Source organism: Podarcis raffonei, chromosome 13 (assembly GCF_027172205.1).
Source record: "Podarcis raffonei isolate rPodRaf1 chromosome 13, rPodRaf1.pri, whole genome shotgun sequence".
NCBI classification, from domain to species: Eukaryota; Metazoa; Chordata; class Lepidosauria; order Squamata; family Lacertidae; genus Podarcis; species Podarcis raffonei.
In genome coordinates, this window is record NC_070614.1 from 37,353,366 (window position 1) to 37,425,454 (window position 72,089).

General features: G+C 43.4%; 4 protein-coding genes across 4 annotated transcripts; 2 read left to right on the forward strand and 2 right to left on the reverse strand.

Moving 5' to 3' along the window:
- Positions 1-4,820: 4,820 nt before the first annotated feature.
- LOC128398892 (galactoside alpha-(1,2)-fucosyltransferase 2-like) lies at positions 4,821-5,729 on the reverse strand. Its single transcript, XM_053360157.1, has one exon. The coding sequence runs from the start codon at positions 5,703-5,705 to the stop codon at positions 4,821-4,823; it is 885 nt and encodes a 294-aa protein (XP_053216132.1). The 5' UTR covers positions 5,706-5,729.
- Positions 5,730-21,700: 15,971 nt separating this feature from the next.
- Positions 21,701-23,643, forward strand: LOC128398893 (galactoside alpha-(1,2)-fucosyltransferase 2-like). Its single transcript, XM_053360158.1, has 2 exons — positions 21,701-23,241; positions 23,638-23,643. The coding sequence occupies exons 1-2, from the start codon at positions 22,021-22,023 to the stop codon at positions 23,641-23,643; spliced, it is 1,227 nt and encodes a 408-aa protein (XP_053216133.1). The 5' UTR covers positions 21,701-22,020.
- A 3,518-nt stretch (positions 23,644-27,161) lies between these two features.
- Positions 27,162-55,507, reverse strand: LOC128398894 (deleted in malignant brain tumors 1 protein-like). The gene is made up of 8 exons (XM_053360159.1): positions 55,466-55,507; positions 42,303-42,666; positions 39,408-39,722; positions 35,158-35,460; positions 32,203-32,508; positions 31,060-31,362; positions 29,359-29,664; positions 27,162-27,274 (listed from the first exon to the last, which is right to left on the reverse strand). Exons 1-8 carry the CDS (start codon positions 55,505-55,507, stop codon positions 27,162-27,164), a joined length of 2,052 nt encoding a protein of 683 aa, XP_053216134.1.
- A 5,784-nt stretch (positions 55,508-61,291) lies between these two features.
- LOC128398895 (galactoside alpha-(1,2)-fucosyltransferase 2-like) lies at positions 61,292-62,296 on the forward strand. The gene has a single exon (XM_053360160.1). It carries the CDS (start codon positions 61,292-61,294, stop codon positions 62,294-62,296), a length of 1,005 nt encoding a protein of 334 aa, XP_053216135.1.
- The last annotated feature ends 9,793 nt before the right edge of the window (positions 62,297-72,089 follow it).

Sequence of the window (72,089 nt, forward strand, 5' to 3'; positions counted from 1 at the left end):
CTCTGTGGAAAAGGCAGAGTGGGAAATACAAGTGTAGCTTGCCCCCCCCATCTGAACTCTTTCCTCACCATGATACCCCAAGGTCCAGAACAGGGTAGCCAATATGTTGGCTTCCAGATGTTCTCAGACTGCAAGTCCCATCATCCTTGGCCATTGGCTACGCTGGTCAGAGCTGATGGGAGTTGGAATGTTGGCAACACCTGCTCTAGACATTCCTGCATCCCACCTTCAACTGCTTTCACTATATTCGACTCACTGCCACTTGGTCCCTTAAAAAGCAGCATGTCCTTAGTTGTTAAAGGCACAGAACCACTATCCCATTTATTTATTTTTAAAGGATGTATTGTCATTCCGCACCACTCACTCTCAATCCAAATGTATATCACTATGGGCAGGTGTGTCCCCCCATCTCTCTCCTGGCAAAAATATCTTTTGATAAATATATTTGTATTTTCCTGGAGCTGCTGCCCAGCTGACTTGGTTATGCAGGTTGCTCCTTCCCAGTGTTGTTTTGAATGCAACCGAGCCATAGTATATATCAATGGTTCCCAACTCTTTCAGGCCACACCTGCCCCATCACCCACCCCCTGGTTCCAGAAACTCATCCACAGTGCCCCCCTACCCTGTCCTTTAAAAAGGATGATTCAGAATAGTAGTTTGCACAACCCGCAAAGGAATAATAATAATATATTATTATTATTATTATTATTATTGTTATTGTTATTATTATTATTACCCTGCCCACCTTGCTGGGTTTCCCCAGGAAGATAACAACACAATAAATCTATAAAAAAGCAGTTAATTTCACATTTAATCACAATCCAATGGAAACTATTTAGTTTAATTAATTCAACAAAACTGGTGGATTTCGTCCGCTGAAACCAGATATTGCACGAAAAGTACTTTTATGCATTTGTATTAATGAAACAATAAGGGTGAAGGAAATTCATAGCATGATATATTTCTATATACCTACTTACAAAACATGCCCACAGAGCTGAGCCACCCATGAGGCAAGGAGAGGCGGCCATCTTGTGTGGCAGGATACACAGGGGGCAGTAGATCCGGCCTACAAGAAACGCATCACCACCTGCTGCCGTCATCACAGAGACAGGAACGGCTTCAGCACTCTCCTTGGAGGCCGGATTTGTAGCCTCCTCAGCAGCCGACCCCCATGGTGACTGTACTGCAGCCTCTCAGCAAATAGGATGTGCTGCTAGCTTCCTCCCATCCCTAGAGAGGAAACAGTTGGAGCTGTTCTCTAGGGTCTTCTGGAGTCTGCACCTCCCTGTCATGATTCAGAGTAGCCCATCCCAAACCCTCCAATTGTCCCTATTTTCCAGGGACATCCCTAATTTAGAGAAGCCGTCCCGGTTTCTGATTTGATCCCGGAATGTCCCCCTTTTCCTTAGGATGTCCCTGTTTTCATTGGATAAATGTTGGAGGGTATCTGACCCGCCCAGAGCCGTTTGAAGGCAATCCTGTATAGGGAAGCGTTTTTTATGTTTAATGTTTTATTATGTTTTTACATATTTTGGAAGCTGCCCAGAGTAGCTGGGGCAACCCAGTAAGATGTGTGGGGTATAAATAATAACATTATCATTGTGGAATGGGACAACCCTGTTTTCCTCAGAGAAATGTTGGAGGGTGTGCCACCCCCCCCCCTTGATTTTGATTTCCACTTCAACCACTGCATAAAGTTGATTCGATCCATCACTTTGTTTCTGATAATAGATATTCACTCCTCCTTTGTTCCCAATGTAGATCTTTGATCATTCTTTTTCCCCCTGGCAGGGGAGATGCCGTTTTGTGGTTTGCCTGAAGTGTGAAAATGTCTTTGGCTGGTCTGGTAATACTGATAAAGAATGTTAATAACAAAAGCCTATTTCAGATAGCCTGAACCTGATTTTGAATTTTGGAAAGTATGTGTTTGGAATCGTGGAGGGAAGGGAGCCTGGTCTAAAAACCAGATAATTGGACTTTACATGCAGGTCATCATCAAATCCCATGTGTGGCTGTCTCCAGGGACAAGCTTGCTGGAACAGGGTTTGCCGGCAGAGGGCGATCTATACTCCTGTATGACATATAGTCTCTATACACTAAGTTCTATCAGAACTATCTGTTGTACCATCCTACTTTGTGTAATAACATTTTAGATTTGTCAAAGTGTTTTATACTATTTCATATTTCCAGGCACCCTGATGTGATGGGAACGCCCTCCCATCAGATGTCAAGGAAATAAACACCTATCTGACTTTTAGAAGACATCTGAAGGCAGCCTTGTTTAGGGAAGTTTTTAACGTTTGATGTTTTATTGTATTTTTAATATTCTGTTGTGAGTCGCCCAGAGTGGCTGGGGAAACCCAGCCAGATTTGCGAGGTATAAATAATAAATTATTTTTATTATTATGTCAAGATGGATATCATTTCACTGAAAATGTAACAAAGATATGTACCCAATACCATACAATGAGCAGAGAGGAAGAGCTTTAAATTGCCTTCAGATTTTCTTGTGGCGGTGCAACAGAGACAGAGTTGGCGAAGCAGATCACTTCATATGCCAAGGTTAGCTGCAAACCTACTGGCTTCATTACACAGGAGCCAACTCCTAGGGGCCGTGGGGGTTTTGGCCCCCACAATGAAATATTTGTGGGGGCTGGGCTCCCACAAAGTTTGGATTTGATATCCCGCTTTATCACTACCCTAAGGAGTCTCAAAGTGGCTAACATTCTCCTTTCCCTTCCTCCCCCACAACAAACACTCTGTGAGCTGAGTGGGGCTGAGAGACTTCAGAGAAGTGTGACTAGCCAAGGTCACCCAGCAGCTGCATGTGGAGGAGCGGGGAAGCGAACCCGGTTCACCAGATTATGAGTCCACCGCTCTTAACCGCTACACCACACTGGCTCTCAAGTTGATAGGCATTGCCATTCAAATTGAGTGTGTGCACTTCATCATGTGATCAATTGTATAGGGCAGGACTTACCTGGGCCCCCACAATATTTTATTCAAGTTGGCACCCCTGCTTCACTCAATTTAGGTTTCCATACAACACAACTTAAAAACAATTCAAATCTCTCTTTAGTCTTGTCAAGGTCCTGATCCGTATGATATCCAAAAATATGCCAAGGCATATTCTGAGCCCTGGGATGCGGGTGGCGCTGTGGGTAAAAGCCTCAGCGCCTAGGGCTTGCCGATAGAAAGGTCGGCGGTTCGAATCCCCGTGGCGGGGTGCGCTCCCGCTGCTCGGTCCCAGCGCCTGCCAACCTAGCAGTTCGAAAGCACCCCCGGGTGCAAGTAGATAAATAGGGACCGCTTACTGGCGGGAAGGTAAACGGCGTTTCCGTGTGCTGCGCTGGCTCACCAGATGCAGCTTTGTCACGCTGGCCACGTGACCCGGAAGTGTCTCCGGACAGCGCTGGCCCCCGGCCTCTTGAGTGAGATGGGCGCACAACCCCAGAGTCTGTCAAGACTGGCCCGTACGAGCAGGGGTACCTTTACCTTTACCTATTCTGAGCCCTGGCTGAAGATTCTGGAGTTAAAGCTGATGAAATTATTTCTATGCTCTACCCGGAACACCAAGAAGGCAACAATAATGGTGGCCTCAAGTGGGGGATCTGCTTCCGACGTGCCTTCAAGGCATAGTGCGCATGCACAGTTAGAGCACACCCCAGATTCCTCCTTTTGAATTTGGCTGCGCTGTAGCTTTACCTCTCCTGCACCTGACAGTCAAGGGGAAGACAGGTAGGCTTGGCCAGAACTGCTTCATGGGCAAAATGAGGAGGCTCAGAAATACTTGTTTTGTTAAGCTTTTAACAGATTGTCTAAAACTTCCCTGACTCTCCCTTTTTAGGCTTAATGTTCATGGCTCTTGGAGGAAATGATTAGCTCCTTAGTACTGATCGCTTTCTTGCTACACTACTGAAGCTTTTTTTCATATCGGCAGGAAAGTAGGTAAAACCCACAGGAACCATGACTGGTTTTGCTGCCACCTCCACTCCTCACAGCATGACTATGCATGCCAAAAAAGAAAAGAAAAGAAAAAGCCAGTCTGCAACATGTCCAGATTCCCCCTCCCCTGATTGGCTAGGGCTTTCCAAACCTCATGCTCTTGATCCATGATGACCTACTGTCATCATAGAGCGGTCGCATCGGATATCCCATTTTGACCCATGTCCAGTTTCCTCTGCCTATTGGTCCATGGTGGCCTACAAATATCATAGGATGCTCACATGATTCCCCAGTGTCATGGCAATCCACCAGATCAAGACTCCCAAGGCATGATATTGTGTGATGTCTTCAATCAAACTCGGAGGCGGGGGGGGGTTTAAGAATTTGGGGAAGCAATCAGATTACATAGGGGGCACTAAGAAGCAAGGCAGCAGTAGGGAGTTCTGGAAGTGGGTCTCTCTGAGCGCATTATTGACAATTGACCAGGCTAGAAACCAAAGCAAAACATCTTCCTTGCTTTGTATTGAACGTTTTCCTGCTCTTACTCCTCACAAAGCCTATAAATAGAGAGCTAATAAGGGGCGAGATAAAGTTCTGCAATGGAACCAGGGAGGGAATAAATGGTGCCTGTGTACATATTGCTGATAAGTGCTTGGTGGTGGAAGGGCTTAGAATATGGTTTTGACCCAGCCTCTTCACCTTACTGCAAAGTGAGGTCTAAAAGAGGTGGAATCAATGTGTTTGACCAAGCTAGGCTTTGAGTGCCCAGTCAGGAGTGCTGGTGACCACTCTCACATACATGCTTCATGGAATCAGTGCCAAACAAGTCCTTCCAACAGTATCTAATTTGACCTGAATCAGCAGCTATCTGCTCAAGCTTCTGGCTTCTGGACTTGGGAAGAATTCTTGGACAGCAAAGGGGAAAGGTCCGCTGGAATCCCAATCCATTCAGGCAAAAAGGCTGCTGAGGGCTTGAAGACCTTAAGGAAGGGAGAGTCTGGGAGGGTGTAGTTGGCCAAGTAGACAGTCTCCCCACCAGCCAGGTAGCCAGCCCAGATGCCAAAAGTGCCAACTGTCATTATTGTGTGGTTGCAATGAGCAAGGAGAGCAAAATCCCTCCCTGGAGAGGACTCGCGCCCATCCCCAGAAAAATACACATCCCCCCTGGAGGCATTGATGTTTTCCTTGCACCACTCCATCCCATTGCTGGTCACCACAAAGATGGGATTGGGGTACTTCTCTCTGAAATAGTTCATGGATTTCTCCAAATATCCTCTGTCAGCCACCACACCTTTCCAGATCTTGGGCATCAAATGGACATAATCCCCTCTGCGGACATGCACACCAACGTATGTCACCTCCTGGCGCTGCCCCCGTAACTCCTGAAGATATTGATTGGCTTCTTCCTTGATGTGGTCATGGAAGGAGAACTGCTGAAGTATCTCTTGGCGGATATGGTGATAAAAGGTGTAAGAACACGGGTAGCCTGTCAGCCGGACGTACTTGCCTTTGATGTGTTTATAATCCTCTGACATCCAATCATGCAGACCAAAGTCCTTCCAGTGGATCTTTTTGTCCACTTTAGCATTGATCACAGGCAAAGTGATCCGGAATATTGGTGAGAGGTACTGGTGCATGGCGGGACAGATGTAGGCTTGATGTCCATTCATCTTGGCTAAGGCATAGAGGGTGGCATATTCCCCCATCTGGTTTCCCAAACGGCCAACGGAGTTCACTGTCCACATACCACTATCCATTGTCTTAGAGGATGACCTGGAAGAAGTGGTGTTATAGTATGACCGAGAAGAAGTGGTGGTGGCTGTTAGGGAAACAGGAGCTCCCATCCTTGGGAAACTGGGTGCATTCTTGAAGCTGATCCTCCACTGCTGATATGGTATTTTTTCAGACAAGTACAAGAATGTAGAGAGGGACAGGAAGCCAAAGAAGTATAGGAAGAATAAGAGGACAGGTTGGCTGAAGGAACATCTTTGGGGGAGATCCATAGCTGCACAATAGGAACACCTAAAGGAAGAGTAAAGTAAGATGAAAAGACAGGTAAGATCAACATGCAGAACACAACCACTGTTGTACATCAGCAGTGACTTAGATGGCAATGTGACCCTTTATGCTATACATGTCCATAACTTCAATGTATATTACTCCCAGGTAAATGTGTATCAAGTTCCAGATTGAATTAATAAGCCTGAAAGCTACTACACAAATGCCTAGAAAGATACTTAAAGTAAACCCACCCTTTGCACTTCGCAAATCCTTCTCCCATTTCATCACATATGTAGTCTAACCGTGTTTTTGGAAATTTGTGCATTTTTACATCAACTCAGTCTCTAAACTCATTGTTGCTAATTTCTTGGAATTAGCATTGAAATTAAATTTCTGCCTAAGATTTCTAATTTATTTGCATAACTAAAGACATTCTTAACTGTAAATGCCAAAAAGGGAGGCCTCCTGTCTTCTCACTTCCTTGTTCTTAAGATAGTATTCTGCCACTTTTGACCACATTCAGGTATATGGCAACACAGTTCAATTCCCAGGAGTCACAATTTGCTAGATGTCCATCTAAGTTAAAGTCCTCTTCTTTGGTCTCTGAAGCAATGGGAGATTCATAAGGAGCCAGAAACTCTTTATGATTATCCCGGGATGTAACACTGTCATTGTTCTCTGAGCGATCATTTCCCCTGTTTCTTTTTCTTTCTCCATCATGATCATTTCTACTTCTGTGATGTTGGCAGCTCCTGGAAATAAATGAAGAGATCCTCTCTTTTTCTGTAGGAACTGCTGCCTAATCCACAAATGTTTATTTGCTTCATAGTACCTTGATATCTGTTGCCTTTGCCCCAAGGTGGTTGTCACCTATGGAAGCTAAGTCCCAGAAAAAGCTCAATATGGAGGCCAAATGGCCAAAATATTGGGAAATTTTGGAACAAGAAGGTGACAGATTGAAACTGCAGAGTTTTGAGAAATTAAAAGACAAAGTGCGAGATTGGCTTCATTATTATCAAATAAGAGAGGCCTACAATTTGGATAAAAAAATTGGCTTCCAGGTGGAGAAATCAAAATTGGAAACAGAACTGTTAGAACCAAAAACTAAGATTTTGTCAAAGATGTATAACTTGCTGTTGAAATGGAATACACAGGATGAAACGGTTAAATCAGCAACGATTAAATGGGCGCAGGATATAGGTCATAACATTATGTTTGCTGACTGGGAGCAGTTGTGGACCACCGGAATGAAGTTTACGGCATGTATTGCCTTAAAACAGAATATTATGAAAATGATTTATAGGTGGTACATGACCCCAGTTAAGCTTGCAAAAATTTATCACCTGCCTGACAATAAGTGCTGGAAATGTAAAGAAGCTGAGGGAACATTCTTTCACCTTTGGTGGACATGCCCAAGGGTCAAGGCTTACTGGGAAATGATATATAATGAACTGAAGAAGGTATTTAAACTTACCTTTCCTAAGAAACCAGAGGCCTTTCTTTTGGTCATAGTTGGCCAACGGGTGCCAAAGAAAGATAGAACATTTTTTATGTATGCAACAACAGCAGCAAGAATACTTCTTGCCAAGTATTGGAAGACACAAGATCTATCCACCGTGGAGGAATGGCAGACGCAAGTGATTGACTACATGGAGATGGCTGAAATGACTGGCAGAATTCGTGACCAGGGAGAAGAACTGATCGAACAGGACTGGAAAAAGTTTAAGGACTATTTACAAAAATACTGCAAAATGTTTGAGTGTTAATATGATGTGGGAAGTGAAGGTAACAGGGTTTGTGTGATTTGGTTAAATGTGAATGAAAAGAAGAATGTTAAAAAGGACAAGGGGTTATGAACAGAACATTATTATGTCATAGTATATAAGATGAGGTATGGGCTAAAACAATGAAAAATTGGGACATAATATTTAGAAGAATATAAAATTAAGTATGGTTTAAATAAGGTTTTGAACTTGCTGAATTTGATTGGAACAAAGAGGAACACAAAAAAGGGGGATGTGAGGAGGTTAAGACAGAGGGGTATGGAATTTTATAAATCTAAGAAAATGGATTTTTCTTTTTTCTTTTTTCCTATTTTTCTTTTTTTTGCTATATATTTTTGTTTTTTTGTTGTTGTTTGTGTTTTCTATGTGAGCTTCATTTATGGTAATGATACATTTGAAATGATGAATCTTTTGATTTGTAAAACCTTAATAAACATTTATTAAAAAAATAAAAAAGATATCTGTTGCCTTTGTCCATGGAGTTTTCTTGGCAGGGATACTGGAGTGGCTTGCCGGTTCCTGCTCCAGGTGGATCACGTTTGGTCAAAACTCTCCACTATGACCTGTCCATCTTGGGTGGCCCTGCACGGCATAGCTCATAGCTTCTCTGAGTTATTCAAGCCCCTTCACCACGGCAAGGCAGTGATCCATGAAGGGGATCTATGAAGACTTACAACACTTTATAGAAATGACACCAAAGAAGGATGTTCTTCTCATTATAGGGGATTGGAATGCTAAAGTAGGGAGTCAAGAGATAAAAGGAACAACTGGCAAGTTTGGCCTTGGAGTTCAAAATGAAGCAGGGCAAAGGCTAATAGAGTTCTGCCAAGAGAACAAACTGGTCATCACAAACACTCTTTTCCAACAACACAAGAGACGACTCTACACATGGACATCACCAGATGGGCAGCATCAAAATCAGATTGATTATATTTTCTGGAGAAGCTCTATACAGTCAGCAAAAACAAGACCTGGAACTGACTGTGGCTCAGATCATCAGCTTCTTATAGCAAAATTCAAGCTTAAACTGAAGAAAGTAGGAAAAACCACTGGGCTGGTAAGATACAATCTAAGTCAAATCCCTTATGAGTACACAGTGGAAGTGAGGAACAGGTTTAAGGATTTAGATTTGGTGGACAGAGTGCCTGAAGAACTATGGATGGAGGCTCGTAACATTATACAGGAAGCAGCAACTAAAACCATCCTAATGAAAAGGAAATGCAAGAAAGCAAAGTGGCTGTCCAATGAGGCCTTACAAATAGCGGGGGAGAGAAGGCAGGCAAAATGGAAAGGACCTAACAGAAGCAGAAGACATCAAGAAGAGATGGCAAAAATACACAGAGGAATTATACCAGAAAGATATGGATGTCTCGTACACCCCAGGTAGTGTGGTTGCTGACCTTGAGCCAGACATCCTGGAGAGTGAAGTCAAATGGGCCTTAGAAAGCATTGCTAATAACAAGGCCAGTGGAAGTGATGATATTCCAGGTGAACTATTTAAAATTTTAAAAGATGATGCTGTTAAGGTGCTACACTCAATATGCCAGCAAATTTGGAAAACTCAGCAGTGGCAAGAGGATTGGAGAAGATCAGTCTACATCCCAATCCCAAAGAAGGGCAGTGCCAAAGAATGCTCCAACTACCGCACAATTGCACTCATTTCACACGCTAGCAAGGTTATGCTTAAAATTCTACAAGGCAGGCTTAAGCAGTATGTGGACCGAGAACTCCCAGAAGTGCAAGCTGGATTTCGAAGGGGCAGAGGAACCAAAGACCAAATTGCAAACATGCACTGGATTATGGAGAAAGTTAGAGAGTTCCAGAAAGACATCTACTTCTCCTTCATTGACTATGCAAAAGCCTTTGACTGTGTCGACCACAGCAAACTATGGCAAGTTATTAAAGAAATGGGAGTGCCTGATCACCTCATCAGTCTCCTGAGAAATCTCTACGTGGGACAAGAAGCTACAGTTAGAACTGGATATGGAACAACTGACTGGTTCAAAATTGGGAAAGGAGTACGGCAAGGCTGTATATTGTCTCCCTGCTTATTTAACTTATATACAGAATTCATCATGTGAAAGGCTGGGCTGGATGAATCCCAAGCCGGAATTAAGCTCACTGGAAGAAATATCAGCAACCTCAGATATGCAGATGACACAACCTTGATGGCAGAAAGTGAGGAGGAATTAAAGAACCTTTTAAAGAGGGTGAAAGAGGAGAGCGCAAAATATGGTCTGAAGCTCAACATCAAAAAAACGAAGATCATGGCCACTGGTCCCATCACCTCCTGGCAAATAGAAGGGGAAGAAATGGAGGCAGTGAGAGATTTTACTTTCTTCGGCTCCATGATCACTGCAAATGGTGACAGCAGTCACGAAATTAAAAGATGCCTGCTCCTTGGGAGAAAGGCAATGGCAAACCTAGACAGCATCTTAAAAAGCAGAGACATCACCTTGCCAACAAAGGTCCGTATAGTTAAAGCCATGGTCTTCCCAGTAGTGATATATGGAAGTGAGAGCTGGACCATCAAGAAGGCTGATAGCCGAAGAATTGATGCTTTTGAATTATGGTGCTGGAGGAGACTCTTGAGAGTCCCATGGACTGCAAGAAGATCAAACGCATCCATTCTGAAGGAAATTAGCCCTGAGTGCTCACTGGAAGGACAGATTGTGAAGCTGAGGCTCCAGTACTTTGGCCACCTCATGAGAAGAGAAGACTCCCTGGAAAAGACCCTGATGCTGGGAAAGATGGAGGGCAGAAGGAGAAGGGGACGACAGAGGACGAGATGGTTGGACAGTGTTCTCAAAGCCACAAACATGAGTCTGACCAAACTGCGGGAGGGAGTGGAAGACAGAAGTGCCTGGCGTGCTCTAGTCCATGGGGTCATGAAGAGTCAGACACGAATAAACGACTAAAACAAAACACCTTGATATCTGGTTCTATTCTACCTGTCCATCCAGTTCCCAGCAAAGAATCCAACTTTCCCATGTTCTGTTCCTCGTGGTGGGGAGAGGGGAGTGACCTTTGCTTCTCCATCCCCTCCACTGTTCCATCTCTCCACCACCTAGTCTTGCTTCTTGCATGTGTCCCCCCCCCCGCCATGCACACACACACACACACACACACACACACACACACAGCAAAGAGATCCCTCAGCATTCTTTCTCACCTGGTCACAGGGAAAATTAACTTGGTGCTTGAAGTTGCAGCCAGTCTCCAGAGGTGTTCTGAGAAATGTGGGCAGGACTCCAGGAAAAAGTGCATCTGTTTTTATCTGCCTCTATGTAGCAGTGCACCCCTCCTGGTAGAATGGCCCTATTTTCATTGGAGAAATGTTGGAGGCTGTCTTCAGCGAGAAGGAGGCGGATAGACTACCCCCCCATAGGCCCTTTGACTGCCAAATCAACCTACTCCCAGGGGCTCAGCTGCCAGTGGGTAAACTGTATGCCATGTCGGACAGGGAGATGCAGGAGTTGCGGGAATTTATTGACAAGAACTTGAAAAGAGGTTTCATAAGAGAATCAAAGGCGGTGGGGGGCAGTCCGGTGTTCTTTGTGGACAAAAAGGATACAAATCAGCCCAGGCTCGTTGTGGACTACCGGGGCGTCAACCTGGTGTCAGAACCCATGACCTTTCCAATGCCCAGGATTGACGACATTTTAACACGGGTGAGGCAGGGGAAAATTTTTACCAAGCTGGACCTCAGGGGGGCATACAATTTGATCAGGATGAGGGAGGGGGACGAATGGAAAACCACCATGTTCACCCCCCTAGGAGCCTTCGAATACTTAGTTATGCCATTCAGATTACAGTCCGGCTCCGCCTGCTTTCAAGCTTTCATGCACCACGTGTTGGGGTCCCTGCTGTACAAAAACTGCGTAGCCTTCTTGGACGACGTCTTAATTTATTCTGACAATGAGAAGCAGCATGTCAAAGACGTCAGGGAAGTGCTAAAGAGACTGCAGAAGCACCAGTTGTGGGTCAAGCTGGAAAAATGCCAATTTCACACAAGGGAGGTCGAGTTTCTGGGGTACAAGTTGTCAGACAAGGGTCTAGCTATGGACCCCAGCAAGGTGCAGGCGGTACTGGAATGGAAGGCCCCCAAGACCCGGAAGGACGTGCAGAGGTTCCTAGGGTTCAGCAACTTTTACAGGAAGTTCATCAAGAACTTCGCTCATTTAACAGCACCCATCACAGACTGTCTCAGCAGCAAAAAGAAGTTCGTCTGGACGGAAGGGGCCCAGCGATCCTTTGAAAGCCTGAAGAAAGCATTCGCGTCGGAAGAGCAACTCCTGCACGTGGATCTGGAGAAGCCCATGAGGCTAGAGACCGACGCGTCAGACAGGGCCATAGGAGCCGTACTTTTGCAGCCCGGAACCCAGCAAGAGTGGAGGCCGTGCGCCTTTTTCTCGAGGAAGCTGAACAAGTCGGAGCAGAACTACACGGTGTATGTCCGCGAACTGCTAGCTATCTATGCAGCGTTTCACCGGTGGAGACACCTGTTGATAGGGGCGTGGCACAAGATCCAGGTTTGCACGGATCACAAGAACTTGGAGTACTGGAGGACTGCGCGAGTACTCAACCAGAGACAGATTCGATGGGCACAAGAGTTCTCCAAGTTTTCCTTCGAGATCCGGTATGTGCCGGGAGCGGAGAATGTTAGAGCCGATGCTCTCTCCCGGAAGCCGGAGTACATGGAAGGAGAGGGACCGCCGGAAGCCCGACACGTGTTCCCCGAGGACAGATGGGTGTGTGGGGGAGTGTTGGTTGGGAAACGAGAACTGGCCGGTCTCACCAGGGACGACGAGTTCGCCCAAACTAAAATCAGGGCACTACGGGAAGGAAGGGAAAACCAGGGAGAATTTGAGGAAAAGGAAGGGGTACTGTACTATAAGGGAGCGCTGTACGTACCGGGGGAGACATTGAGGGGAAGGGTACTCAAACAACTCCACGACAACCCAACAGCAGGGCACTTTGGTCAGCACAAGACCATGCTGCTTGTCACCAGGCAGTTCTGGTGGCCAAGGGTGAGGGAAGATGTACGGGAGTACGTACGGGGGTGCGACCGCTGCCAGAGGGCAAAGGGGGAGAGGGCGGCACCTGCAGGGCTACTGGAACCCTTACCTACACCAGGAAGACCCTGGGAGGTGATCTCCATAGATTTTATGACTGATTTGCCCAAATCAAGAGGGAAGACAGCAGTCATGGTAGTAGTCGACCTACTGACAAAAATGTGCCATTTTATACATTGCTCGCATGCGGTGACGGCAGAGGAAACGGCCAGATTGTTTGTAGATCACATATTCAGGTTGCATGGGACTCCCTCGAAGGTCATCTCAGATCGCGGGAAACAATTTACTTCAAGGTTCTGGAGGAAGCTCATGAGCTTGCTGCAGGTCGAGGTGGGGTTCTCGACGGCGAGACACCCGGAAACCAACAGACAAGCGGAACGAGCGAACAGTATACTCCAACAATACCTACGCTGCTATGTCAGCGAGAGACAGAACGATTGGGTAGAGAAACTAGCACTGGCTGAATTTGCATACAACAACGCTGAACACGTGTCCACGGGAATGAGCCCATTCATGGCCAATTATGGGTGTCACCCCCGGGCCTTCCCGGGGAGAGGGGAGGAAGGGTGGAGCGTACCTGCAGCAGAGCAGTTTGTGGAAGAAATGGAGGCCTTGCACCAGCAACTCCAGATGAATTTGGAGAGGGCCAAAGAAATTTACAAGAGGCAGGCAGACAAGCACCGTCGGGAAGGGGAGACCATACGGGTGGGGGACCGGGTGTGGTTATCAACCCGAGGGTTACCCTTTAAGGGAGGGTGCAAGAAGTTGCAGCCGAGGCGACTGGGACCTATTGAGGTAACACAGCAGGTGAACCCCGTGGCATATAGGCTCAAGCTGCCTGACAGCATGAAGTTACACCCGGTGTTCCATAGGTCCCTACTCTCTCCGTACAGGGAGGGGCGGGAATTCCTGGGACGAGAGGGAGAAGTCACCACACACCCGCAAGTAGAGGAGAAAGAACACCACAACCAAGCCACGGAAACACTCGATTCCAGGTGGCGGGGGCGCAGAGTAGAGTACTTGGTCGCTTGGGAGGGGGAACCCCGGTCTGAAGACACGTGGGTTCCCGCGGAGGCAATCAATGACGGGTATCTAGTGGAAGAGTTCCACAGTCGGTTCCCACGCAAACCAAAACCACCAGCGAGATTCTGGGAGGAGCAATTTGGCACCACCGACGACGAGGAGGAGTTCGAGGGTTTTCCTGACTCCGAAGAGGAGGGAGGAGAAGCGTTGGAGAGGGAGGATTCAGACTGGGAGGCCCACCCCGCGAGGAGAGATCAGAGAGGGTGGGAAGCGGGTTTTGAATCCTCTGAGGTTAGCGACAGCTCCATCCGAGGATTTCCCGCATCGTCGGCCGAGGACAGGGACGAAGTTGGATCCAGAGGTCGGGCCGGAGGTGGAGGGGGTTCTGGGGAGGAGATGGATGTCAGGGAACTGCCATCGGAACGAGAGGAGGAGGAGGGGCTCCACGACGATGCTGGAGAGGGGCCAAGTAGGGAGAGAGGCAGGTCTCCTGTTGGGGAAGAAATTCAGCGCGACACCAGGGATGGAGGGGGGCCAATGGGGGAAGCGGAGAGCAGGCTCAGAGACTCTTCACTGGACACCAGCGGAGAGAGCACAGGTCCTCCGATACCCACGCCCACCCTGCGCAGAAGGCTTCCGCGCAGGGAGGCTAGGAGGAGACTGGGCGTCAAACAACTTTTATGTTGGAAAAGGTTGAAGAAACGCCCACTGTCGGATTCTGCCAGCGACTGAGCAGCCACGAAGTGAGGGGCTGTCCAGCCAGGAAAGGTTTAACCAGGCCACCTACCCAGGAGTGGCGGCAACTTACGCACGAGCAACCCCATAACCATTAGAGAGGGTATGGAGTTTTCTGACCACCAAGCTGTCTGAAGGCAATCCTGGTCTCAGGGAAGAATTAAGCTGGCGCTCTAAGTTGCAGCCAGTCTCAGAGGTGTTCTGAGAAATGTGGGCAGGACTTCTGAAAAAGTACACCTCATCTTATCTGCCTCCCTGTAGCATTGCACCTCTCCTGTGGGACTTGCCCTGCCTGAGTAAGAATACGGAAGAGCCTTTTCCGATCTATTAAATATATAGAGTTACCATACTTAATTCCACATTTCAAGTTTCATTACCAATGACCTGCCAATTATTTTAACTGTTTACAATTATTTTTTTAAATAAATTCAGTATTTACTCCAGTCTTAAGAAATGATTAAAGTTAAACTGTATAACATCTTGTAAAACCGATAAAAATGTTAATAATAATAATAATAATAATAATAATAATAATAATAGAATAAAGAAGAGCCATAGATACCAAAAGGCTGGCATGCTAACCATATTTTTACAAGGAATTATTGCTTTTCTGCAGACCTGTCATAAAACCCATGCAGAAACCTTTGCAGATAATAATTTAGCAATCCTAAATGGCCATTTCCCACACCAGATACATGCATCCGACTTCAGAACTGGCCAGGGCTTCCTGGCCACTTGTTTTCCGCCTGTACTCGGAGCAACAATAATAATAAAAGTCCAACTGTTAATGCAGGTTTTTTCTAATCACTTAGAATCGTCCCTTAAGGTGTCCGTGGCCTTAATACAGTGCTTTGAGTCTTCTGTAACTCCATGCAAGCTTGCAATGTGGCGACGGCTGAAGAATTCTGAATTCTGGGAAACACCCATTTTGTTTTGAAGAATAGCTCAAGTCTTAAGCTCGTGGTTTTGGAGAGCAATATTAATATTAATAATATCATAATTTATTATTTGTACCCCGCCCATCTGGCTGGGTTTCCCCAGCCACTCTGGGCAGCTTCCCGCAAAGATTAAGAATACATTAAAATGTCACACATTAAAAACTTCCCTTCAGGTGTCTTCTAATTGTTAGGTAGTTGTTTATCTCTTTGACATCTGATGGGAGGGCCTTCCACAGGGCAGGTGCCACTACTGAGAAGGCTCTCTGCCTGGTTCCCTGTAGCTTTGCTTCTTGCAATGAGGGAACTGCCAGAAGGATTTACAAAGCTTTACAATGCATGGAATATATCTTGTGAAATCTCCAGAAGCCAGAGACAGGGACCTGATGAAAGGGAGCATCCATCTCCTCTAGAGAGGGCAGATCATGACCCACCTGTTTGGCAAGACGTAAGTGGGGGCCCTGATAAGGCTGCTAAGCAGCGGCTACGGGATACAGGAGAAAATGCATGGTGTTACTCAGAAAGAACAACTACTGCACCAGTCCACTTGCTCTTCTACTTCTAACTAATTAACTAAATTCAAATGGCTCGATTACATTTCTGCCTAGACTTGCTGAAATAAGCGAAAAATTACAATGTAAGTAGAAAACAAGATAATCCTCTGAAATAATTTATTATTTATACTTCACCCATCTGGCTGGGTTTCCCCAGCCACTCTGGGCGGCTCACAACAGAATATTAAAAATACGATAAAACATCAAACGTTAAAAACTTCCCTTAAATAGGGCTGTGTTAGTCAGATAGGTGTTTATTTCCTTGACATCTGATGGGAGGGTGTTCCCATCCCACCAGGGTGCCTGTGAATATGAAATAGTATAAAACACTTTGACAAATCTAAAACGATATTACACAAAATAGGATGGTGCAACAGATAGTTCTGATAGAACTCAGTGTGTAGAGACTATATGTTATACAGGAGCATAGATCGCCCTCTGCCTGCAAAGCCTGTTCCAGAAGCTTGTCTCAGGAGACAGCCACACATGGGATTTGATGAATAAATTGTATATGTTGCTTTTTCTTGCCGAAAGCAACACAGTCGGCAAAGAGATCCCTCAGCATTGTTTCTCACCTGGTCACAGGGAAAAATTAACTTGGTGCTCGAAGTTGCAGCCAGTCTCCAGAGGTGTTCTGAGAAATGTGGGCAGGACTCCAGAAAAAAGTGCATCTGGTTTTATCTGCCTCCCTGTAGCATTGCACCCCTCCTGTGGGACTTGCCCTGCCTGAGTAAGAATAAGGAAGAGCCTTTACCCATCTATTAAATATCTAGAGTTACCATACTTAATTCCACATTTCAAGTGTCATTACCAATGACCTGCCAATTATTTTAACTGTTTACAATTATTTTTTTAAATAAATTCAGTATTTACTCCAGTCTTTTCAGAAATGGTTAAAGTTAAAATGTATAAAATCTTGTAAAACCGATAAAAATGTTTAATAATAATAATAATAATAATAATAATAATAATAATAGAATAAAGTAGAGCCATAGATACCTAAAGGCTGGCATGCTAACCATATTTTTACAAGGAATTACTGCTTTTCTCCAGACCTGTCATAAAACCCATGCAGAAACCTTTGCAGATAATAATTTAGCAATCCTAAATGGCCATTTCCCACACCAGATACATGCATCCGACTTCAGAACTGCCCGGGGCTTCCTGGCCACTTGTTTTCCGCCTGTACTCGGAGCAACAATAATAATAAAAGTCCGCCTGTTAAAGCAGTGTATCTTACTAACTGAATGCAGAATTTCTCTAATCACTTAGAATCGTCCCTTAAGGTGTCCATGGCCTTAATACAGCGCTTTGAGTCTTCTGTAACTCCATGCAAGCTTGCAATGTGGCGACGGCTGAAGAATTCTGAATTCTGGGAAACACCCATTTTGTTTTGAAGAATAGCTCAAGTCTTAAGCTCGTGGTTTTGGAGAGCAATATTAATATTAATAATATCATAATTTATTATTTGTACTCCGCCCGTCTGGCTGGGTTTCCCCAGCCACTCTGGGCGGCTCACAACAGAATATTAAAAATACGATAAAACATCAAACCTTAAAAACCTCCCTTAAATAGGGCTGTGTTAGTCAGATAGGTGTTTATTTCCTTGACATCTGATGGGAGGGTGTTCCCATCCCATCAGGGTGCCTGTGAATATGAAATAGTATAAAACACTTTGACAAATCTAAAACGATATTACACAAAGTAGGATGGTGCAACAGATGGTTCTGATAGAACTCAGTGTGTAGAGACTATATGTTATACAGGAGCATAGATCGCCCTCTGCCTGCAAAGCCTGTTCCAGAAGCTTGTCTCAGGAGACAGCCACACATGGGATTTGATGAATAAATTTTATATGTTGCTTTTTCTTGCTGAAGGCAACTCAAAGCAATTTTCAGCCAAACAAACATGTATGAGTTTTGTTCTGGTCCACAGTCAAAGTGTGTGTGAAACAAGGAAGGTGGGAAGGTGAGTCTGGCATGTGTTTGGATCATGATCTGCTCTAGTTGCAAGGACAAAGTTGCGCAGAAATTTTCTAATGTGTGTAAGCACAAGCTGCCAGTAAGCAAAACAAGTGCTAGACAAATTGATTTTAAAACGGCAAACTGGTTTTACAAACTTGCGAAACTCTTATTGGAACTTTTGCAATTCCCCACTATATTTGAGGAAGTGATCTGGGTGCTTGTTCAGCTTCAACTAATGCTTACAAGTTGTACCATATTTTGCACACCGTGTTTCGCACAGATCAGCAGGATGACTCATAAAACGAAGGGATGCTGCTGACCTGTGTTTCAGAAAATTATCTTGTTTTCTGCTTACTCCGTATTTTTTTTGTTTACTTCAACAAGTCTACACAGAAATGTAATCGAGTCATTTCCATTTAATTAAAATTAAAATTAATTTAAATCCAATTAATTAATTTAAATTTCGCCAATGAAAATAGGGGCACCGTACCTGGAGGGGTGCACTGCTACATGGAGGCAGATATAAAAAGCTTTACTACTTTCCTGAGTCCTGCCCACATTTCTCAGTATACCCCTGGAGCCTGGCTGCAACTTAGCAATGCTGCGGGATCTCTTTGCTGACTCTCTCTCTCTCTCTCTCTCTCTCTCTCTCTCTCTCTCTCTGTGTGTGTGTGTGTGTGTGTGTGTGTGTGTGCATCTGTGTGTGTTTGAGGGCATGAGAGAGAGGGTAAAACACGTGCAAGAAGCAAGACTAGTTGTACCGTGTGTGGAACACCCTGTTCCCTACAGGTGAGCAGGATGACTCTCCTGATATGCATCTCACATAAAATGAAGTGATGGCGCTGACCTGTGTTTCAGAGGATTATCATGTTTTCTGCTTACATTGTAATTTTTTGTTTATTTCAACAAGTCTAGTAATTGAGTCATTTGAATTTAGTTAATTAGTTAAAAGTAGAAGAGCAAGTGGACTGGTGCTGTAGTTGTTCTTTCTGAGTAACACCATGCATGTACTCCTGTATCCTCTTGCCGCTGCTTAGCAGCCTTATCAGGGCCCTCACTTACGTCTTGCCAAACAGGTGGGTCATGATCTACCCTCTCTAGAGGAGATGGATGCTCCCTTTCACCAGGTCCCTGTCTATGGCTTCTGGAGATATCACTAAATATATTCCATGCATTGTGAAGCTTCAGTCTCCAAAAACCACAAGCTTAAGACTTGAGCTATTTTTCAAAACAAAATGGGTGTTTCCCAGAATTCAGAATTCTTCAGCCGTCGCCACATTGCAAGCTTGCATGGAATTCCCGAAGACTCAAAGCGCTGTATTAAGGCCATGGACACCTTAAGGGACGATTCTAAGTGATTAGAGAAATCCTGCATTCAGTTAGTAAGATGCACTGCTTTAAGAGGTGGACTTTTATTATTCTTGTTGCTTCAAGTGCAGGCAGAAAACAAGTGGGCAGGAAGCCCCGGGCAGTTCTGAAGTCGGATGCATGTATCTGGTGTGGGAAATGGCCATTTAGGATTGCTAAATTATTATCTGCAAAGGTTTCTGCATGGGTTTTATGACAGGTCTGCAGAAAAGCAATAATTCCTTGTAAAAATATGGTTAGCATGCCAGCCTTTTGGTATCTATGGCTCATCTTTATTCTATTATTATTATTATTATTATTGTCAGAGGCTCAGGAGCAGAAGAGCAGGGGAGAGAGCAAATAGAGAGCGGAGGAGAGGAATCAGAGGGGAGCGTAGGGGAATATGACAGTGGCCCGAGAGATTCCATGAGCTTCTCCAGCGAATCAGAAGATTCCCAGGAGGGGGCGCCTATGGTAATGGTGAGGGGGGTCCCAGGGGGGACGCTCCATTAACAAGGGACCAGAGGGGACTCCCAAGGGAGTAGCGGAGGATCAGGACCAGTTCCCCCACCAGAGCACAGTGGGAGGGAAGAGTCACATGAGTCAGGACCAGCTTCTCCTCCAGCGGGGAGAGAAGATGAGTCAGGGGTAACCACGCCCCCATCGGGAAGTGGGGAAACGGAGGGAAGGCCAGGTCCAGCTAGCCTCCCCGAAAGAGGGAGCAGTGACACAAGTGTAACGGTCAGAAGGAAAGTGGGAGGCTGCGCGCGCGCGCCAAGTTCAAATGTGGAGGAGCGCGGGACAGCAGAAAACCCGGATTGGGAGCCAGGTCCTAAAGCCCGAAGGAGGGGGGGAGAAGAGTCAGGGGATTCAGCGTCAGAGGAATCTAGGAGGGCTGAAACTCCGACTAGCAGGAGGACCCAGAGAAAGAAGGAACAGAGGAAGAGGTGGAGTAAGGCTAGAATCTTAAGCTGGTGTCAGGGGGGAGGAGATTCAGATGGGACTTCTACGGTCTAAGGCATAGACGTAGCGTTGCGCACTGTGCGTCTGGAAATGAAACTGAACTTCAATAAAGACTTTTTTACTTGAGGAAGAAGCAGCGTTGGTCTTGTGTGAGCTGGGACCTTGGGCAGCGCTGACAATTATTATTAAACATTTTTATCGGTTTTACAAGATTTTATACAGTTTAACTTTAATCATTTCTTAAGACTGGAGTAAATACTGAATTTATTTAAAAAAATAATTGTAAACAGTTAAAATAATTGGCAGGTCATTGGTAATGAAACTTGAAATGTGGAATTAAGTACGGTAACTCTAGATATTTAATAGATCGGAAAAGGCTCTTCCTTATTCTTACTCACGCAGGGCAAGTCCCACAGGAGAGGTGCAATGCTACAGGGAGGCAGATAAGACGAGGTGTACTTTTTCAGGAGTCCTGCCTACATTTCTCAGAACACCTCTGAGACTGGCTGCAAGTTAGAGCGCCAGCTTAATTCTTCCCTGAGACCAGGATTGCCTTCAGACAGCTTGGTGGTCAGGTAACTTCATACCCTCCAACATTTCTCCAATGAAAATAGGGCCGTCCTACCAGGAGGGGTGCACTGCTACATAGAGGCAGATAAAAACAGATGTACTTTTTTCTGGAGTCCTGCCCACATTTCTCAGAACACCTCTGGAGACTGGCTGCAACTTCAAGCACCAAGTTAATTTTTCCCTGTGACCAGGTGAGAAACAATGCTGAGGGATCTCTTTGCTGACTGTGTGTGTGTGTGTGTGTGTGTGTCTGTGTGTATGGGGGGGGGGGGCAAAACACATGCAAGAAGCAAGACTAGGTGGTGGAGAGATGGAACAGTGGAGGGGATGGAGAAGCAAAGGTCCCTCCCCTCTCCCCACCACGAGCAACAGAACATGGGAAAGTTGGATTCTTTGCTGGGAACTGGATGGACAGATAGAATAGAACCAGATATCAAGGTGCTATGAAGCAAACAAACATTTGTGGATTAGGCAGCAGTTCCTACAGAAAAAGAGAGGATCTCTTCATTTATTTCCAGGAGCTGCCAACATCACAAAAGTGGAAATGACTGTTATGGAGAAAGAAAAAGAAATGGGAAATGATTGCTAACAGAACAATGACAGTGTTATATCCTGGGATAACCATAAAGGGTATCTGGCTCCTTATAAGTCCTCCATTGCTTCAGTGACCAAAGAAGAGGACTTTAACTTAGATGGACATCTAGGAAATTGTGACTCCTGGGAATTGAACTGTGTTGCCATATACCTGAATGTGGTCAAAAGTGGCAGAATACTATCTTAAGAACAAAGAAGTGAGAAGACAGGAGGCCTCCCTTCTTCGCATTTACAGTTAGGAATGTCTTTGGTTATGCAAATACATTTAAAAAAAAATAGACCGAAAGACTAATTTCAAGTAATTAGCAACAATTAATTTAGAGACAAAGTTGATGTAAAAATGCACAAATTTCCAGAAACAAGGTTAGACTACATAAGTGAAGAAAAGGATTTGCATAGTGCAAAGGCTGGCTTTACTTGAAGTATCCTTCTAGGCATTTGTGTAGTGGCTTTTAGGCTTATAAATTTAAAATTGAACTTGATATATATTATGGACATGTATAGCATAAAGGGTCACATTGCCATCTATGTCACTGCTGATGTACAACAGTGGTTGTGTTCTGCATGTTGATCTTACCTGTCTTTTCATCCTACTTGGCTCTTCCTTTAGGTGTTCCTATTATGCAGGTATGGCTCTCTCACAAAGATGTTCCTTCAGCCAACCTGTCCTCTTATTCTTCCTCTGCTTCTTTGGCCTCCTGTCCCTCTCTACATTCTTGTACTTGTCTGAAAAAATACCATATCAGCAGTGGAGGATCAGCTTCAAGAATGCACCCAGTTTCCCAGGGATGGGACCTCCTTCTTGCCTAACGGCCACCACCACTTCTTCTCGGTCATACTATAACACCACTTCTTCCAGGTCATCCTCTAAGACAATGGATAGTGGTATATGGACAGTGAACTCCATTGGCCGTTTGGGAAACCAGATGGGGGAATATGCCACCCTCTATTCCTTAGCCAAGATGAATGGACATCAAGCCTGTATTTATCCTGCCATGCACCAGTACCTCTCACCAATATTCCGGATCACTTTGCCTGTGATCAATGCTGAATTGGACAAAAAGATCCACTGGAAGGACTTTGGTCTGCATGACTGGATGTCAGAGAGTTATAAACACATCAAAGGCAAGTACGTCCGGCTGACGGGCTTCCCATGTTCTTACACCTTTTATCACCATATCCGCCAAGAGATACTTCAGCAGTTCTCCTTCCATGACCACATCAAGGAAGAAGCCAATCAATATCTTCAGAAGCTAAGAGGGCAGCGCCAGGAGGTGACATATGTTGGAGTGCATGTCCGCAGAGGGGATTATGTCTATGAGATGCCCAAGATCTGGAAAGCTGTGGTGGCTGACAGAGGCTATTTGGAGAAAGCCATGAACTATTTCAGAGAGAAGTACCCCAATCCCATCTTTGTGGTGACCAGCAATGGGATGGAGTGGTGCAAGAAAAACATCAATGCCTCCAGAGGGGATGTGTATTTTTCTGGGGATGGGCGCGAGTCCTCTCCAGGGAGGGATTTTGCTCTCCTTGCTCATTGCAACCACACAATAATGACAATTGGCACTTTTGGCTTCTGGGCTGGCTACCTGGCTGGTGGGGAGACTGTCTACTTGGCCAACTACACCCTCCCAGACTCTCCCTTCCTTAAGTTCTTCAAGCCCTCGGCAGCCTTTTTGCCTGAATGGATTGGAATCCCAGCGGACCTTTCCAATCTGCTGTCCAGAAGACAGAAACTTGAGGAGACAGTTGTTGAATCATGTCTAATGTTAATAATAATAATAGTAATAATAATAATAGTAATAAAATAATAATAATAATTTATTATTTATAACCTGCCCATCTGGCTAAGTTTCCCCAGCCCCTCTGGGTGGCTGTTGGAAGGACTTGTCTGGGCACTGATTCCACAAAGCATGTATGTGAGAGTGGTCACCAGCACTCCTGACAGGGGGCTCAAAGACCTAGCTTGTTCAAACACATTGATTCCTGTTTTAGACCTTACTTTGCAGTAAGGTGCAGAGGTTGGGACATAACCATATTCTGGGCCCTTCCACCACCAAGCACTTAGCAGCAATATGTACACAGGCCTTATTTCCCCCCTCACTGGTTTCACTGTAGAACTTTTTCTTGCCCCCCTATTCCAGATGTAGATCTTCACTCACCCCTTCTTCCAGGTAATTTTCCAGGTATTTTTGAGGCAGTGATTTGTGGGCTTGTTGAGCTTCAACTAATGCACACATGTCCTTACAAGTTGTATTATGTTTCGCACACCCTGTTCCCTACAGGTGAGCAGGATGACTCTCCTGGTATGCATTTCACATAAAATGAAGTGATGGCGCTGACCTGTGTTTCAGAGGATTATCATGTTTTCTGCTTACATTGTAATTTTTTGTTTATTTCAACAAGTCTAGTAATTGAGTCATTTGAATTTAGTTAATTAGTTAGAAGTAGAAGAGCAAGTGGACTGGTGCAGTAGTTGTTCTTTCTGAGTAGCACCATGCATTTGCTCCTGTATCCTCTTGCCGCTGCTTAGCAGCCTTATCAGGGCCCCCACTTACGTCTTGCCAAACAGGTGGGTCATGATCTGCCTTCTCTAGAGGAGATGGATGCTCCCTTTCACCAGGACCCTGTCTATGGCTTCTGGAGATATCACTAAATATATTCCATGCATTGTGAAGCTTCAGTCTCCAAAAACCACGAGCTTAAGACTTGAGCTATTTTTCAAAACAAAATGGGTGTTTCCCAGAATTCAGAATTCTTCAGCCTTCACCACATTTCAAGTTTGCATGGAATTACAGGAGACTCAAAGCGCTGTATTAAGGCCATGGACACCTTAAGGGACGATTCTAAGTGGTTAGAGAAATCCTGCATTCAGTTAGTAAGATACACTGCTTTAACAGGCGGACTTTTATTATTATTGTTGCTTCAAGTTCAGGCAGAAAACAAGTGGCCAGGAAGCCTCAGGCTGCTCTCACATCTGATGCATGTATCTGGTATGGAAAATGGCCAAGAAACCTGCCCAAGTCCAGAAGCCAGAAGCTTGAGCAGATAGTTGCTGATTCAGGTCAAATTAGATACTGCTGAAAGGACTTGTCTGGGCACTGATTCCACATCAGCATACAAATTGAGCCCACAAAGGAGCATATTTCTAATGATGTGACTATGTTAGCATACATTTTCTGATGTCTTCTCAAATGGAAATTGGATCCTTAGGAGCACTGTTTGGGTGAATGAGACTGAGTCTCATTTTAAATATTAGAAGCAGAGAACCAGGGAGTATCTGGTTCCTGCCTCACCTTAAACCTCTAAGGCCTACTTCTCCAGAAAACCTGTTTTCTCCAAGAGCACCTAGATCTAAATATTATGTGATGACTGAATATTATGAAACTTGGGCAGACAAGCTAGGTGAACCACTAACAAAGCACCTAAATGAATGGGCAGTTGGGAAAGAAATTTTAATACTCAAAAAAGCAAAAGAAAAATACAGAAGTAAGCTCATTGTCGACTGTATATTATAAAATATTAACATCTATTCTTACCAAATAAAGTCATTTTAACCATATAGAATAATACCAAGCGGGTTTCATAAAAGGTAGAGTACTAAATATGAACATGAGACAAACAATCAGTGTTATCAAGAATATTAAGAACAGAGGACTCAGGGGACATGACTTCCAGAAACCAAAGGGACAATCAGGTGAGGGAAAGCCCTTGTTTAGAAGTCTGGTGTGTAAACAGCAGGCAAAAGAAAAGGCATTTAATACACACGGATAAAATGCTTCGCCATGCCACATGGCTTGCGGGCATGACACAAGCACACCGCACAGCGTGCATGGCATTGAGCAGTTGAGTGGCAAGTATGCACAGTTGCTGTGGAATTTTGAGGGGGCCCAGCACCCTCCTTGAAGCTTTTGGTGGGCCCACAACTCCCGCTCCCCTAGATGGTGCCCCTGACTCATAGCATTATTGTCCTTATCAAGCTGTGATTGTTCCAATTTTCATTTAGATTTGATGTTAATTCTGCAGTGGTTGACACCATTTGTGACAGAACCAAAGTCATGGGCAGATTCCTGGAAGCTGATGTACCGTGATGTACAGCTATCTGTCTCTCTCCTTTCATGTGTTCTATGCAACTTGGTTTCTGAAGGGCATCATGACTACAGCTGGACAGGATGAAGGCCAGGATGACATGATGGAAAAACATAGACACCAGCAGGAGCAGGGCCGGATTTAGGTTTGATGAGGCCCTAAGCTACTGAAGGTAATGGGGCCCTTTATATGTCCAGCTGTCCTTTGTCAACAACAAACTGTCGCTGTTTTTTGTGTTGAATATATGCTATATGGTAATTTATGGACCTAATCGGTATCTAAAGCCATTTGCATATCACAAAATATGTATTTTATCAAAGTAATTGTTGAACTGAAATACAATTAAGAAGTATATTAATAGTGAAATAATTATTAATCTCTAACTTAAAATGATTTTTTATTCATGGGGTGGGGGGGGGGAGTGGGGCCCTAAGCTATAGCTTGTTTCGCTTATACGTAAATCCAGCACTGAGCAGGAGTCAAATGGGCCAATTAGGAGAATCTACAACCAGGGTGTCATTGACTATTTGCATATTCTTCCAGTTGTAGATCTGAAGATCTGTTTTTGGGGGACAGGGAGCGGGCGGGTGTGGGGGATTCCCTGGTCCTGATTGGGGTAACTGTGCCCCTGAAGGACCAGGTGCGCAGCCTGGGAGTCATTTTGGACTCACAGCTGTCCATGGAGGTGCAGGTTAACTCTGTGTCCAGGGCAGCTGTCTACCAGCTCCACCTGGTACGCAGGCTAAGACCCTACCTGCCCACGAACTGTCTCACCAGAGTGGTGCATGCTCTAGTTATCTCCCGCTTGGACTACTGCAACGTACTCTACGTGGGGCTACCTTTGAAGGTGACCCGGAAACTGCAATTAATCCAGAATGTGGCAGCTAGACTGGTGACTGGGAGTGGCCGCCGGGACCACATAACACCGGTTCTGAAAGATCTACATTGGCTCCCAGTTTCCGAGCACAATTCAAAGTGTTGGTGCTAACATTTAAAGCCTTAAATGGCCTCGGTCCTGTATACCTGAAGGAGCATCTCCACCCCCATCGTTCAGCCCGGACACTGAGATCCAGTGCCGAGGGCCTTCTACCAGTTCCCTCATTGCGAGAAGTGAGGCTACAGGGAACCAGACAGAGGGCCTTCTCGGTAGTGGCGCCCGCCCTGTGGAACGCCCTCCCATCAGATGTCACAGCGATAAACAACTACCTGACATTCAGAAGACATCTTAAGGCAGCCCTGTTCAGGGAAGTTTTTAATATGTAACGCTGTACTGTTTTTAACACTTGATTGGGAGCCACCCAGAGTGGCTGGGGAAACTCAGCCAGATGGGCGGGGTATAAATAAATTATTATTATTATCATTATTATGATGGGTTAGGCAGGGAGCCGTCACATGAGGACATTTCTCTCCACACAAAGATTCCTAGTTTCTCACTTGGAATAAAATTGAGAAGAGGTGAGCAAAAACAGAAAGCCAGGCATTATTTGCAAACAGAGCTGGTTCTTCTGATTTTGCATGGAGCGTCCTTGCATGCATCAGGATAGGGTCTTGGCCATTGAAATGGTTCAGTCAGGACTACTTAAAGCTGCCCTCTCCTCCAGCTGTACACAGCCTCTGCCACAATCAGCACCAAGACAACCAAGACCAAGGCAGACACTCCCAGGCGAATGTTGTCCTCGACAGATGCGTCCCCTGTAAAAGCAGGAGAAGGAAGACTCTGTCACTTATTCATTGCAAATAAAAAACCAAGGCTCCTGCAAACTGCTCACTTTTCATTCTTGCATTATTTTGTTTTCCTCTATATGCCCACAAACTGGTGCAGGAAGTCAGTTTTTTTTTCGTGATTGACCGTGAAAAGTTAAAGTGCGGCTTAAATTTGCAACCTTACCAAAACTGGCCTTTACGATATCGCTGCTGAAACAGACATATGGTAAAATGGAATGGGTGTAAGTGCCTGAAGAATTTTAAGGTGGCGGCTTATATTCAGGTGCGGCTTATATTTGGGCCAATACAGTAAATCCAGTAGGACCTATGTGGTCTTGCCACTTAGCAGAGAATTGCAGGTGCAGTTGGGGATAACTATTATTGCAGAATTTGAGTTAACCTGGTGCACAGCCTTGCTTTCCTAACTAGTCATGTCCCAAGGAAACACAGCCCTGTGCACAGCCTGCTCGCAGTAGGACATGCTTGGCTCTGTTTTCCCTAATCTGTTAACTGCTTCCATGGCTCCTCTTGTTTGGGGTACATAGCTTAGGGGTAGAGCATCTGCTTTGCATGCAGAAGCTCACAGGTTAAATCCCTGGCGTCTGCAGGTAAAATGGGGAGAGAACCTCTCCCGAAATCTTGGAGAGCTATGGCCAGTCAGTGTAGACGCTACTGAGATAGATGGACCAATGGTCTCAACCTGTCTAAGGCCCTTTCCTGTGCTCCTACCCAGCAACTTAACATGGAGCAGGAGGAAGGCAGAATGGTGTCCCCAGGACCCTCCTTGGGAATCATGGACACAGTACGGTCCCCCCCCCACAATAATATTTATTATTTTCCATACATAAACATAACAGAAAAAGCCAACAATAATAAAGGAGAAAGAATGAAACGGGAAAAAGAAAAAGGAAAAAGAACATAAAACCTAAAATACATCAAATCACCACATAAACTAAAACATAATTAATTGATCAAAATCCATCTTCCTAAACATATTACTTGACTTCCTCAAATCTCTTCCATCTGAGTTTTTTTTAGTAATTATATATAGCAGTTTCCAATATCATTATTTCATAAAACCATATCACAGTCATCATCATATTTCCTAACTTTCCTTATCGTACATTTTCTTATTTATTTATTTATTTATTTATTTATTTAATCACAAGTTAATCCTAGGCCTAACTGATTCTTTCAAGTGATTACATATCTTTAATATTACAATATTTATTCAAATAGTCTTTAAATTTCTTCCAGTCTTCTTGGTATTCCTCTTCTTTCTGGTCGTGGATTCTCCCGGTGAGATCTGGCTGATCACACAGTAGGTTTTTTGTTGTGGTTCTGGACAGTTTAGAGGTAACACTCCCAGAGGTGTTCTTATTCACTGGGTGCCTGCCCATATTATCCGGGCATTTTTCTTTTCATTCAGCAGAGTTACTGAGAGTCTCTGAGAGTTGGTTTTGTTTTTGTGAGAGACAGAACGCTGCAAGCATGCAGCTCGATTCTGTCAGTTTATTTCCTGTTTGTTTATGCTTCCGAATAAACACCTTTGGTAGAATAGAAGCACTGGTGTCAAGTTGAGTTATTGAAGACACCACTTTGATACAGACCAAGCCATTTATGCTGCGTACGAACTCTGCAACGACAACAGCAGTGTGCACAAGAAGTGTGTGGGTGCAGGTGGCCATAAACGTCGGACCAGGTCGTAAATCAGGCTAATTGCAGTGCTGGGTGGCAGACTCTGTGGGTCAAAGGATTTACGACCTACAAACTTTCACAGTTTTCCTGCTGAGGAATGGATTGGGCCAATGGTATTTGTACGTATATATGTATTTAATGAATTTCCATGCCACCTTTCACCCAAGGATCAGAGGGTGGTTTATAGTATAAACACACAAAAATATGCAGCAGAATAAGAAACAAAACAATAACCCCCAGAATGCCCCCAGACTTTAAAGATGCTCTTTTAAGATGATAGTAATAAACTAAGAATCTGATCCTAACTTCAGTGATCTCAAAGATCTAAACCCCCCTATTGGGTTCATCAAGTACAACTTGTCTTGCAAAATTACCTGAGCACTCCACACTGGCATCCTGGCTGTGGTTGCAGCTGTGCTCTCCCCAGGGACTTTGGGAACACTCACTCAGGAAAGCTTCTTCTCCTGTACAGTTGAGTCCCTCCAGCCAGATGGGGCCAGATCCTTGTCCAAACAAGCCTCCACCAAATGCTTTGGAGGCATTTCCACAGCCCAGTTCCCTGCACACAACGTGAGCATCATGCAAATCCCAACCAGCATCACACACAGTCCCCCACTGGCGGTTGTGCAGCACCTCAATCCTCCCAGAGCAGCGACTTGGGCCATTCACTAGGCGGAGCTCTGATGGGACAAAAAAATAACTAAACGTGAAAGCTCTGATGGGACAGAGTTGAACATAGTAACAAATATGTGGCATTGAATCTTGCTTGTTAAAGAGAAGTGTTAAGAATTGGGAGTCCTGGGCCTGCTATTGTCACCAACTAATGCTTTCCATATGCAATGAGAGGGGCTAAAACCTAAGGCATCCTGGGAGCCCCACTCTGCACCTCGGAAGCCTCAGGTTCTGATTCTGCAAGTTTCATTCATTCATTTATGCTTTATTTAATGTTATTTGAAAGCCCTTGATCAGAAAAAGAATATACGTTGAAATTATCAATTAAAGTTACCATTAAACAGAGATTAAATAAAATATGTAATGTTAACATGGATATTAAAAACACACGTCAGCATTACATCTTTAAATAGGCTTGTTTAGACATATTTTTTATAACAAAATAATTTTTATTTGATTTTGCAAATATAAATTTATAACAAAACCAAATACATATCCATATAAAGAGATTTCTCTGAGTCTTGAGACTTCCTCCCATCTCCTCCATGGATCCCATTATAAACATTTTCTACTGCATATCATTTCATAATCCGTATTTTATACCATCCATATTATCCATAGTATTTGTTACGGCACAAGTGAGATTAAAATGTTTTCATCTGCTTACAGTGGTCTTCTAAATAAATTATAAATTTCCCCCGTTCTTTTTTAAATGCTTTGTCCTCTTGGTTCCCGAGCTTTCCAGTCGGTTTTTGTCATTTCGGCATAGTCCATCGGTTTAACTTGCCATTCCTCTCTTCTTTCCACCAACAGAAAATGTTTAATGAAGTGTCAGTTCCTGGGTTCAACCCAACTGCTCTGCTATGTTTGCTTATCAATAGATGGGGAGTAGAAAGTGGGAAGAGAGAGAGAAATGTTGAATTTCGCGGCACCAGATACCAGGGCTCTCCCTTTCTGGACTCTGCTCAAAGGATTCTGGGCACTGTAGTTTGGTGAGGGTTGGTGATAAATGTAACTCTGTGAAGGGTAAACTACAGTGCCCAGAATTCCTTGCAGGCAAGAATGTGCACTGGATTCACTTTAAAGGTACAGGAGCATGCAACTCCAGACATGATGCCATGGCTATGAAGGACATCAAACGTCATTTGGATTTAGAACTCCTCTAGGGAATGTTACTCACACCTAGTACTTATCTAGAAAGCTAGAACGGCATTGGGACACTTCTTTTGTTTCTAGAGAAAGCAAAAATGACACAGAATGAAAATTATATTGTGAACTGCCCTTCTTCCTCCTCCTCCCAGCTCAACTATCAGCATCAGAACTCTTCAGCAACCTTCTATTGGCAAAATAGACTTACTAGTTGAACTTGCAGCCAGTTTCCAAGGCCACAGTATAGCTATTACCTGAGCACACAACACTGGCAACTTCTCCATGGCTGCAATCATGTGTTCTCCACTGTAAGTCACAGTCCTTGAAGGCAGCTTCTGTCCCCTGACAACTGACACCAGACAACCAGGTGGGTCCATTTCCTGTTCCAAAGTGAGCTCCTCCTGCAGCCAGCAAGGCTTCACCACATCCAAGCTCTCTACATACAACTTGGGCACTGGTCAGATTCCATCTGTCATCACACACAGCCAGCCACTGCCAGTTGTGGAGCACCTCAACTCTTCCAGAGCAGCTGCTTATACCATTCACCAATCTGATCTCTGTTGAGATGAGAAATAGCTTCGACTGAAACGGAGTCTACTGATAGATAAAATTAATAAGATACAAGTTCAGCTGCTCTCCTCCACAGTACGGATAACAAAGATGGAGAAGAGGCCAGAATGTTGCATAAAATCCTCACAAATTATGGTTTGAACCTATTTAATGTGGTGCATATGAAGCGAAGGAAAGACTGTGCAAAAGAGGAGGGGAAGAAAACGCAGACAGAGGGTCTTTCCTGCTTCCACTGATATGATTATCAGCAGCAGAGCTGAAGGACATGTGTTGATGACAAAATGGGAATGCTGATTCAACCTTGTATACAAGTTTCCAACCCAACTGTATAAAAGGTATAGGGACCCCTGACCATTAGGTCCAGTCGTGGCCGACTCTGGGGTTGCGGTGCTCATCTCGCTTTATTGGCCGAGGGAGCCGGGATACAGCTTCCGGGTCATGTGGCCAGCATGACTAAGCCGCTGCTGGTGAACCAGAGCAGCGCATGGAAACGCCGTTTACCTTCCCACCGGAGCGGTACCTATTTATCTAATTGCACTTTGACGTGCTTTTGAACTGCTAGGTTGGCAGGAGCAGGGACCGAGCAACAGGAGCTCACCCTGTCGCGAGGATTCGAACCGCCGACCTACTGATTGGCAAGTCCTAGGCTCTGTGGTTTAACCCGCAGCGCCACCCGCATCCCTCTAACCCAACTGTATAGCTCCTATTAATTAATTTATATATTAAATTTGCATACCACCCTTCATCTGTAGATCTCAGAGCAGTTCACAATATAACAATACAAGATTAAAAACACGATAAGGATATTTCTTAATTGTAATTTTTACCTGAGCATACAACACCAGCATCTTCTTCATGCACACAGTTATGTTCTCCCCAAGGCTGTAGGTGGCAGTGGCGGAGTGTAGCTTCTGTCCCCTTGCATCTGACCTCATCCAGCAAGATGGGGCCATTGCCTCTCCCAAAGTGAGCTGCTTCTTTGATCGACAAGGCTTCCCCACATCCAAGTTGCCTGCACACGACTTGGGCGCTGCTCAGATTCCAACCATCATCACACACAGTCCCCCACTGCCCGGCGTTGAACACCTCAACTCTTCCAGAGCAAGGGCTTGTACCATTCACCAATCTGATATCTGTAGGGTTTAAAATGGTTAGAGTCCATTTTGTGCCTCCACCTCCCAATTCCTCATTTTTTGTAGCTTCCATGGGAAATGTTAAGGGTTCTAGGTTAGAGCATGGGTAGGGAATATTAGGCTCAGGGACCAAATGCAGCCCTCCAAACCTCTCCAGTCCTGCTTTGCACCCTCTTGGAGATTCTCTTTTCCTGAACTGGCAAGTGGTGGTGGGATAGTGCTCATCTGAGCCCCTTTCTCGGACCCTCCAAAACACTTCTCCTCTTTCCATTCTGCCAACCTAGCAGAACCTCTCTCTTGCCTTTGCAGCCTGGCTTACTGTTTGGAGGCTGCAGCTGCTCTCTTGCAAAGCAGAGAGCCTGTCCATCAAGAAGCAGCTGCAAACACAGCATGGAATTTGAGCAAGACTCTGTGGGTATGGAAAATACGAGAAGGTGAGATGCCATAGAACAGGGAGAAGAAAAGCTGTGATGAAGCAAGGGGGGCTAAATGGAGAGGGGAAATGGGATGGTGGGAGGAGATGGGAAATGGGATGGTGGGAGGAGAGGGAAAACAGAAGATGGAAAGTGGGTGTTGGGAGTGAGTGGGAGTGCAGTGGTGGGTGCACAGCGGAGGAGGAGGCGCCTGACAAGCACAGGGTACTATCTATGGAGTCCAGATCTGCCATCACCTTTGGTCAGCTGAAGACCATTACTTTAAAATTTGAAGGGGTCCTATATTTCAGAATGCAGGATTGAATATATTTCTCTTCTCCTTCCTTCTTTTACACACACACACACACACACACACACACACACACACACAACTTTAACTTGTTCTTCCCATTGCAGCAAGTGGTGGAAGCATCCCCAAAAGACCCCAGAGCCATTTCCCCCAAGAATACATCAGTGGAAAGATGCACTATCTGGAAGTCACATCCCTTGGAAGGGCGTGTCCTCTCTACTTGCAGAGCAACATGCTGAAAAAAACACCATCTCTGAGAGAACATGACTTTCAGATACACCTGCTTTCCACAGAAGTACAGTGGTACCTCGTGCTAAGAACTTAATTAGTTCTGGAGGTCTGTTCTTAACCTGAAACTGTTCTTAACCTGAAGACCACTTTAGCTAATGGGGCCTCCTGCTGCCGCTGTGCCACCGCTGCACAATTTCTGTTCTCATCCTGAAGCAAAGTTCTTAACCCAAGGTACTTTTTCTGGGTTAATGGAGTCTGTAACCTGAAGCGTATGTAACCAGAAGAGTATGTAACCCAAGGTTCCACTGTATTATGAGGGAATATGGTCCTGGACCAGTGTGCCAATGCAACTAACCACAATGGCAAAGCATTTTCAAGAAAACAATGAGGAAAAATAAGCTTTTAATATCCTGAATTTCAAAATTGAAGTCTTCCTCAAAATGTTTAAATAGATTTCTGTTGGCCTAATTGGCAGAGCAAACCTGCCTACTTTCATGGCAAAAGAATAGGGCTATGGAGATACGACACGCATTCTCCTGCACACAATCATCACCACTGGAAATGTGCCATTATTCCTTTTTGCTGATGCAAAATCCGGTCAAATTAAGATAATGTTACTGAATATAAATGAGAATGTATGGTGGATGAGCACAAAAGAAGCTGATTCCCGAGATGCTGCTGAAATAATGATGTTTCTGGAATGTTAGACTTGCAAGTTATTCAAACCTTGGCTATTGGATGAAATTAGTCAAGTGTCAGTTCAGTCACCACTTTTGAAACCAAAAAAGAAAAGGCAAGAATGTAGGGAAAGAGGAGAACAGGAGCCCAAAGGAAGAAGAATTGCTCTTACAGAGTTCACTTGCTGTATTGGCAAATACTAGTAAAGAAAGATTTGGCAGTTACAGCCAATTTAAAGTTGTGCCTGGTTCTACAACATAAAATCTAGAAAGTGGTGTACAAAAAAAGGACTAATATCCCTCCCTTCCAATGAAAAACAAGCGGTCCTGATGTTTATAGATGCTGAAAAAGCATTTGATAATGTTTCATGGGATTTTATGAAAAAACTTCTTGAAGAGATGAACTTTGGGTGAGATTTAGGAAAGGGATTTAATCTATATATTCTGATCAAAAAGCCAAATTAATTGTGAACCAGGTGGTAACAGAGGAATGTAAAATACAGAAAGGAACAAATCAGGGATGTCCCCTATCACCGCTTTTATTTATTTTGGTTTTGGAAGTCCTGGCGAGAAATATCAGGGCAGATAATAACACTAAAGGAATTATGGTAGGGAAAAAGGAATATAAGCTTAAAGCATATGCAGATGACCTTGTAATTATGGTGGAAGATCCTAAAAATTCCCTTTTGAGGGTATTAGAGAAAATACAGGAATTTGGGCAAGTGGCAGGATTTAAGCTGAATAAAAATAAAACAAAATTATTAGTAAAGAAATTAGCAAGAGAAGATAAAATAGAATTATAACAAAATGTAGAAATATAGATCCATTAAAAAAATCACATATTTGGGGGTCTGGTTAACAACCAAAAATATAAATATTTTTAAAGACAATTATGAAAAAAATTGGAACAAAATAAAAAGGAACCTATAAATATGGGGAAGAAGGAATTTACCGTTATTAGGGAGGATAGCAGTAATTAAGATGAACGTATTGCCAGTTTCTCTCAGCCTAGAATTACCTGAGCACACAACACTGGCATCTTCTCCATGACTACAATTATGTGTTTCCCAGTGTAGGTCACAGTCCTTAAATTTGTATTCCATCCCCCGACACTTGGCTCCAGCCAAGCAGGTGGCACCACATCCTCTTCCAAAGGGAGCTCCTCTTGGGAGAAACAAGGCTTCCCCACAGACATGTTCCCTGCACACAGCCTGGGCGCTGTTTAGATCCCAGCCATCATCACACACCGTCAGCCATTGCTGGTTGTGGAGCACCTCCACTCTCCCAGAGCAGCGGTTTGTACCATTCACTAATCTGATCCCTGCAGAGATTGAAAAAGGCTTTTTAACTTTTCAGTTCTGGTTTTTGTTTTTCTCAACAATACAATCAATGAATAAAACCAATAAAAAAAGAAGAACAATCAGCAATGCATCATAGCAATTTGTAGTGCCATAGTGTACTGTTGTGGGAAATATAGTCAGAACAAAAGTGAAGTGGAGAAAAGGGGATTGATTGGTGGAGGAGGGAGGGAACAAAAGAGTTCGGATATGTTCCAGCAGAGCCCACTCAGAATAAATGTATTAATTTATTCATTTGCTATCTTGCTAGGTTAGGCTCCAGCGGCTCTTCATAACTGCAGTCCTGCTACTGATCGGCACAGGAGTTTTGACCTGGAAGTACCGACCTGCTGCAGCAGGATTAATTAAATATATCAAGGGGTACCTACAGGATGGTCTTGCTGGTTATCTTTGGCCTTGCCTGTTTATTTAAGACAGGTAAAGATCCTACCTAAAGAAGATATGGCCACTAGGCCCATCCCCTCCTGGCAAATAGAAGGGGAAGAAATGGAGGCAGTGATAGATTTTACTTTCTTGGGCTCCATGATCATTGCAGATGGTGACAGCAGCCATGAAATTAAAAGACGCCTACTTCTTGGAAGAAAAGCAATGACAAACCTAGACAGCTTCTTAAAAAGCAGAGACATCACCTTGCCAACAAAGGTCCGTATAGTTAAAGCTATGGTTTTCCCAGTAGTGATGTATGGAAGTGAGAGCTGGACCATAAAGAAGGCTGATCACCGAAGAATTGATGCTTTTGAATTATGGTGCTGGAGGAGACTCTTGAGAGTCCCGTGGACTGCAAGAAGATCAAACGCATCCATTCTTAAGGAAATCAGCCCTGAGTGCTCACTGGAAGGACAGATCCTGAAGCTGAGGCTCCAATACTTTGGCCACCTCATGAGAAGAGAAGACTCCCTGGAAAAGACCCTGATGTTGGGAAAGATGGAGGGCACAAGGAGAAGGGGACAACAGAGGACGAGATGGTTGGACAGTGTTCTCGAAGCCACAAACCTGAGTCTGACCAAACTGCGGGAGGCAGTGGAAGACAGGAGTGGCTAGCGTGCTCTGGTCCATGGGGTCACGAAGAGTCGGACACGACTAAACAACTAAACAACAACAAAAGATCCTACCTAGAATGAGCTGCATTTCCATGACCATTCATTTATTCATTCATTCATTCATTTCATAAAATTTATAGTGTACAAAACTTCAAAGTGGTTTACAAAGAGATAAAACTATAAAATCAGGAAAAAATTGAAACACATCAAAAACCTACAAAACCTAAGAGACTCAAACAGATTAAAATTCACACCAGCATTTCTAAGCACCTAGGTAGGTTTGTCTGAACAAAAGTGTTTTTAACAGGCACTGGAAAGAGAACAGTGAAGGCGCCAATTGGATTTCAATAGGCAGGGAGACACTGCCACACTAAACAATTGAGTACTTACAGATGCAGAATGGGTATTATGTGGCACCTGTAGTAGTGCCAATTCTGCCAACTGAAGTGGTCAAGAGGGCACATGTTAGGCGATATCACCTCACCCTTTACATGCCCACCCAATCACTGCACTCTCTGGGAGAAGGTCTCCTGCAGACAGCATCTGATCAGGAGGTCCATAAGAACAAAGCCTTCAGCCTGGTGAAACCCACCCTTTGGAACTTCCTCCTGTGACGTATCAGACAGGCGCCATCTCTATTGCCTATTTGGTACCTATTAAAGTCTTTCTTTTTTCAACATTTAAAGTTTTTCTTTTTTCAACATTAAAGCATTAAATCCTGTATTGCATTTGAAATTTTTTTATATACTGAATTGCTTTATTAATTGAATATATTATAATTGTTTTATACATAAACATTTTCATTGTTTTGATTGCTGTAATGATTTGAGACATTTCATAGGAAGCGAGTTTTAAATAGAATAAAAAAACAAACGAGGAAATTAATATTACCTGAGCATTCAAAACGTGCATAGGAAGGCCGGCACATTCTTCTAGGAACATATCTTCCTTGGCAGTAGTTGAGAGAAGCTTCTGTTCCCTCACAGGTGAACTTATTTTCTGGCACAAAACTTGGTCTATATTCACCAGCTACTGATGCTGCTGACAGGATGGGTCCACAGCCAAGTTGCCGGCACATGACTTGGACACTGTTCCAGTCCAAATCGTCATCACATGGGGTGAACCAATCCCTGTTGTAGAGCAGCTCAAATCTCCCAGAGGAAATATTTGAATCACCCATCAATCTGATCTCTGTTGGGTGTGAAAAAAGACAGATTTATATCTCCACCTCTCACATTCCTCATCCTTCCTTTTTATTGCCCCTAATTATCAGAGCTCATCGAAACAGAATCTATTGAAGTGTTTTGTTTATTGGAAGTCATGCCTGAAACTGGGCACTTCTTCGACAATGATAGATATTTGCCTGTTGATTCTCACTAGGGGGGCATCATTTTCATTTTAAAAATATCCTTGTACTAAGCTAAATATTCATTTTGACACCCCCCCACCCCCCCAATTTCCAGAATTTTGATATAAACTGTGTGGAAATAACAATATTATATAATTAAAGCTTTTGTTTTTTGAATTGCCTGGAAGAAGATAAAAGATTCTCCAATTGCTGATTTTAGAAAGAAGCAGGATCTCGTTAACCGCTGGAGAGACTTCAAAAAACTTTGGACGGGTTCCTAGAATTTTGAGATGTGACACACTTTTTAATTTGGAAATCCGCCATGAGGGAATAAGACTGAGCTGCAGAGTTATAAATGGTCATAGGGGGAGGTGAGCTCTTAATATGTCATTATATCTGTATTTCAAGTCCGATTTGGTAAATCTCCCCTGGAAAGGCTAATGTTTGATGCAACCAGTCTGGGAAAATTAATGAGCAAAGGCCGAGATTTGATTTCATTGGAACTGGGAGAAGATGGCGTCTGCCAGCAGCGAAATGACTTTTGGATTGATTCGGCACAAACACCAGCGTGTGAGGAGATACTGCAACAATAGAGAAGATTCATACATATAAAATCCACACAGAAACACATCATTGCTTATTTCAACTCGCTTGTGGAAACAACTCAGAGGCCATGAAAGAAGGAAGGTTAACAACAGGAAGATATAAAGGAACTATTGGAAAGACTATTCAAGGCAGCAGAGATATGAGACGATCAGAGCCCCCCCCCCCGAACTTGAAGCATGGGAAGTCCCAACAATATATATATATAATTTAGGCAGAATATTTGGACTATTTGATATGTATTTGTATAATTTAGAACATTCAATGTGATTTTATTGGATTGTTAAAATGGAAAACTTAAAAAAAATGATTCTCCCTCCCCCCCCCGAATTTTGGAGGGAAGGGCAGTAGTTTCCTCCTTGCTATGGCTATCAACATCATTTGGATATATTCCAAATTTCAGCACAGCAGAGGAATTTCTACCCCCTCCTTGTTTCTTCACTAGTTTTTACTATTGTAGCAGTAAGTGTGGCGAGACTCCCAGAGCACCCCAGAGTCCCTGGAAGGGCACTCCTTCCCCTTGTACACCCTCCTCCAGAAGAGTTGTGGGCAGAAATAGCCACTGAATATGTAAAATGTCCATAGTAATTAGATTTTCTGGATATTAAAATAGCTAGTTATTTCAAATTCAGACATTGCATTAAACTGGTATGGTGTCCTTTCAGCTCCCCACCCCCCACCCCAACTAAAAGTGAACAGAAAGGACAAAAATGATGCAGGAGGCAGAACAAAGCCTAGAAGAAACACTGCAGGAATGTTGTGAATTGTGTTCTAGATGAGACCCAGAAAAGAGTATGCAACAAGAAGAGGAAGGCTCACCCTCTGCCCCTTCAGAGGATGATCAGAGCTCAAGAGAAGCCAACTTTTGGCATAACAGTCATGATTCAAATTTCAGCTAGTGTCTAAGCATTTATGTTACCTGAGCACACAACGGCAGCACCTTCTCCATGGCTGCAGTCTTTCGTTTGCCAGTTGTTTGGGGTGCACTCCTTGAACGTAGCTTCTGTTCCCTGACAATGGACACCAGTCAACCAGGCAGGACCATGTCCTCTTCCAAAATGAGCTCCTCTTGGGACTGACAAGGGAGGGCTACAGCCAATTTCTCGACAGACAACATTGGCACTGTTCAGATCCCATCCCTCATCACACACGGTCAACCACTGCTGGTTGTGGAGCACCTCGACTCTTCCGGAGCAGGGACTTGTTCCATTCACCAATCTGATGGTTTGGAGATCTGTAAAGATTAAAGGAAATTTTGTTTCTCCACCTTCCAGTTCCTCATTCTTCCTGGCTTCCATTTAGGCTGAGGCACAACAAGTGGGCAGGTGGCCATGCTGGCATTTCTCATAAGACTGCAGTTTACCAGATAATTCAAAATAATTTAATTGGGTTCACTTTAGGGCTGGAAGGAACAGACTCTGAAGCACCATTTCTCACAAAACATGAAGCATCATTCTTTATCCAAAGTCCCCCATCCACAACTATAATAACAATTTTAGATTTTTGTCTTAAGAATGATAAAAAGTAGCTCTTTTTGATACAATGTCATATTAATCGGGTTTCTTGGTGTAGTCAGTTTCTATGGCTATTTTATGGTACCCTCTGAGCACATGACGCCGGCCTATTCTCCATTCCTGCAGTCATCTTCTCGGAATCCTTGGACACAACCTTCAAGAACTTGTTTGAGAGTACATCTCATATGAATGTGCCAGAGGCGACCAACTCCACTGGCAACTTGGATATATAAATAAACCTTTTTTTGCCTTCCCCTTCCTCTTTCTTTTTATTGCAGTCTTGGTTATTTGAAATACAGGTCGAGGATAGAGATTTAACAGGAAATAAAGTTCCTCAAAAGGTGAGAGGCTTGGGCTTGGAAGAAGCTGAAAACTCATGTTTCATATGGGTATAATATTTGTGGGGGTTTGCCCCCCCCCCTTTGTGTGATTTTTATTCAGACTCTCCATTTTGGATTAGGCACATAGAAACGGCCAAAGAGAAAGTTCCATCCTCCCTTTCATTTCCCCTTTTATCCCCCCTAGTGGGACAAAGAACAATTCCAGCCCAAATGAGAAGAGGTTCCACCCAAGAACCAAAGCCCAAAATGGAAATTTCAGAAATGTATTCTGAATTAAGGAAAGATATAAAAGATAATGCAAAGAATCTGGAGGAGAAATTGGAAAGGATGGAAAACAAGATAGAACAGAATACAAAATCAGTGGTGGACCTAACTGGACAAATCAAAGAATTATCAACAAAAACTTTAGAACTAGGAAAACCCATGCAACATTTAAAAGTAAAGACACAAGGCCTGAAAGAAACAACTAAGAAAACAAACAGGGTAAAAGAGCTGAAAGACCTCATGAGAGGCCTAAGTAAGATGCGGTAGGATTAAGTATGATGCAGGAAGCTGTATGGGATTCAATTGCAGTGCTGGAAATGCAGCAGAAAGAATCAACTTTGAGATTTTGAGGGATCTCAGAAAGTGTGGAGGAGGATATATAGGAGAAGAGCCTAAATAATAAAAGAAATAGCAGGCTGGTAAGAAACTGAAGAAGAGGAAGTCAACTTTTCATTGGATAAAGCCTTCATGATCATATCAAGTTACGCAAAAGCTAAAAAAAAAACCTACCAGGGGACTGTCTGGTGATATTCAATTCAAGAGAGATGAAAGAAAGGATACTACAGATGAACTATGAAAAAATATTGTATATTGACAATACAAACATCATAATCTTGAAGGAGATTCCGATCAGATTGCTAAAGAAGAGAAGTAACTATAAGTTCCTGACAGATGCGTTGAGAGAAAATGATATACTGTGCAGGTGGGAATTTCTGGAAGGGATCTCATTTTCATACAAAGGGGGAAAGCATAGATGTAAGGACAAGTCAGTTTTGGAGGGCATATAAAAAAACAACTTGGAGTCAAAACAACTGAGGGAGAAACAGGCCTGGAAGATAGAGGAGATAAACAGGAAGAAGAGAAACAAAAAGACTCATAAAGTGTGTGTGTGTGTGTGTGTGTGTGTGTGTGTGTAAATTATAAGATTGGAAGAATGGATTCAAAACGTTTGACATGGAATGTTAATGGACTGAATAATCAATTAAAAAGAAATAAAATAGAACACGTTTTAATAAAACAAAATTTGGATATAATTTGTCTTCAGGAAATACATGTTGCAAAAAACACAGAAGAGTCTTAATAAACAAAAGATTAGGAAAAGAATTTATAACATCACACACACACACACACACACACACACACACACACAAAAGGGGAATGGTAATTTATGTAAATGACAAATACGACCCGCAGCAAAATTTTAAAGATGAAGAGGGAAGAATTGTAGGAATATACACACCAAATGAAAGAAAATCTGAATACTACAAAATATTAGAGGAAAAACTGTTTGATTATATGGATCAGAAAATAATTCTGATGTGGGATACTAATGGGTAGTCTCCCTGGATATGGATAGGACAATAAGGAAATCGGATTCAGAGGAAGGGAGACTACCCGTTACCTTTTTCAGTTTAGTAGAAAACCTTAACTTAATGGATATATGGAGATTTAAGCATAAGGAAGAATTGATGGATAAATGCTCCAGCTGTAGGCTCCTGTTTAGGAGGAACTATTGCCAGTTTTAGAGCTAGCATTTTCTACCTGAGTACCTGCCAAACATTCCTGCCATTCTCTCTCTCAACGATTTTCTGCCACCAGAAGAGTGAATCTATCCAGCTTTCATCTAGAAATGCTTGCTTTGGATCTTTGGCTCTACACAGGATACACTAAACAAAACCTCTCCTACAACATTACCTGAACACCCCACACTTGCATCCTGGCTGTGATCACATCTGTGCTCTGCCAATGACTTTCTTGGGCATATGGACAGGGACGCTTCTTCTCCCGTACAGTTGACTCCCTCCAGCCAGATGGGACCCGATCCTTGGCCAAATAAGGCTCCACCAAATGCTTTGGAGGCACTTCCACAGCTCAGTTCTCTGCACACAACATGGGCGTCCTGTAAATCCCAGCCAGCATCACACACAGTCCCCCACTGCTGGTTGCGAAACACCTCAATCCGCCCAGAGCAGCGACTTGAGCCATTCACTAGGCGGGTCTCTGATGGGGGAAAAGAGGGTTGTTGGGGGGTTTTTTTGGTTTTTTTTGAAAGGCACAGCTGTCATATAATCTTGTTTATAATTTGGGATCTAATGAATGAAATAGAGGGCTTGAGAATTAAGCCACCTACCCTGCCCCCCCACCTTATCCTCCTATATCAACACCATCACCCTTTCCATGATTTATTTAATACAATCGTACCTTGGGTTTAAAATGCAGAATGCACTCCCATCAGATGTCAAGGAAATATAAAATTGAGTCAAGTTGTTTCCCCCTCACATACTTCTGGCAAAGCAACAAGACCTGGTCCCCAACCTCAAACCTGAAATATGTGGCCTGAAATATAAAACCCCACAAGCAGGAACTTCAGAAGCAGTGCTTCCTGTTCTTCTTATATGCCAATTCAGTTACACACAAACCATTTGGTTTAACCTTCTCTGCTGAGGCTTTTCTATAGTCACTCAAGCTCCAAGCTGCAGTTCTTGGGGACAGGAGGATGACTCCACTCCTCAGCTGCAGCCCAACCCAAAAATTGCCCTTTGTGGCACATTTAACCTTGATGGGGGTGGGGGGGGACTGCTATTACACCAAATGAGAGGCTTTTAATCAAGGCCTATTGTAGTCGGTGGGAGCCATTTTCAACACAGGAATCACAGTGCAGTTGTTGTTTTTTAGTCGTTTAGTCTTGTCCGACTCTTCGTGACCCCATGGACCAGAGCACGCCAGGCACTCCTGTCTTCCACTGCCTCCTGCAGTTTGGTCAGACTCATGCTGGTAGCTTCAAGAACACTGTCCAACCATTTCATCCTCTGTCATCCCCTTCTCCTTGTGCCCTCAATCCCTCCCCTAATCTTTCAAACACAGCATTTAGTCTTGAGGGAAAACTATTCATTCCATTAGCAGGTTTCCCTCCAAGCAAAAACCTATGATGTGGCCTGTATAAGGAAACTCTCCTTTGCAGGGCATATGGCCTGTGTGTCAGTTGTTCCCCACCACTGCATTAAAAAAACCCCTTTAAATTTCAAAGATCCACCCTTTGAAAGTATAAGAGCTACAAGATTAGATTTTGCATCAGACATAAGCACGAAAGGAGAGAGGGATGTGGGAAAAAGGAAAGATGCATTGTGGACTGTATCTCTTCTCCCTTCTCATGACTACCAATACCAATATGCTGCCAACAAAAGAGACAGACTGATTTAACTTATACCCAATTTCTATGTCCACAGTATGGCACCCTTTAATGCATTCACACCCATTACCTGAGCACACAGCACCAACATCTTTCCAATAGTCTTCAAAATAGTCTTCAAAATAGTCTTCAAAAATTGCTTTATGGAATATGTCAATTTTTTGACAGTATCTGAGAGCAGCTTCTGTCCCAAAACAGAATGTATCTTTCCACAAGAAGGGGCCATGTCCTCTTCCGAAGTGAGGTCCTTTCTCGGCTGACAAAGCAGGTCCACAGCCAACTTCCCTGCACACTACTTGGGCATCACGCAGATTCCAGGAAACAGAACGCACTGTCCTCCACTGCTGGTTGTGGAGCACCTCAACCCTTCCAGAACAAAAGCTTGAGCCATTCACCAATCTGGCCTCTGGTGGTTCTAGAATTTTTGAAAGGCACATCTGTTGTTTCTGTGCGATAATCAGGCTCATATAACCAACAGGCTTAAATCTAATTAATGCACGAAAGGATTCATAAACTCAGGGTGCTTAGCCAGGAATTTTGCCTCCAGAAGGTGCCATTGATGCTCTCAGCCCACCAGCCATTTTATGGTCTGGGCTTCTCACCTGCCCTTTCTCCCTTTCCCAGGCAACCTCCCCTGCAGCCCTGGGGGCCCCCTTCACCCCCAAAGTCAAAACAGCAAGCTCACCCAACCCCAGGAGGGAATCACAGGTAAAACTGTCTCTACACATGTGCGAGTGATTGTGTGAAAGAGTGCACACTTGCTGGTTTTTACAGCTCTACTATTGTGTATTGTGTACACTCATTTAATGCAACATGTGAACATCTGTAATATGGTTCAGTGACAGAAGATGTTTCCTTCATGTGGGACACAAGGCAAAAGAAAGGAGGCAAAGGAAGATATCTAACATGTCTAAGGGTGATTCACTCTCATGAAGCCTCCATGTTGTCCAGGGGATTTCAATAAAGTGTGAAGCAACCTCTTGAAGGAAGGTCCCATGAACAAAAAGGCATCACATGAATTAAAGACCCAGGACATGCCCGAGGGTATGGGGTTCTTCACAGATTACCCTTAACACTTGTGCAAAAACTCTCTATACAAGTACAACTGTGTGAAAGAGTGTGCATGTATTCATCTTCTAAATATCCATATATTTAAATCTTGTATCTTGCACCAATTTCTTGGCAGAACTGGATATAAAGGTAAAGGCAAAGGGACCCCTGACCACTAGGTCCAGTCGTGGCCGACTCTGGGGTTGCGGCGCTCATCTTGCTTTATTGGCCGAGGGAGCTGGTATACAGCTTCTGGGTCATGTGGCCAGCATGACTAAGCCGCTTCTGGTGAACCAGAGCAGCGCACAGAAACGCCGTTTAACTTCCCGCCGGAGCTCACCCCGTCACGGGGATTTGAACCACCAACCTTCTGATCAGCAAGCCCTAGGCTCTGTGGTTTAGCCCACAGCGCCACCTGCATCCCAGAACTGGATATACTGCAATAATAATTTGAACTTGATAGTTGGGATTTTCCAAACTTCCCCCTACAGAGGATTCACTGACTCCTAAGAGAGAACCTTACCTGAGCACTCCACACTTGCATCCTGGCTGTGGCTGCAGTTGTGCTCTCCCCAGGGACCTCTGGGGCAATCATAGAAGAATGTTTCTTCTCCTGTACAATTAACTCTCTCCAGCCAAATGGGACCAGATGCTTGGCCAAACCAAGCTTCACTTCGCACTCTTAAGGCATTTCCACAGCCCATTTCTCCACAAACAACGTTGGCATCCTGTAAATCCCAGCCAGCGCCACAAACGGACCCCCACAGCTGGTTGTGAAACACCTCAACCCGTCCAGAGCAGTTACTCGAGCCATTTATGAAACGGAGCTCTGATGGAACAAAAAAGACTTATAGTAACACATCCAGGGAAGGAACCTACAGAAATGCTTGCATGTCTTGCTGCTAGTAGAGGTAAATTATCATATTAAGATTCATGCAGTGGAGGGGAAGATCACTTAGGGATTTTAGTCAGTTGTAATGAAAATAGAAACAGAAGAAGAAGAAGAGTTTGGATTTGATATCCCGCTTTATCACTACCCGAAGGAGTCTCAAAGCGGCTAACATTCTCCTTTCCCTTCCTCCCCCACAACAAACACTCTGAGGTGAGTGGGTCTGACAGACTTCAAAGAAGTGTGACTAGCCCAAGGTCACCCAGCAGCTGCATGTGGAGGAGCGGAGACGCGAACCCGGTTCCCCAGATTACGAGACTACCGCTCTTAACGACTACACCACGCTGGCTCTCAAATAGAAACCAAAGCAGCAATTGCAGATATTTGTTGATTCATCCCATGTCAAGAATGGAGATAAATCCAGAACATACAATCAATATTCTCTGTTGTTGCTTTCAAGCCCTAAAAGATGCAATTGGTGGCATTTGCTCCCCAATTCCATTGTATTTCCTTTGCACTAAAATGAATGAGGTGGGAAAATATAGTGGCAGCATAATTTATGTAATTGCATAATTTTACCACAGTCCACAGTGAGAAAAATGACTTGTCAGAAGACAAACTGCAGGGGAAGGGGAACACTTGTCAGGAGCTGCATCCAGCCAGTTTACCCTCCAACATTTCTCAGATGAAAAAAGGGGCATCAGCATATAAAGCCAGTAGCAGCTTGGGACCAGTTTACCTATGAGTGCACCTATCTTCCTGCCTGGCAACTGCACTCCTCAGATGGGGAGCACAGCATACTCCAAATGTGGGCTTAGAATGCGGTGAGGCTGTGCTTTTCGTACTGCAGCTCCAGCCCTCTAGAATAAGGGGTCAGCTGAAATCAGAAAAGCACCTAACAATTTGATATTTGGCACCTTTTCAAAAAATTTACTTAAATGGCTTTCCACAATGCACGTGACCCAGTCATTTTAGAGAATAAAAACTGTATAATTTTAGAAATGGTTTCATAGGGTGGTATAAATAAAGTTTTACTCAGAGTTGACCCATTGAAATTAATGGGCCTAACTCAGTCATCTTAATGTTAGTGGATCTACTCTGAGTAAAAGGCAGTAGAATACCACACACTGTCTCCATTTACTGGGTTTGTAACCTTTAATGTTTTGTTTTATCTTATTTTATTAGACACTGCTTCAGTAACTTTTTGTTGTGGAATAGTTTATGAAACTGTAAATTAAAATAAAGAGTTCCAACTTCCCCTAGGTGGACCCTGGGGACAGGTGGGAACAGGGCAGACTCTTTAGGGTCAAGTGGGTGATTGGATGGAACATGGCAAAATTTAACAGGTCGTGACTGAAGCCTAGAATAATCTGGAAGTTATCGTTACCTTATTTCTTCCCCACTGCGGATAGCATTCTCCACTCCTAGCATGTGGGAATATAATCCAGGGTCCCTCCCCACTCCCTACCTCCCACTAACCACTTTAACACTCCCATTTCAAACGTTTTGAAAAATACATTGAATTTGCTATAGCTCATCTAGTGTCACAATTGTATATTGCACTTTACGACACATTCAAAACGTTTTATTTGCAGCTGTGTAGCTGAGCAAAAAAACCAAGCTGAGGGACACCTACAAGTCTGCAAGAAATGATGTCAGAGGTTTTTGCCCAATTCCAGCTCTCTTGCCACCCAACAACCCTTTTAAAAGTTTGTTAACAGAGCTTGTTGGGAAACCTGCCGAGATTGGTGCCAGGGAAGACCATCACACTGTAATGTGTAACATGTTTACTCAGCAGAAAGTCACACTGAGTTCAAAGGTATTTATTCCTAGGGAGTGCATTGCAGCCAAGAGAGAATTAGTGCAACAAGAAGAGCCAGGGCTCATACAAAGTGAGAGACCTGCAGCAGTCGTCCTGCACCTTGAACCAAGGCTCACTTCAGGCAGCCACAAGCCTGACTCCCTGCCTTGCCAGTCCCACTCCTTTTCCCCGCTCAGCTGCATACCCTGGAGCCTCAAATTTCAGTGCACCCTGTGAGGCCGAAGTCCGCCTCCCCAACTTCTCGCCTTCTATTGGACGTAATAGCGATGGCACCTGCTGCACAGCCCCAGAAGCTCTGTGCCCAGTGCCACCACACCAGTTACGCTTGGGGCAGTTGGTGGGTATGAGTCAGTTCATGACAACAGTGCTGCAAGCACCTGCACTTTTTTCATGATAGGAATTACTTCTTCCCAAGGCTTCTTATTCGAGAGTAATGCAGATAATGAACTTACTTGAGCATACAACCACAGCAGCATTTAGATCACTGCAGTTCAGTGCCCCCCAAGACCTTGATGGGCATTGACCGAGAGTTGATTCTGTCCCTGTGCATCGGACATCATCCAGCCATATGGGGCCAGTGCCTCTTCCAAATTCTGCATTCCGTAGGGCTGATCTTGCGTCTCCGCAGCCCAACTGCCGGCATACAACTCTGGCATCCTCCATGTCCCAGCCGTGACCACATACAGTGCCCCACTGGCCATGAAGGAGCACTTCAACCCTTCCACTGCAGCGACTTGAGCCTCCTGCCAGCCTGATTTCCACTTGGGATGAGTTTGCAGCATCTGAGTCTGAAGCTACACCTGGGTCAAGCAAATGTCAGAGAGTGGGTGAGGAAATGGGATTACAGAAATTCATCCTATGTATAACCATTCTGAAAGTAGCAACAGGATATAAAAAGTGGGTGAGAAAAAGGGGAGTGACCACCATGTTGCTGGATCAGACCAATGTCCATGCTTTTTAAAAATTTCCAGCACCATCCAATCAGTCAGTGCTTGAAGCTGGGAGCCCATCCCATCCTCTTTAGTGGAATTTTTAAAAATACTGTTTTGTGAGCTGTTTAGAAGGCTTTTAAGCAGAAAACATGACATAGAAATATATCCATAACAAACTTAAAAATATAGCCTTTTGCTATATACACCACTCACATCAGACCAATAGATAAAAACTAAAAACAACAACAACCCACACCTTTCATCACTACATCACTTAGTATATAAGTAATCATAGTGTCCCCTTCATGGATCACTGCCTTGCCGTGGCGAAGGGGCTTGAATAACTCAGAGAAGCTATGAGCTATGTCGTGCAGGGCCACCCAAGATGGACAGGTCATAGTGGAGCGTTTTGACCAAACGTGATCCACCTGGAGCAGGAACCGGCAAGCCACTCCAGCATCCCTGCCAAGAAAACTCCATGGACAAAGACAACAGGCATATAAAAGTTATGACGCTGGAAGATGAGCCCCCCAGGTCGGAAGGCGTCCAACATGATACTGAGGAAGAGCGGAGGACAAGTACAAATAGATTCAGAGCTGATGAAGCGGCTGGGCCAAAGCCGAAAGGACGCTCAGTTGCTGATATGCATGGAAATGAAAGGAAAGTCCAATGCTGTAAAGAAAAATATTGCATAGGAACCTGGAATGTAAGAACCATGAACCTGGGTAAGTTGGAGGTGGTCAAAAATGAGATGGCAAGAATAAATATTGACATCCTGGGCATCAGTGAACTAAAATGGACGGGAATGGGCGAATTCAGTTTGGAATGACCATCATATCTACTACGGTGGGCAAGAATCCCGTAAAAGAAATGGAGTGGCCCTCATAGTCAACAAAAGAGTGGCAAAAGCTGTACTGGGATTCAATCTCAAAAATGATAGAATGATCTCGATACGAATCCAAGGCAGACCTTTTAACATCACAGTAATCCAAGTTTATGCACCAACCACTGGTGCTGAAGAAACTGAAATTGACCAATTCTATGAAGACTTACAACTCCTTATAGAAATGACACCAAAGAAGGATGTTCTTCTCATTATAGGGGATTGGAATGCTAAAGTAGGGAGTCAAGAGATAAAAGGAACAACTGGCAAGTTTGGCCTTGGAGTTCAAAACAAAGCAGGGCAAAGGCTAATAGAGTTCTGCCAAGAGAACAAGCTGGTCATCACAAACACTCTTTTCCAACAACACAAGAAACGACTCTACACATGGACATCACCAGATGGGCAGCATCGAAATCAGATTATATTCTCTGCAGCCAAAGATGGAGAAGCTCTATACAGTCAGCAAAAACAAGACCTGGAGCTGACTGTGGCTCAGATCATCAGCTTCTTATAGCAAAATTCAAGCTTAAACTGAAGAAAGTAGGAAAAACCACTGGGCTGGTAAGATACAATCTAAGTCAAATCCCTTATGAGTACACAGTGGAAGTGAGGAACAGGTTTAAGGATTTAGATTTGGTGGACAGAGTGCCTGAAGAACTATGGATGGAGGCTCGTAACATTATACAGGAGGCAGCAACTAAAACCATCCCAATGAAAAGGAAATGCAAGAAAGCAAAGTGGCTGTCCAACAAGGCCTTACAAATAGCAAATAGCAGGGGAGAGAAGGCAAGCGAAATGCGAAGGAGATAGTGAAAGATACAGGAAATTGAATGCAGATTTCCAAAAAATAGCAAGGAGAGACAAGAAGGCCTTCTTAAACGAGCAATGCAAGGAAATAGAGGAAAACAATAGAATGGGAAAAACCAGAGATCTGTTCAAGAAAATTGGAGATATGAAAGGAACATTTTGTACAAAGATTACCACAATAAAAGACAAAAGTGGAAAGGACGTAACAGAAGCAGAAGACATCAAGAAGAGGTGGCAAGAATACACAGAGGAACTATACCAGAAAGAAATGGATGTCTCGTATACACCAGGTAGTGTGGTTGCTGACCTTGAGCCAGACATCCTGGAGAGTGAAGTCAAATGGGCCTTAGAAAGCACTCCTAATAACAAGGCCAGTGGAAGTGATGATATTCCAGCTGAACTATTTAAAATTTTAAGGTGCTACACTCAATATGCCAGCAAATTTGGAAAACTCAGCAGTGGCCAGAGGATTGGAGAAGATCAGTCTACATCCCAATCCCAAAGAAGGGCAGTGCCAAAGAATGCTCCAACTACCGCACAATTGCACCCATTTCACATGCTAGCAAGGTTATGCTTAAAATTCTACAAGGCAGGCTTAAGCAGTATGTGGACTGAGAACTCCCAGAAGTGCAAGCTGGATTTCGAAGGGGCAGAAGAACCAGAGACCAAATTGCAAACATGCACTGGATTATGGAGAAAGCTAGAGAGTTCTAGAAAGACATCTACTCTGCTTCATTGACTATGCAAAAGCCTTTGACTGTGTCGACCACAGCAAACTATGGCAAGTTATTAAAAGTAATGGGAGTGCCTGATCACCTCATCTGTCTCCTGAGAAATCTCTACGTGGGACAAGAAGCTACAGTTAGAACTGGATATGGAACAACTGATTGGTTCAATATTGGGAAAGGAGTACGACAAAGCTGTATATTGTCTCCCTGGTTATTTAACTTATATGCAGAATTCATCATGCGAAAGGCTGGGCTGGATGAATGCCAAGCCAGAATTAAGATCGCCGGAAGAAATATCAACAACCTCAGATATGCAGATGACACAACCTTGATGGCAGAAAGTGAGGAGGAATTAAAGAACCTTTTATTGAGGGTGAAAGAGGAGAGCGCAAAATATGGTCTGAAGCTTAACATCAAAAAAACGAAGATCATGGCCACTGGTCCCATCACCTCCTGGCAAATAGAAGGGGAAGAAATGGAGGCAGTGAGAGATTTTACTTTCTTGGGCTCCATGATCACTGCAGATGGTGACAGCAGTCACGAAATTAAAAGACGCCAGCTCCTTGGGAGAAAGGCGATGGCAAACCTAGACAGCATCTTAAAAAGTAGAGACATCACCTTGCCAACAAAGGTCCGTATAGTTAAAGGCATGGTTTTCCTGGTAGTGATGTATGGAAGTGAGAGCTGGACCATCAAGAAGGCTGATCGCTGAAGAATTTATGCTTTTGAATTATGGTGCTGGAGGAGACTCTTGAGAGTCCCATGGACTGCAAGAAGATCAAACACATCCATTCTTAAGGAAATCAGCCCTGAGTGCTCACTGGAAGGACAGATCGTGAAGCTGAGGCTCCAATACTTTGGCCACCTCATGAGAAGAGAAGACTCCCTGGAAAAGACCCTGATGTTGGGAAAGATGGAGGGCACGAGGAGAAGGGGACGACAGAAGACAAGATGGTTGGATAGTGTTCTCAAAGCTACCAGCATGAGTTTGACCAAACTGCGGGAGGCAGTGGAAGACAGGAGTGGCTGGCGTGCTCTGGTCCATGGGGTCACGAAGAGTCGGACACGACTAAACGACTAAACAACAACAACAACAACATCAATCATAGTGTGTTTAGTTACAGGTTGGATAGCTGTAGTCTTGCCCCAGCAGGTTACAGAAACCCAAGAAATGCTTTCTGCAAGTGCTTCATTCAAGAATGGCAATTCATGGTGGTTCTTCCCTCTTAGATCTCTAGCTTCATTATTTGTCAGATCTCTCTTCAACCGTATTACACGAGAACTTTCCCCTTTGGGAGTTTTGCCTGCAGTCTTGCTGGCTCCCTGTTTCCCCTAAAATGCCATATAGGTGCCAACTCCAGGGATGGGTTGGGGTGGGAGGCTGGGCACCCACAAAGTCAATGAGCAAAGCCGGAGAGGGGCAGCCATCCAGCCTCTGCAGCGACACCTCCGAGACAAGTCTTTCAACTCTGCCCTCCTCAGCCAGTCAGCGAGTCACCCTTTTCCAGGAGGGGAGGTGGCCTTGGACGCGGAGGCATCTGAGCCCCACCCCACAAAAAAGGGTGCCTTGCTGGTGGCAGAGAGGAGGAAGAGGATCCGCCAGAAGACACAGATGTGTGTCATCACACACATGCACAACCTTGCATCACTTTTTTGGAGGAGCAGCTCTCCAAAAATGCAATGAAACATTGAGAGTCTAACATGTGACATTACACACACAAGATGCAGGCATGTTGCGGCGGTGGGCACCCATGATCCTGAGGGCAAGATGGCGGCCCTGCCATAAAGGACAATTCTGTGCCCTCAGTCTCTTCCCCCTCTATATGTCTCCAAATCATGTGATTTTGTATGATTTTTGACAACAATTATGGTCTGTGTTGTGAGAATAGGAACAGGTCTGGCAAAGCACTGGCACTGGCTGCCTTCAGGGACTGGGAAAGTGCAAATCAAGCCTTATTTTATGAACTTACCTGAACACACAAGAACAGCATATTGACACGGGTTTAAGATTTTTGAAAGCCTTCCTTGGCACTGATGGATGGCTGATTCTGTTCCTGCGCAAATGCTGTCTCTTAGTGTGATAAAGTCAGTTCTTTTTCTCCATCGTTCCTCCTTTGTAGAGAGGATTACATCTCCACAGTCTAGCTGTTGGCATATAGCTCTGGCTTTCTCAATATTCATGCCATCGTCACAAACAATGTTCCATTGACCATTAAGGAAAATTTCAACCTTTCCACTGCAGCGACTTTGACCTTCCACCAGCCTGATTTCCACGGGGCCTAAACCTGCAATATCTGTTGAACGCTTCAGACCTGGGATAAGCAAATTCAGGATAGTGGGTAAGAGGAGTGGGTAAGTTGTCCTTTGTGCAATTATGTTGAAAGTAGCATAAGGATAGAAAAAGTGGATAGCTTAAAAGGGCATAACTACTAGCTTGCTGGGTAAGATCAGCCAGATAAGACCACCCACAGCCTCTAGATGCCATTAGCTGCTCACAAGCCCCACATAGCAGTGGTGACCATCCTATATTCTTTATCTTAAATGCCCAGTATCCTGCCTCTGACTGTGGAGGTTACAATGAACTATCCTGGCTGAAGTCTGTTGGTGGAGCCATTCTCCATGCTAATGTACCTGCAGGACTGAGTGGGAGAAAAAGAAGTCAAACTGTTTAAAGGTCTTTCATACGCCAAAGAACCATATTTATCACTAGGGAAGCTTGGTAATTTCGGACCATGGACATACATCTGCCAATCAGTTGTGCAATCAGTTGTGAATCACACAGTGTTTCTCTCCACTCACCCACCCCGCCCCTGCTATTCCATGCTTTACATCTGCTTCTACATTCCTGATATGCAAGAAGAACAAAACAAGCAAATGGCAGTTTCCCAACCCTGATTGGGTTGACGGACTTGTTTATTGAGCAGTGATGCTGATTGGTTTGAGGGAAAGCTGGATGACATCTCAAACTACCCAGTGCATTCTTCCATTATTCTCCTCATGGCAAAAAGTCTGATCCTTTGGCGGGGTGTGGGGGTGTGGCACAACCTCTCCCACTCAGATTTAATTTCACAGCCTGAATTTGCCAGTATGTGGTTGAATCCAACCTGAAAAACCCAGGAACTGTCTGGTGGAGGCCGAAGTTTACTTTTTCTGGCAATAAGCATGTTTATTTTGGAATAAGCACCATTTTGGAATCAGTATGTGTGAAAATATATTTTAAAGAAATAACAAAATAAGCACCTGTTACCTTGTTTCAAGACGACTGGATGATTTCCTGACATATGTACACATACACATGGAATTTTTCTTCTGTTCTGACTTGTTACGGGTTTTTTTATCTTTTAAAGTATTCTATAGTTTCGCTTTCCCTATTATTATGCTTTATTATGACTAATGTTGGGTTTTTCCTTTCGTTTTTCAGAATTGTAATCTGCTTTGAGATGCCTTCTTAGCCATGAAGAGCAGGCTGTAAATATTTGAAATAAATCCTGATAATGTGAAAACCAACATGTAGGATCAATTCATAGTTTATGAACTCACCTGAGCACACAACACCTGCATCCTGCTCATGTCTGCAGTCATGTTCTCCCCATGGCATTTTGGGGCATTGATAGAGATTTGATTCTGTCCCTGTGCATCTGACATCATCCAGCCATATGGGGCCAGTGCCTCTTCCAAATTCTGCATTCTGTAGGGCTGATCCTGCATCTCCGCAGCCCAACTGCCGGCATACAACTCTGGCATCCTCAAGGTCCCAGTAGTGACTGCATACTGTACCCCACTGGCCATTATGCAGCAATTCAACTCTTCCCCTGCAGTGATTTGAACCATTCACCAGCCTGATTTCCACTCGACTTGAGTCTTCAGCATCTGAATCTAACATCATGCCTGAGGAAAGGAAATTCCAGAGAGTGAGGTAGCACATGAGACAAGATGTAGTTCTCTTCTGCATGATCATTTTGAAAGCAGGACAGTGGATAAGATAAAGGGACAAGCCATAAGGCTAAAAATAGTCCTGCTTCCTGTGAGGCAGGCTTTTTGCTTTGAGAATTCAGGCAGATTGAAGGGGAGACTTGGAAAAGTGGAAGAGAGGCTAGGGGAAAAGCAGTATTTTTTATATTTGATTTAAGTGACTTAAAAAAATATGAATCAAAATAGAGATGCAATAGGTATTTCTCCTTGTTTATTTGTTTGTTTTGTAACACAATAAAATATTTAATGAAAACTATTTTTTTTTAAAAAACCAACATCAACCCTGGGGCTAGTAAATTAATCTTGGGAAGACTTGGTCACATCTGGGATTGACAATTTTATTACTGGTCTCTGATTTGGGGTTTTAAAAGCAATTGGTCATGTACGCATTGTGAGGTAATTATGCTTCTTTCCAGCCCATGAAAAGCTTCACTTGCAAGATCTTGCATATCAGGCTGGCCTAAAAGGCACAGGATTCATTCAGGATACATTTTCTGGTCAACTGGCAACTCTAATGTACATGATAATGTACATGATAATGTAAAAAGCAAACAAAAGAAGGCTTGACATAAGTGATCAACTTACCTGAGCAGACAACACCAGCATCTTCCTCATGTGTCCAGTCATGCTCTCCCCAGTTGCTTGCAGGACACTGACTGAGTTCTGATTCTGTCCCTGAGCATCGGACCTCATCCAGCCAGATGGGTCCAGCTCCCCCCCAAAATTGTGCTTCAAGTGTGGCTGATATTGCAGGTCCACATCTTAGCTGTTGGCACACAACTGTGGCTTCCTCGATGCCCCAATCGTCATCACAAATGGTGCCCCATTGGCCATTATGGAGAAATTCAACCATTCCAATGACTTGTACCATATACCAGCCTAATCTCCAGCTGTCCCACTTCTGCAATAGATGAGTGCAGCACCATACCTGGGCAAACCCAAGTTCAGAGAACCAGTTAGCAAGTCAGATGAGATTTCTCCCCACCTATAACAATTTTTAAAATAGCATCAGGAAAGAAAAAGTGGGGGATAAAGGGCTGTGACTGTTAGCTATTTGCAGATTAGTTGCGCTGCAGAGAGCTTGCTGGGGAGACCACACATTACAAGGAACTCAAAATAACTTTAGCTAGGTTTTAATAACAAAAACAAAAACTCCTTTTACATTATAATATATCAATAAGCTTGACCCAACCCCCAGGGTACTGAGAGAGCTAGGTGCTGCTCTTTATATACTATACCCAATTGCTGACACAGCTTAATTAACACAACTTAACAGCACCTGCTATACTGCTTCACAGCTGTAAAACTAGGTCACGTTATTTGCTATGGCCCTTAAAGACGCCTGCTCCTTGGGAGAAAGGCGATGACAAACCTAGATAGCATCTTAAAAAGCAGAGACATCACCTTGCCGACAAAGGTAAAAGCTATGGTTTTCCCAGTAGTGATGTATGGAGGTGAGAGCTGGACCACAAGGAAGGCTGATCGCTGAAGAATTGATGCTTTTGAATTATGGTGTTGGAGGAGACTTTTGAGAGTCCCATGGACTGCAAGAAGATAAAACCTCTTCATTCTGAAGGAAATCAGCCCTGAGTGCTCACTGGAAGGACAGATAGTGAAGCTGAGGCTCCAATACTTTGGTCACCTCATGAGAAGAGAAGACTCCCTGGAAAAGACCCTGATGTTGGGAAAGATGGAGGGCACAAGGAGAAGGGGACGACAGAAGACAAGATGGTTGGATAGTGTTCTCAAAGCTACCAGCATGAATTTGACCAAACTGCGGGAGGCAGTGGAAGACTGGAGTGCCTGGCGTGCTCTGGTCCATGGGGTCATGAAGAGTCGGACACGACTAAACAACTAAACAACAACAACAAAAGCACTCAGAAATGTGTTTGAAAGCAAGCATCTGCCCTGGCAGGAACCGACGGAGACACCAAACCTATAAAGGTCGACCAGAGGGAAAGCTGGGTGGAGCTGCAGAACCAGTGAGGTCAGGGTTGGCAAGTACAGCTGGCCATTAAGATGTCAGAAAAACAGCCTTGGGAGAAAGGGAGGCCGTGGCACTGAGCTCCTGTTTTGTCCCATCCCACTACCCTCCCAAATTAATATTCTCTTGTCTGCTGATACTCAACTCCAAGCACTCGCCTCTGACCAGGCAGCCACCATTCTGGAAAGGAGAGGATTCTATTAATAAAAAGGTATCTGAACAGCAGGAACCAAAGCTGGGTCTCTGGTCCTCCCACCCAGCCACTGCACTGATCATTAGTGATACTAACCCAGGAAGAAAATGCTGAAAGAGAACTTCATGCTGAAAGACCATTCAGCCCAGTAGCCAGGGGTGTCCTTTTCTAATGTCCCATGAAGGAAGTTCTCCTCTGGAGCCCGCGGCATTTGAACTATCACACTCGCCTGCAGCGTAGCTGTTTCCTAACATTTATCGTTTCCTTTGATCTGAGGGGATGGGTTGCCTTTTTAACCAACCAGCACCACATGACAAAAAAACTTCTCTTATCAGTGTGCAGTCACTGCATGCAAGAAGTAGGAGCCCACAAATGGACATATTTTTCATGTTGTGTTTAGCCTGGACTATGTGAACATGTGTTTTCTGATGCCTCCTCAAGCAGATTATTGGATCCTTAGGAGCACTGCTGTGGTGAATGAGATTGAAACTCACTTTAATATTTTGAAGCTGGGGTGGGGTGGGGGGTGGATCTGGATTCTGTCTCATGTTAAACCTCCAAGGTATGCTTTTCCAGGATGTGCGGAATCACCTAGTTACCAGACCAAGTTACTTAAGCGACTTAGTGTATCCAAATATATATAAAAAATAAAAAAATTGTCCAGTAGCACCTTAGAGACCAACTAAGTTTGTTCTTGGTATTTGAAGAAGTGTGCATGCACACAGAAGCTTATACCAAGAACAAATTTAGGTGGTCTCTAAGGTGCTACTGGACAATTTTTTTATTTATTTATATGTATTTCGACTGCATCAGACCAACAGTGCTACCTACCTGAATCTTAGTGTATCCAGTCACAGAACAAAGCAGCTGATGAGTTTGTGAGCTCCTGGGACTTTGAAGAAGATATCAGCCTTCCAGTAGCCTGGTTCAAAGAACATGCCAAGCCCAAACTTGACTTAGCCGGTAAAGGAACCCTGGACGATGAAGTCCAGTCAAAGAGAGCTTTCCGGGTCATGTGGCCAGAATGACTAAACCGCTTTTGGTGCAACGGGACACAGTGACGGAAACCAGAGTGCATGGAAACACCATTTACCTACCTGCCACAGCAGTACCCATTTATCTACTTGCACTGGTGTGCTTTCGAACTGCTATGTTGGCAGGAGCTGGGACAGAGCAACGGGAGCTGACACCATCGTGCAGATTCGAACCGCTGACCTTCTGATCATCAAGCCCAAGAGGCTCAGTGGTTTAGACCACAGAGCCATATGAACATGAGAAGTGAGTGCCCTGATAAGGCTGCTAAGAAATGGCAACAGATTTGGGAGATACAGGAGCAAGAACAGCAGCTTCACCCTTCAACTTCCTCTTCTACTTTTAACCGATTCACTAAATCATTTCTGCGTAGACTTGCTGAAACAAACAAAAATTAGAATGTGATAACTATATCCCTGAAATCTTCAGCTGTGTCGTGGAGATCAGAAAACAAGATAATCTTCTGAAACATACACCAGAGGCATTACTTCGTGGCTGACATTTATTATGAATTATTCTAAGTAGAGAACTCCTTTTGGACTGTTTGTGTGAAAAGGAAAAGGAATGAATTTGAGACATTTGTGTCTGAAGATTGGGAAAACATCACTTAACAGAAAGCAGAACATTTGGATATCACCCTAGCGGGAATGTTTTGAATAATTTCTTTTATGTAACTAACAGATGGAAAATCAGAAATTCCCTTTTATTCTCCTTCTTTTGGCTTTCTTCTTTTCTTCTCTTTGTTTTTTTCTTTTCCCCCTTTGGTGTCCTCTGCTCTGGGTCATTATTGGGGTCCAAGGATTAGACACACATGGTTGGTGGAAGGACCTTGAGTGAGAGGCAGGGAAGGGAAATCTCCCAGGGTGAGAGACAGGGAGAAGATGGGGAAACTCTCAGGTGAGAGATAGGAGAACCCACCACTTTCTGTGTGTGACAAGGGCTAAAAACTACCTTTGAGAGAGGACTCTGCATTTTCTTTTATTTTCCCTGTTTTTGTTTTTATCTAGATTAATTTCTTTTATCCTATTGTATTATGAAAAAGCTTCAATAAAATCTTCAGAAAAAGCACAAAGCTAGTTTTTGACAAAGAGACTTGTACATTGTTTCTGCACTTTAGATATTCTGCTGCAGGTTTTCCTCCCGTTAATTTTTCTGGAGGCTGTTATTAAGTATGTTTTATGTTTTATAATTGCACCTGAGCTGTGTTGGATTTTTGTTTTCTTTGTAAGCACTTTGAGTTGTTCTGGCAAGACAACTGATCAATACATTTAATCAATAATAATTCATATTTGCATGAGTTAAAGAATTAGTTGCTGGGATGACAAAGTATATAATTCAACATTGCTGTTTGATATGAATTATGTACTATTATGTATCACTATGCATTTATTATAAATTGTATTTATATAACTCTCTTAATTTTTTGAATTGAATGACTATTATATGTTGACATATATGGTTAATTATGTTCTATGCTTTAAACTGTGTTTGTGTGTGTATATAAATAGATGAGTGAATATATGGACTTCTTTCTTTCTTTCTTTCTTTCTTTCTTTCTTTCTTTCTTTCTTTCTTTCTTTTTGCTTAAAGTGCATACAGAAAACACCCAAGCAGGGAGTCATGAGGAGGTCTGAAGTCCAATCCTTTTATGTCACATTATGACCTGCATGGGTTTCATGATGAGTCTGTACAGAAGTCAAACCCATGGCCCTTCTTATACTATTGCAGTATCCAGGGAGCGCAACTCCCAATCCCCTATACAGACAGAGAAAACAAAGCTTGACTCTTCCTGAATTCTGACCTGATAGAACACCTTTGGAGAGTCTCTGCAGGTTAGTTCTCCAATTTAATCCTTCAATGTCAGCAGCTGAGGGATAGTGCTGGCTGATCTCTTTGCTGTATGCGTGTGTGCCTGTGTCAGTCTGTCTGTGTGTGAGAGAGAGAAAAAGAGAAAGAGGACCAAAAGGAAGGAAAGTCTAGGTGCGAGAGAAGTTGAACAATGAAGAAAATGGAGTGTTGTTTGGCAGGTGAAGCTGAGAGACAGAGACATCACATTTCCATCCAATAAATTGCACCCCCAAAGTCCAAGCACTGCAGTTGTTCCTCCTAGCCTGTAAGGCTGGAATTCTAAATACGTATCATTCTAGGGGGCTACATATTAACTATATATGAATTAAAATTGCTCTGTAAGACCAATTTCTTTACTAAATTCAGATTATAAATTATTTGCAGGGATATTGGCTAATAGATTTAAAAAGATTTTGAGGAGAATTATCAATGGTGATCAAGCGGGCTTCCTTCCAGGGAGGCAAATGTATAATAACACAAGAATGGTGATTAACATATTAGAATATTTAGCCATGAGGCCTGATACAAAAAGCTGCACTGATGCTGGTAGATGCCGAAAAGCTTTTGATAATGTGTCCTGGGAATTTATGGTGAAAACTATCAATGTAATGGAGTAAGAGAGAAAATAGGATGCGGCATAAAAACAATATGTAAAAATCAAAAAGCCAAATTAATATTTCTAAAGGCACCAGGCAAGGCTGCCCGCTATCACCACTTTTATTTATAACAATATTGGAAACATTATTAAAGGAAATTAGAGAAGAAACAAGAATAAAAGGAATCAAATTGGGATATAGATCTTACAAATGAAAAGCATTTGCCGACGACCTCATCATTATGGCAGAAAACCCAACAGAAAGTATAACAGAAGCAATGGCAAAAATGAATAAATTTGGACAGGTTTCGGGCTTTAAATTGAATAAAAATAAAACAAAATTATTAGTGAAAAATATGAATGAACAAGAAAGAATAGAGCTAGTAAATAAGATATGGCTAATGATTACAAACCAAGTTAAATATTTAGTAATCTGGATTACGGTAAAAAACATAAATTTATCTAATGATAACTATACCCAAATATGCATAGAAATAAAAAAAGACCTGGAAATTTGGAGTAGGCTAAATTTTTTGCTATGGGGAAGGATAGCTACAATAAAGATGACATATCGGTGGTTGTGATCTGTGTGTTGATACCACCTGTCTTTTCACTCCACTTTGCTCTTCCTTTAGGTGTTCCTATTGTGCAGCTATGCATCTCCCACAAAGATGTTCCTTCAGCCAACCTGCCCTCTTATTCTTCCTCTACTTTTTCGGTCTCCTGTCCCTCTCTGCATTCTTTCACCTATATGACAAGATGCCATATCAGCGGTGGAGGATCAGCTTCAAGAATTCATCTAATTTTCCAGGGAAGGGCCATCCAGCTTCCCTCATTACCACCAACACCACCTGTAATTCTTCCAGGTCATCCTCTAAGATCATAGATAGTGGCATATGGACAGTGAACTCTGCTGGCCGTTTTGGGAACCAGATGGGGCAATATGCCACCCTCTATGCCTTAGCCAAGATGAATGGACATCAAGCTTATATTTATCCCGCCATGCACAAGTACCTGTCACCAATGTTCCAAATCACTTTACCAGTGCTCCATGCTGAAGTGGCTAAAAAGATCCACTGGAAGAATTTCCCTCTGCATAATTGGATGTCAGAGGATTATAAACACATCAAAGGCAAGTACGTCCGGCTGACGGGCTACCCATGGTCTTACACTTTTTATCACCATATCCGCCAAGAGATACTTCAGCAGTTCTCCTTCCATGACCACATCAAGGAAGAAGCCAATCAATATCTTCAGGAGCTACGGGGGCAGCACCGGGAGGTGACATATGTTGGCGTGCATGTCCGCAGAGGGGATTATGTCCATGTGATGCCCAGCTGGAAAGGTGTGGTGGCTGACAGAGGCTATTTGGAGAAAGCCATGAACTATTTCAGAGAGAAGTACCCCAGTCCCATCTTTGTGGTGACCAGCAATGGGATGGAGTGGTGCAAAGAAAACATCAATACCTCCAGGGGGGATGTGTATTTTTCTGGGGATGGGCGCGAGTCCTCTCCAGGGAGGGATTTTGCTCTCCTTGCTCATTGCAACCACACAATAATGACAATTGGCACTTTTGGCCTCTGGGCCGGCTACCTGGCTGGTGGGAAGACAATCTACTTGGCCAACTACACCCTCCCAGACTCACCTGTCCGCAAGCGCTTCAAGCCCTCAGCAATTTTTTTGCCTGAATGGATTGGGATTCCAGCAGACCTTTCCCCTCTGCTGTCCAAGAAATCTTCTCAAGTCCAGAAGCCAGAAGTTTGAGCAGATAGCTGCTGATTCATGTCTGTGTTCAGGCACTTGGCTAAATACTGTAGGTGAATACTGAAGAGCAGTGATGGATTTACGTATAAACAAGCTATAGCTTAGTGCTACACTCTCTTGGGGGCCCCAATTAAATGGGGAGGGGGGGAAACTGGCTATACATTTTCAAAATATAAGATAAAAAACAAATAAAATAAAACCTACATACAGCAACAGTGTATTGTGTTGTGTAGGCTACTATTTGTTATGTGCAGATGGCTTTAGATACCTATTAGGTCCATAAATTACCATATAGCATATATTCAACACAAAAAACCAGTGGCAATTTGTTGTTGACAAAGGACAGCTGGACATATAAACGGCCCCATTACCTTCAGTAGCTTAGGGCCTCATCTAACCTAAATCCAGCCCTGCTGAAGAGTTCCCTGGGAAGTTATGCAAGCCCTATTAAAATTATATTTTAATTAGAAGTCTTATTACAAAGAAGTAGTAGTAAGTTGTAAGATAAAACAACAACAACAACAACAACAACCAGGCACACAACTCTACTTGAGGGGTTGTCAAAGAGACAATAGTCTCTAGAACAGTGGTCTTCATCCAGTCCAGACCCAGAACAAGGGACTCACTTCTACAGTTTCACTTTTAATTTAAAATTAATAGCACTAGGATATACCACATATCACACACAGGGATATTGTCATGATTTCCCCCCCAGTACAAGTGAATCAATCTTTCATGTATTATTAGTTAAACTTTTGAAGCCTTTCAGTTGTTGCATTCTCTCTTTGATTTCTGGGACCATTTCTTTGGTGAAGGTAAGTGACCATCACAATTAGCTTTGCATTTGCTTATCTAAAAAATCCTTTCTGTCATTATCTCACTTTCCCTAACTTTCAGCACCTCCTTTCTCTCTTTGTCACCTGCTGGTGCATTTTTCTCCAACTCCCTTCCAGCAGTTCTGTTGTCCTCCATCCTGACTTCCTCCTTCCGCTTTCTCAGCCTTTTTTCCATTGCCACTTACTCTCATCTCACCATCTTGAACAGTCCTTCATATCACAAGCCATCTGCCTGTTGCCTTTTTAAAAAAAAAAACCACATACAGAAATTTGGAGAACTAAACATAGACTGGAAATGTGAGAACCCAAAATTCCCAGATTTGCCCATTCCCAACTGGGAACAGCAGTTGGATTTTACTGCATTGTAAAGTTCAGATTTAAAGACTCATTTCCCATTTGACCAGGCAGATTCTCCCAGGTGTTAGTGTGCCAACATTGTTTTATGATCATCTACCTAGTGCCCTGAGAAGGCTGCTAAGCAATGGCAACAGATTTTGGAGATACAGGAGCAGGAATAGCTGCTTCACCTTCCAACATCCTCTTCCACTTTTAACTGAATAACTAAATCATTTGAGCGACAGGCCTAGACCCCCCCCCCAACCCTGGGTGACACCTGAGTGGAATAATGACTCAAGACAACATCTTTATGGGATTAAAATTTGGCCACAAGTTTAGTAAAGGTTCAGGGAGACCTTGGCTCAGGCATTGGGCATTTATCCCTCCCAATCCCTGGCTAGGAATCTGAGGAACATCAGGGTTATCCAGAATGTGTGGGGATTGGGCTGGCTCCGGAGAACATATGTTCAAGCAGAGAGCCTGCCCCCCATTTTGCCGCCGTCGCAGAGGAGAGCAATGACAACCTCTCAGCGTATGGCCAATGCCTCCCTTCAATACCCCTTTAACGGGGAACCCTGGGATCACTGCCGCAAGGGGTACATGGGTCACCACTTCCAGCCCTCCCCCCCATTTGGGAAGACAAACTAAAGGATTCCGCCCAAGGCCTGAAACCGCCAAAGTTGTGACATTTTGCTACAGGGAAGGCAAACCCAGCTAATACAGGAAAATTCCTTTCTGGCCCTTCAACAGCGACCACAGCATAGCAGTGCCCATGTACCTGTGGAGAAGAGGTTAACCTGCAAAAGAAGGCTTAACTGAGGGAGGGCAGGGTGGGAGAAGCTCTGGGTCCGACTGAGAACTCCCATGTAAGTTCCGCCCACTATTGTGTGGGCAGGGCGATCCCTCCCCTCACCTGGCCAACTCTCTCCTGGCAACGCCTCCCCAGCTGGGATTGTGTAACTGGCAGAGGTAGGCGGCTACCTCCCGGTGTCCAGTCGGGGGGGGGGGCAATCCAGGCTGTACTGCCGGGAGCCACATGGGATCATGGGGGCTGTGCACGACCACGCAAAAGGTGCCCCCCATTTGATGTGGGGAGTGGTCATTCTGCGTAGACCTTCTGAAACAAACAGAAAATTACAATGTGATAACTATATCCCTGAAATCTTCAGCTGTGTTGTGGAGATCAGAAAACAAGATAATCTTCTGAAACATACACCAGAGGCATTACTTCGTGGCTGACATTTATTATGAATTATTCTAGACTTCCGGAGGCGGCGCAAAACCGTGATGGCGGACCTCTTCGAGCTCTGAAGAGGGGCACCGCAGAAAAGGGTTGCTCGCGACGGCGCAGCGGCAACCCATCAAGATAAACCACGGGCAGAGTGAGTCCGTGGCCGTGGGACCCGGCGGGCACCTGGAGCGACCCCGAAATCACAAAAGGAACCCCGTAAGGGGCTCCGGAGTGAAGGAGGGGGAGCGGTGCTGTGGGTTCATCGCTCTTTCTGCGGAGGCGAAGCCGCGCGGCTGTCACGGATGAGCGCTGACCTTTCTTCCAAGAAACATCGGGCTGAAACATCAAACCCGTGAGTAAGGACCTAAGATTCTACAAATCAAATCGGAAAATTTGGCTAAAAACGGGAGACGAGAAAGAGGAAGTCCGTCTTCCGACACTGCTTTCAAGATCAAAGCAGACGGTCTAAAGAGCGGAAAGCGCTGTGAACAGGGAAGCTTTGAAGCTTTAAATCGGGACTTTCGTGCACATTTGAATTTTACTTTTAAAGAATAAATACAGCATAAAATTGACCTGGAGCGGACACCCCAAGGGCAAGGGAAGACTCTAACCCCAAATTCTCGGGTGGCCGGGTAAAGTTGTTTAAACTGCGGAACTGTTGCAAGCTTCCAGATACTTTTGTAACTGGATAGTGTAATTTTGAGCTCACCTAGCTGAAGTGGATACAATTGCAGGCACCTTGCTGGAACTTTGTTATATGTTTAAAAGGGCTCTGCAGGACCTTTCTTTTAGCGTGCTGGAACTAATTTGCTTTTAAAATTGTTTTTAAAGTTGGAACAAAGAGACTTTAATTGCGGAAAGTTACCTTCTTCTTACTAAAACTTTGGTGGCACTCCCCCTAGAGGACATTGGGAATATAGAGGCCTGGGAAAGTTTCTCTGTTTACCTTCTCTCAATAGACTGTTTTTAATTCTGGACTTGCCTTTCCCATGGGATTACAACACTTGACCTTGAACGTTGACTGATGAGTGGCACAGGAAAGACAAGAGCAGCCAAAGCTAAGGAAGCTAAGGAGAAAGAGAAAGCAAAAAAGCAAGCACAGCTTTTGCAAACAACTTTAACTCAGGGACGTAGATTATCAGTTCCAGCTGTGCTTGCGACACAAAAAGTAGAAACCGAAAAGCCTGAAAAATCTGAAGAGGAAGATATGGCAGCAGGAGGAGCTGAGGCAGTACTGAAACAAGTTTTGGAACAATTGTCAGCAATAAATCAAAAAATTGATAACCAATCAACAAAAATTGACCAAGCAACATCCTCGATCCAGAAATTGACAGATCAGGTTTCCCAACATACCCAAGCAATTGAAAAATTGCAAGGAGCAACAGAAGAGAATCGTAAACTGGCAGGGGAAGCCGTTCAAATTGCAACATCAGCTAAAAAAGAAGTCGAGGAAGTTAAAGCGGAAGTCAAGCCTCTTCATAAACAGATAGGGGACCAACAAACCTATCTCTCGTTGGTGGAATTGAAAAATCGCGAGACCAACCTCAGACTAAGGGCAGTCCCAGAAATTGAACAAGAAGATTTGAAAGGACTTTTGACAACAGAGTTTACAAAGTTCTGGGACTTAAAAGAAGAAATTGATTTCAAAATTGTATCGGCTTTTCGGTTGGGAAGATTAGTAAGAAAAGATAGATCCAGAGACTGCTTAATAGCTTTGAGATCAAGGGAGGAGAGAGACAAAATACTAGGCCTACACTTCAAAAACTCAATTGTGATACAAGAGAAAAGGGTGGAAATTTACCGAGATATTCCTAAACAGTTATTGGACTTGAGAGCCACCTACTCAGATTTGGCTAAGTTGCTGAGACTCAACACAATTCCTTACAGGTGGGAGTTCCCACAAGGGCTATCATTCACTTACAAACAGAAGAAGGTTAAAATAAGATCACCAGAGGACTTACAAAAGTTCCAGCACGATCACGGAGAAGACCTCCAAAAAGAAGCAGCAGCTAATTGGCCTATACCCAACCCAGGTGGAGCAATACCTGCACCTTCGGAACCAGAGGAGAAAGAAGATACACCGCTCTAGGTGTAGCAGAATAGTTCAGGATGTCTCTGCGGCTACTCAGTTGGAATATAAATGGCGGAAATTCCCCGGAGAAAAGAAGGAGGTTATTTCACATATTGAAGAAAGAACAATTGGACATTATTTGCCTACAAGAAACCCATGTGACCAGGCTCCACAGGAAGGTTTTGGTAAATAAAAGATTAGGCCAAGAATTTATTTCGTCTGACAAAGTAAAGAAAAGAGGAGTGGTGATCTACGCTAAGGAGAGCCTGATACCCAAATTTCTATTTAAGGATGAACAAGGAAGAATTTTGGCAATTGAAATTCAAACCCAAGGAGAAAAAATATTGATATTAGGAATTTATGCCCCAAATGACGGGAAATCAGAATTTTTCAAGAAGCTGCATGAGACGTTGCTGGACTATCTGGATTATGCTAACATCATAATGATGGGAGATATGAATGGAGTGGTGTCTACACATATGGATAAGTCTTACAACCAAAACTTAACATCAGACGGCAGACTGCCCAAAACTTTTTTCGAACTGACTGACAATCTGGATTTGATCGACATATGGAGGACAAAGAACCCCCTAGGTAAAGAAGGAACTTTTTTCTCTGAGGCCCACCTGTCTTGGTCAAGGATCGACCAAATCTGGACCTCCAGGGGGCTGGCACCCAAGACTAAAAAGGTGGAAATCTGCCCAAAAACATGCTCCGACCACAACGCCTTGAAAATAGAACTTAGATTAACTCAACCCGGTTCCTTCAGATGGAGAATGAATGACACACTACTAAGAGATCAAGAGATTGTGAAAAAGGCCCAAAAAACATTAAAGGACTATTTTGAGATAAATCTGAATACTACAGTTGAAAAAAGAACGATCTGGGACGCAAGCAAAGCTCTTATGAGAGGGTTTCTGATACAACAGAATTCAATCAAGAAAAAACTCTGGAACGGAAAGAAGGACAAAATATTGGAGAAAATACACCAAGGAGAAAAAAAACTGAGAACCAAACCAAAGTCCAAGGAGGTGCTGAGAGAAATTAAATTCCACCAAGCAGAATACTCAAAATTGATTAATCAGGAGATTGAATGGAAAATAAAACAGATGAAGCAAAGATCTTTTGAATCAGCAAATAAATGTGGAAAGCTGCTAGCTTGGCAGCTGAAAAAAAGACAAAAGCTAAACACGATAACAAATCTAGAGATTGATGGAAGGATCGTACAGAAACCAGAAGAAATTAGGAGGTGCTTCCACAGATACTTCAAAGAACTGTATGCACAGGGGCCCCAGAAAGAATCAGAGATAGATCAACTTTTAAAGATAAATGGACTATCAAAAATAACTCAAGATAAAAGATCAATCTTGAACTCTACAATAACCTCACAGGAAATTGAAGGTGCCATTCAGAATATGCAACTAGGCAAATCTCCAGGCCCGGATGGACTTACCTCCAAATATTACAAGGTTCTGAAGGACTATTTGATACAACCTTTGTTGGAGGTATGTAACCAGATTATGGATGGGAAGAGGGCACCAGAAACGTGGAAAGAAGCCTTCATCACATTGATACCTAAGTCAGAATCTGAAAAGACTCAGCTTAAAAACTACCGCCCCATCTCACTCCTAAATGTGGATTACAAAATATTTGCAGACATTTTGGCAAATAGACTTAAAAAAGTCTTAAATGAAGTAATTCATAAAGACCAAGCTGGCTTTCTCCCTGGTAGACATTTATATGAGAACACTAGAAACATCATTGACATTTTAGAACTTTTGCAGACTAACAGGAACACAAGGGCGGTGTTAATCTTTATTGATGCGGAGAAAGCATTTGACAACATATCTTGGATGTTTATGAAGAAGAACTTGGAAGGGATGGGAGTGGGACGGGGGTTTGAGAATGGATTACATGCAATCTATTCAGAACAAAAAGCTAAATTAATAGTGAACAATGTGGTGACGGAGGAATTTAAAATTGAAAAAGGGACACGACAAGGGTGCCCTCTATCCCCTCTGTTATTTATTTCAGTCCTGGAGGTGCTATTGAATATGATCAGAGAGGACCGGTTGGTACAAGGGATAGAGGTCGGAGTGAAACAATATAAACTGAAAGCTTTTGCAGATGACCTAGTTTTGACACTGCAGGAGCCAGAATCCAGTACAAAAAGAGTTCTCGAACTTATATCTGAATTTGGTCGGGTGGCGGGATTTAGGTTGAATAAACAAAAAACTAAGGTTCTGACCAAAAATTTAACAATTACAGAAACAGAGGGGTTTCAGAGAGAAACAGAACTGAATGTGGTTAAAAAAGTGAAATACCTTGGGATCTATTTGTCCTCCAAGAATTTGAATTTATTTAAGGATAATTATGAGAAATGTTGGTTGGAAGTTAAAAAGGATTTAGAAATTTGGTCAAGATTGAAACTTTCCTTGTTGGGAAGAATTGCAGCTATAAAAATGAATGTGTTGCCGAAAATGTTATTTTTGTTTCAAACCTTACAGATCGTGGACAGAGTGGATTGCTTTGGAAAATGGCAGAAGGATATATCTAGATTTATCTGGCAGGGCAAAAAGCCCCGAATAAAGTTTAAAATATTAACAGATTCGAAAGAAAGAGGGGGGTTTGCCCTGCCGGACTTGAGGTTGTATTATGAAGCTGCAGCCTTCTGCTGGCTGAAAGATTGGTTTTTGTTGGAAAACACCGATGTCCTAGATCTGGAAGGTTTTAATAATGCTTTTGGATGGCACGCATACCTATGGTACGACAAGGTTAAAGCACATAAATTGTTTAAAAGCCACATTGTCAGAAAAGCAATTTTTGCAGTCTGGATGAAATATAAAGACTTACTAGAGAGTAAAACTCCGAGGTGGCTATCACCAGTGGAGGCCAAGGCCCGAAAAAGACCCAATATGGAGGCCTATTGGCCGAAATATTGGGAATTGACTGAAAAAATTGGAGACAATTGGAAGTTGCAGAGCCAGGACAAACTAAAAAATAAGGTGCGAGATTGGCTACATTATGCTCAAATTCAAGAGGTTTTCAAAATGGACAAAAAAGTTGGTTTCCAGGTGGAAAAGTCGAAACTAGAGACAGAATTGTTAGAACCAAAGACAAAGCTGTTATCTAGAATGTATAACTTGCTGCTTATGTGGAATTTACAGGATGAGACAGTTAAATCTGCTATGATTAAATGGGCACAGGATGTTGGACACAACATTATGTTTGAAGACTGGGAAAGGTTATGGAACACCGGAATGAAATTCACGGCCAGTACGGCCTTGAAGGAAAACATTATGAAAATGATATACCGGTGGTACATGACCCCAGTCAAGTTAGCTAACATACATCACCTGTCTGACAATAAATGTTGGAAGTGTAAGGAAGCAGAGGGGACTTTCTTTCACCTCTGGTGGACATGCCCAAAGGTTAAGGCTTTCTGGGAAATGATTTACAATGAGTTGAAAAAGGTATTTAGGTATACCTTTCCCAAGAAACCAGAGGCCTTCCTGTTGGGCATGGTAGACCAGAAAGTGTTAAAGAAGGACAGAACTTTGTTTATGTATGCTAGTACAGCAGCAAGAATACTCATCGCAAAGAACTGGAAGACACAAGATGTACCCACGCTGGAGGAATGGCAGATGCAGTTGATGGACTACATGGAGATAGCTGAACTGACCGGCAGAATCCGAGATTTGGATGTAGAAACAATTGAGGTGGACTGGAAAAAGTTTAAAGACTACTTGCAAAAGTATTACAAACTGTATGAATCTTAAGACGGTGCATGATTTGGAAATGATACGCTTTAGCAATTATGATTAAGTAAATAGTAAACTAAGTGATAAAAGAGAAAAGGAGATAATATGAAATTGAACATGTTACGTTTATTTTAAAGGTATAAAAATTGTGACATAATACATTGAATATAGATACATAACATGTAAAAGTTACAATAAGGTATGACATAAGGTAACAAATTGCTGACATTGTTAATATAAAGAACGCAGAATCGGAAGGGGTGGGGAAGTCCAAGTTGGGATTTTTGTTAAAAAAAAAAAAAAATGGTTTCTTGTAAACTCCTTATTTGTTTGTAATGTATAAAATTTGGAAAGAAACGTAATAAAAAATATTATTAAAAAAAAAAAAAAAAGAATTATTCTAATTAGAGAACCCCTCTTGGACTGTTTGTCTGAAAAGGAAAAGGAATGGATTTGAGACATTTGTGTCTGAAGATTGGGAAAATATTACTTAACAGAAAGCAGAACAGTTGGACATCACCCTAGCAGGAATGTTCTGAATAATTTATTTTAAGTAACTGACAGATAGAAAATCAGAAATCCCCTTTTCTTCTCCTTTTCTTGGATTTCTTGGCTTTCTTCTCTTTTTTTTCTTTTCCCCCTTTGGTGTCCTCTTCTCTGGGTCATTATTGGGGTCCAAGGATTAGACACACATGGTTGGTGGAAGGACCTTGAGTGAGAGGCAGGGAAGGGAAATCTCCCAGGGTGAGAGACAGGGAGAAGGAGGAAAAACTCTCAGGAGGAGAGCCCACCATTTTCTGTGTGTGACAAGGGTTAAAAACTACCTTTGAGAGAGGACTCTGCATTTTCTTTTATTTTCTCTGTTTTTGTTTTTATCTAGATTAATTTCTTTTATCCTATTGTATTATGAAAAAGCTGCAATAAAATCTTCAGAAAAAGCACAAAGCTAGTTTTTGACAAAGAGACTTGTACATTGTTTCTGCACTTTAGATATTCTGCTGCACGTTTTCCTCCCGTTAATTTTTCTGGAGGCTGTTATTAAGTATGTTTTATGTTTTATAATTGCAGCTGAGCTGTGTTGGGTTTTTGTTTTCTTTGTAAGCACTTTGAGCTGTTCTGGCAAGAAAAAGTGATGTATACATTTAATCAATAATAAATAATATTTGCATGAGTTAAAGAATTAGTTGCTGGGATGACAAAGTATATAATTCAACCATGCTGTTTGGTATCACTATGCATTTATTATAAATTGTATTTATAGAACTCTCTTAATTTTTTGAATTGAATGACTGTGATATGTTGACATATATTGTTTATTATCGTCTATGCTTTAAACAGTCCAGCGGTCTATTGAAGCAGGATGGTGTACGTGTGTGTTTGTGTGTATATATAAATAGATGAGTGAATATATGGACTTCTTTCTTTTTTTTGCTTAAAGTTCATACAAAAACACCCAAGCAGGGAGTCATGAGGAGGTCGGAAGTCCAATCCTTTTATGTCACATTATGACCTGCATGGGTTTCATGATGAGTCTGTACAGAAGTCAGACCCACTTGAA

What these genes read in the sequence shown, in the direction of transcription:
- LOC128398892 (XM_053360157.1), bottom strand. Translation starts at nt 5,705, where the DNA reads ATGGATAGTGGTATGTGGACAGTGAACTCCGTTGGCCGTTTGGGAAAC.
- LOC128398893 (XM_053360158.1), top strand. Translation starts at nt 22,021, where the DNA reads ATGTCACTGCTGATGTACAACAGTGGTTGTGTTCTGCATGTTGATCTT.
- LOC128398894 (XM_053360159.1), bottom strand. Translation starts at nt 55,507, where the DNA reads ATGACTGGACACATGAGGAAGATGCTGGTGTTGTCTGCTCAG. An exon ending in TGCAAGTGTGGGGTGTTCAG is followed by an intron (nt 39,723 to 42,302) that starts GTAATGTTGTAG and finishes TAATCTTTACAG; the next exon opens with ATCTCCAAACCATCAGATTG. An exon ending in TGCCAGTGTTGTGTGCTCAG is followed by an intron (nt 29,665 to 31,059) that starts GTAATAGCTATA and finishes TTGTCCCATCAG; the next exon opens with AGCTCCGCCTAGTGAATGGC.
- LOC128398895 (XM_053360160.1), top strand. Translation starts at nt 61,292, where the DNA reads ATGCCATATCAGCGGTGGAGGATCAGCTTCAAGAATTCATCTAATTTT.